This window comes from Hyperoodon ampullatus (assembly GCF_949752795.1).
Source record: "Hyperoodon ampullatus genome assembly, chromosome: 3".
Classification (NCBI taxonomy): Eukaryota; Metazoa; Chordata; class Mammalia; order Artiodactyla; family Ziphiidae; genus Hyperoodon; species Hyperoodon ampullatus.
Window position 1 is genome coordinate 35,928,823 of NC_136916.1, and position 71,109 is coordinate 35,999,931.

Genomic DNA, 71,109 nt, shown 5'->3' on the forward strand with positions numbered 1-71,109 from the left:
TTATGGCTCTTGATGGTTATTACCGAATGGCTTTCCAAAGAGTTCTGTCTTCCAGCATGTATGAGAATGCTAGTTTATTGCACCCCCGACAGCATTGGGTATTGTCACTAGTCTGGTTTTGGTGTTATTAGGCATGGGAGTTGAATTTTATTAAATGGTTTTGGAGTATTTCTTGAGATAATTCTTTTCCTGTTGTTTTCATTATTCTGCTGTCTTCCTCAATATTTTTGCCACATTATGATGGGAGCAGAATAAAGAAGGATTATCAGTAGACGTATCACCAAGTTTACAAAAGAAAAAAAAAGTAGACTTGATGCTTTATAGTTTCTTTTCTGTCTTTAATCTGTGTTCATCCTGATGGACTTTTTACATGGATAATCTGCTGTCACCTGAAATTCAGTGTATCTGAAGCTGAATTCCCCTATTTGCCCTCTAAACCACCTCTCCATTTTCACTTCCCAGTCACTTGTTGCTGGAAGGAAAGAAGGAACGGAGGGAGGGAGGGAAGGAGGAAGGGAGGAAGGAAGGAAGGAAGGAAAGAAGGAAGGAAATGGAAAAGCACAGTCATTCCCTTTTTAGTTGGTAAAATGAACCTGCCTTTGAAGTGTCTCACGTTTATACCTAATGCTTTGTTTCAAGGCCATAACTCTTGTCCTGGTTCAGTCTTGCTCAGACTATTGCAGCAGCCTTCTGACTGGCCTCCTCTCGCCTGCAATCTGCCTCTAGGTCAGCATTCCTGGGGAGTTGGGTCAGGGCTGGGTAGTAGAATAGGGCCTGGCTGTGGGCTTCTCCCTCCACAACCCCACAACCACAGAGCAGGAGGCACGGGAAGCCTCCACTGACCAGGGTTCTGATGAGCGCTCAGGAAGTGTAGAAGTGCCTGGCGCATAGTAGGTGGGCACCTTGTGTTTGAAGATTGACTATCTGAAAGATGCCTTTGTTATTTCTTTTCTTCTGGGAGACATGGTGATACAGCGGTTGTATTACCACTTTCCTTCTCTGTGCTTTTGAGCTGGAATCTTCTCAACTCTTGCCAGGATGTTCTGCTAGCAGTGGTGAATCAAGCTGACTTGCTTTCTTTTATCTGTAGATTCTGTCAGTTCATCTGCCATCCTTTGAGATGGGTTTGCACTTTTGTCAGTTGAGTTATCCCAGGACAGAGTGGGCTTAAATACAGATAAAGTGCATTTTATCTGTATTTAAATACAGATAAAATGCACTTTCTTAGAGAAAGCGCTTTAGTCCTATTAGCTGGGCTTTGAGTAACTTGTCAATGTGTCAGCCACTGCGTTGTACCGGTCTGCAGCTCCTGAAGGCTGTGACAGTGGTGGGGTCCGAGCCAAACGAGCCAGCTCTGAGAAATCAGGTGGGTGGAGGAGGGTGGGCTATCCCCCGGCTGAAGAATAGAGCTAGTTCCGGCTCAGTGCGGGGGGTCCATCAAGTTATGGAGTCACTTAAAAAGTGGGAATTGGGAACCCAGGCTGTGGGGTGCCACTGGAATCCAGCAATGGAGCCCACGGCCCTCTGGCCACGCCTCCTAAGCGCCACACCACCTGGCATTCCAGGAGCCCACCCAGAGTTCCTGCCTTACTAGTGGGGCACAGGCTCTGTGATGGGGCCTTGTTCTGTGAAAGGGAGTGTCCTGTGACAGAGCATAAGGCCCAGGGGAGTGGGTAGGGACCATCCGTAGTTGTTTAGTACCTGTGCCTGGCACTTGGGGCCGCGGGTGGGTGGCAACCTGCTCTGAGAACTGGAGCACAGAATACCAGACAGTGGTCCCCAGGCCTCCTCAGCTCAGCTGGACCTTGCCTGGAGCTGCTCAGCAACAATGTGCAAAACCAGCAGACCAGGTCTAGGTCAGATCCCGTTCCTCCAGCTGCTCCACAGGTCAGGTGAGACATGGAGGAGGACCTCCGGCTGGTGGTTTCCCCGGAGTGGTAGCAGCTCTTGACACTGCCCGGTCTTCTGCACCTTCCTCCTGCCCACCCATGGCTGCGTTCCTGATCCCCCCAGCCCCAGCTCCTGCCCTGCCCCAATAATCCAGATGGGTCTCCTTCCTCCCTAGGGGCTGGAGTAGGGTGCAGTATGCTGACCTGATGCCAGTGCCGCGCTGTTCCAGGGCTCTTGTCCGCTGCCCCTCTGCATCCCACCCCTGCCTCTGGCTCCTCATCCTTGTGCTCCACCACGTTGGGACAACCCCACTCTGTTTTAGGCCTTTGATTCCAAATGTTATCAGAACTAAGATGACAGATGGTCAGATGCTTTTAGCCTTTGGGGTGGTGTCTTGGCCCATGGGCTACACCTCTGACCTTGGGCCCCCGGTCCTGCCTCTCTCTCCTGGCCTGGCCATGTCACGTCTTCTGCTTGGTGCTTCTGGGCCAGCTGTCCCTCCCAAGGCGGGAGGCTGCTGCAACCTGGAAGGGGAAGCCTGCTCTGCCCCTCCCGTATGAAGGAGTCGATGTGCTTCAGGAACAGGTTGCTGGTGTGGAAGGGACTTGGAGGTGGTTGTGAGCAAAGACCACAGTGGACTCAGCCGCTGAGTCAACCGCGGGCAGCCCACAGAGCATGGGCCCCCCGTGAAGTGAGGAGGTGCAGCCAGCTGCTTTAGCAGCTGTCGTTCCGCACCAGGCATAGCAAGCTCCTCTGCCCTGTCCGAGCGTTGGTCGTGCTCTACTTGGGGAAGGATGTGGGGAAGCCCTCTCCTTCCCATGAGAGCCTTTGGTGCTGTTCATCGCAGGAAAAATCTGTGCGCAGACCTTTTCTTCCTTCTTCCAAGGAAGGTATTTCATGTGTCAGTCGCAGCTGCTGCTGAAGACATACGTGGGTGGGAGTACCGTGGTGCGTAGCTCCAGCATTGCCTGGGGGTTCTGTGGATCCATGTCTGTGCGTGGGGGGCTACCAGGAGACTGTGCTCTTTGAGGAACGGGCCTGGCTCATCTTTGGAGTCTCAGCATCAAGCTAGAGTGGGCCACGCCATAGACATGGGTCGGTGACGAGGTCAGGCCTGGCCACATCCTCTCCAGGCCTGCAGGAGGTGTGCCGTGTCCACAGCGGGACAGTGGGCAAGAGTAGGATCACCGCCAAGAGGGAACCAGGACCAAAACCTCAGAATGTCACCCAGGGTCAGCCCTGTGCATGGACAGATGGGAGCCACATGAGGGCACATCCCGTCTCCCAGCTTCCCAGAGCGCTGATGTGAGCCATCACATCACCGACATCCGCAACCAACAGCCGTGTGACTGATGGTGAGTTTTTGTGCGGAACAGCCAACTCCGTTATAAAGGGACTCCATTTCCAGAGGATTTGTTAATTGAGCCGTCGCAGCAGTTGATTTCATTGTGCTGTTGGCACTCTTTACAGACTGAGTTAATCATTGCCATCCTTATGAGGAATTGCCTGCACCTGTGGACAAGACCTGCCTGGAGCAGGTGTTTCTCCCGGGTGCTCTGGATGGCTCCCCTGCCCTGGGTTCTCAGTTATTTATAGGATCACAGAAGCCTATATTGGAAGAGACCTTAGAGGTCATCCATTCTACAAATATTTAGCAGCACCCGCTGTGTTCTGCCTAATCACAACGGTTTGGAGGATATAAGCCTCTGAAACTCTGACTTGTTTGGTGTTTTGTCTGGGAATGTGAATTGCTTTCAAGAACACAGTCAGGGTCCCCTCCTCCACCCATCAGTATAGTTTTCTCTTTTTTTTTTTTTTTTTTGGTCATTGTTTTGTTTCTGTTTTTTGTTTTTGTTTTTTGATGTGGACCTTTTTTTTTTTAACATCTTTATTGGAGTATAATTGCTTTACAATGTTGTGTTAGTCTCTGCTGTATAACAAAGTGAATCAGCTATACATATACATATATCCACATATATCCTCCCTCTTGCGTCTCCCTCCCACCCTCCCTATCCCACCCCTCTGGGTGGTCACAAAGCACCGAGCTGGTCTCCCGGTGTTATGTGGCTGCTTCCCACTAGCTATCTATTTTACATTTGTTTGGTGGTGTGTAAATGTCATGCCACTCTCTCACTTCATTGATGTGGACCATTTTTAAAGTCTTTATTGAATTTGTTATAATATCGCTTCTCTTTTATGTTTTGGTTTCTTGGCCATGAGGCATGTGGGATCTTAGCTCCCCAACCAGGGATAAAACCCTGCATTGGAAGGCGAAGTCCTAACCACTGGACCTCCAGCGAAGTCCTTAGTTTCCCCTTTTGGATAAATACAGAGCACCTTCTGTTAAGGGAGCAGACATATGGAAGGTTCTCAGCACACAGTAGGATTTTCAATGAATGTTGGTTTCTCTTCTTCCCTGACTATGGTTTAAAAAAAAAGAACAAAAGCATCGATTAATATCTTTTCTGGAAGCAGGCAACAAGTCTTTTAATTGCTGTAACTCATCCCCAGCCTCTTCTGTGTTCTGACTTCCATCTCCGTAGATTTGGGGACTTGCCCTGAATAGGAACCAGGGGGCCTGCCTCCAGCTTCCTCTGAAGCCGGAGCTGCACTAGGGACTGGAGGAGCTTAGCTTTTTGCTTCTTCCAGGTACCTCTTGGTTGCATGTGCTCTGTGCGTTGTCTGAGAAGTGGGTTCCAGTGATCTGCAGGAACTGAGTCTTTTACTGGGGAGTCTCTTTTTTTTTTTTTTCTCCATGAACGTTTCAGAGAGAATTCACAAAAAAGAGGAAGGGGGTGGGCATAGGGGTCGGGAGCCCATATTAAAGGTTGTGCTTTAAAGCAGCCCCTTCATCCTTCTGGGCTTCACTTTCTAAGGGTGCTCCCCTGCCCCGCCCACCCCCACCCCCCACTGGCCTTCCCAAGTCCCCAGGGAGGCACCAGTTCTGGTCCTGCTGAGTCCGTCTGCTTCATCGAACATCCACGCATGCCCTTTCTCTCCACACCCAAGGCCTTATTCTTCCTTGTTGCCTCCTGACTGTCCCGGCTGCCTTCTGCATGCCTTCACTCCTCAGGCCCTGCCTTGGTGCTTCTAAAGTCATTTTCTACCCAGGCCTCTTCCCTTGAAACTCTGTCCCCTCTTGCTGGGTGACATCCTCCACTCCTGTGACCCCAGAGTCTGCTGAGCCTCCCCCCCGCTTACCTGAGGCCAGAACCCACAGGTCCAGCCACTTCCTCTGCCCCCAACACAGTTTTCCGGTGTCCCCATGCACAGGGCACCGCCTTCCCTTTTCACAAGCTTCTGCTCACACGGGAGATTCGTCTCCCTGACAGCTTTGTTATAGCTTTGCATGTGCTTTATTTTTAACTGTTTATCTGTGCCATTTAATGTCTGATAACAAAGCAAATACTCATGTACCCAACACCCAATTGAGGAAGTCTGTCCTTGACTAGTCCTTCAGAAGTCTCTTTCTGGACCTCTCCCTAATATAGGCACCTGCCGTCCGCCCTGCAAGAGGTTACTACTTTCTTGAAATTCGTATTAAACATTCCCTTGCCTTTCTTTATAGTTTTGCCACCTGTGTATATATCCCTAAGCCAGAGGTTGGCAAACTTTTTCTCTAAAGGGCCTGATAGTAATTTTCTTATGAGCTGTACAATCTCTTTCACAGCTCTTCAACTTTTCTTTTGTATCAATAGCAAGGAAATGGCCAGAGGCCAATATGTACATGAATGGGTGAAGCTGTGTACCAATAAAACTTTATTTACAAAAACAGGCTGGATTTGGCCTGAGGGCTATAATTGTTGACCCTTGCCCTAAATATATTATTTAGTTATGCCTGTTTTTGATTTTTACATAAATAGAATCATACCGGAGACCTATACTGTATGCCTTCTTTTGTGACTTTTTTTTTTACTTAAGTTTTTGTTATCATCCATGCTGATACCTATAGCTTTGATTAATTTTCACTGCTAGGTAGTATTTCGTTGTATGAATATACCATAATTTATCCATTCTGCTGGTGGTGGACATTTATGTTTGCAAACACTGCTACTGTGAACATCCTTGTGCGTTTCTCCTGGTGTACCTATGCAAAGGTTTCTCTCAGATATATACTTAGGAGTGGAATTGCTGGGTGGTAGGGAATGTGCATTTCAAACTTTATCAGAGAAAGCCACATTAGTTTTCAAAGTGATTTTGCCAATCTATGAGAGCACCCATTGCCCCACATCCTCACCCCCACCCTTGGTATCATCAGACATATTTTGAATTTGGTGAGTATATAGTAGTAATGGTAATGCAGTTTCCACATTCCTAGTGACATTGAGCTTGTAGCTTATGTCTGTCAAACTCAACCTACCTCATTCTCTCCAGTCTCACAAGAGAGGGGTCCATTCACCTGCCCAGAACTAAGCCTCCCTCAGGTCCCATCTCCTCACCCCCACCCCCAGAATATCCCTCACATTCACACAGCTGCACTGGGCACTCAACCGTAGCAGACCCAGAATAGACAAAAGGTCATATGTGTCCACTTCCTTTCATTTCTTCATGCATGCTTGAGGAGGGTGAAAGTCAGAAATGAGTCAGAGCCTCAAAGAGAAACAGGCAATAAGGTGGATTTCAGGTGCAAGCGCAGTTAGCCAGCAACGATTTGGGAACCCAAGAGGAACATGCACAGAAGGAATGTGTCCTTAGAAGCTTCGATCTGCCCAACTTCTCAGGAGGACTTGGTGTTGGTGGGCTGAGCCAGGGGTAGCACAGGATGGAGTTTCCATGTTAGTGGGAAATGAAAGAAGAGGGTCCTGTGATTGACCACTTTTTAATGGCTTGATTGTCCCAGCTGTGCGTCTTGCTGCTTTTGAGGTCAGTGCACTGGATTTCCTGGGAGAATGGCCAGCCAGTTGCCTCACTAATTATAGAGATGAGTTTACTGTTATGACCTTGAGATTGTTCAGACCAGCTACCTCTGGTGAGTCATGGCAGTGTAAAGGACATTGTAGAAGTAAATGATGGCTTTCCTTCCCTTCTTCTCTCTCCTCCCCTTACTTCCTCCCTTCTGGATCTTGGAAGTTCCAGAAGTCCCAGAGCCTTTGGTGAATCATTAGGAGACAGCCAGGGCATTGCAAAGTCTGCAGAGAAGCAGCCTGACGGATTGCAAGAGCAGCACGGTGAAGGGAGGAGGCTTTCCTTTTTCGCCCTCCTGGCTGACCTCCAGCTTGTGGGATCTTATAGGTTGTGTTTGGTAAATGCCTGGGCACCTTGATGCCAGTGACAGAATGAAAGGTAGCCGTGCTGAACTGGGATCAAAGCAATCCCCCAGTAGAGCAGACATGTCAGTAGGGAATGAAGAGGACAGAGGCACTCCCACTGCAAAGTTTTGATGAAGACGTCCTGCAAGACTGGGAGTTTGTGTTCCAGGAGTGAGCAGACCTTTCGTCTACACTGGGTCTGTGGTGGTGAGCACCTAGTGCATTTGTATGGGTAGGAGGGACATCCTGGGGGTGGAAGTGAGGAGGTGGGACCTAGGGGACTGAGGCTTAGTTCTGGGCAGGTGAATGGACCCTTCTCTTGTGAGACTGGAGAAAATGAAGTAGGGTGGGTTTGATGGACTAAATTATAGGCTGGGAGTTCTAATACACCTCTGTACCCTCCACTCCCTGCCAACACACACACAATACAGGAGGGGAGGAAAGAGATGGGCAGTTAGTGAGAGGTCTGGAATCACTGCTTAGAGTGAGCACTGTGGGATCTGAGCGCTTGAGGAATATCTGCAGCTAATCTTAGCTACCCATTTGAAGTCATACTAATCAACTGTATTGGCATGTTGAAGTTCAATTTTGCTTCTTGTTGTAAACAGCAACCTTATGAGAGGTTGCATGCTTCCCATAAACATTATAGAAAAATGTCACTTGAGACACATAGTAAATTGCATCTCCATAATTCAGCACTTCTGCTTTTGAGTAAGGTATATAGATGCAGCAGGCCAGTGTTCCTTCTGATGGCAACTAGAAAAAGCTGGATAAACACAATTTAAAGACAACAGAGAACTGTAGAAACAATGAGGACTAGAGGGACTAAAATTCCAGAGAGGTGAGGACCACTCAGGGATGACAATCAGAAGGTCTTTTCTCTCTTGGGAGCATTTGTCAATCCTGGGTGCGGCCTGAAGACTGGGGCTTGGCCCATGTATAGGGATGCCGCTGGGACAAAGAGACACTAAGGAAACATTTAGCAGTGCACAGGGCTAGAGTGACAAAGGTGGAGATTTGAGGGGCTTCAAACCCATGGCTAGTTTTCCCCACAGGACATTTGCTGAATTCCAAGTCTGTGCCAGCATAATGAGTTAAACTGGACATTTCTGAAAGGCAGAGTAAAATTTTCCTTAGATTTACAGTGCTTAGAAAGCAAAGACCTGCCAAGGGGTCTGAGAAGAGAACAGTAAAGACATGAAAGCCCCAGAGAGATAGGGAATGGACACTGGGCGTCTGCATACCCTTTTCACCTGGGGCACTCACTGATTCTAGAAGTAGCTAGGTGCTGAAAAGCCAGGTTTGGCTCCTGGGAAAGATGACACCTAGGGAACAGAAACCAGCAGAGATTTTGGAACTTGAGTGACAAAATTGGAGACTTGAGTGGCCCAAATACATGGCTAGTTTCTCCTTCAAGGTTTGCCAGATTTTGAAGATGCATGGTTTTGGAAGGCTACAGAAGCTGAAAACCTGTGATAGACAGAAGTGAATCTCCTGCTCTCTTTCACGGAAGAGCAGATAAAGACCTGCCAGGTTCTCAGCTGAAAGCTTTAGAGGGCCTGCCCTAAAAACAGGGGCAGACCGGTGGCAAACTGAGCATTACCATAACTGAAACCGAGCCCTGACCCTTAGTCACTGAGTTAGGGATTACCGATCTAGCCTACTTGCCTAGCAGAGGAGAGAGAAAAAGCTATCTGTAGATGGTAACATCATGTGAAGCCCTAACAGTTCTTTTATACCCATTTTCTACCATACAGTGAAAAAATTCCTGCATGCCTAGAATCAAGAGGGCAAAAATCAGATAATAGAAACAGATTCAAAGATAATCCAGTTTGAGGATTTAAAAATAACTATGAAAAAAAATAAAATTAATAAAATAACTATGAGTAATATATTCAAGGACATGTAGGAAAAAATGAACAAAATAGTTGAAAGGAAGGAGGATATTCCCAGAGATTTATATTTTTTTAAAAAGAATCACGAGGACATTCTAGAACTAAAATAATACAAAGTCTGAAATTTAGAACTCAGTGGATAGATTTAACAGCAGTTTGGATATATCAATAGCCAAGACGCGTGAACTAGAAGACAGATCAATAGAAAATACCCAAATTGAAATGGAGAGACCCAAGAATCAGGGGATGAAAACTGATAAGAATATAAGCTGTGACGCTGGGTCGTGGTGGCGGTGGCGGGCAGCCCCTCCACTCGTTTGGGGTCCTGGCAGCCACGGTTCCAAGGAGCCTGAGACATGTGGCAAGGCGGCGGTGAGCTCTGGGTCCACTCACTATCCTAAAAGTCTATCCTCCCAAGAAGAAGGAACAGAAAGACCTCTTCGTAAGAAAGGTGCAGGTATCCCATGAACGGGACAGCAGAAAACCGACTGGAGTACAGCAGGACTCCAGAGCCAGATATAAGGCTCAGAAAAGGGCACCAACTTGATGGTACAAGGAGAGGTGACAATGGCATCCACCAAGGAGATTTGGAGCCTCTTGTAGAGGCATCTGTCCTTTCTTCCTATCATAAAAAAAGCTTGGAGGAAGGTCACTGCAATGATGGAACATCTCAGGAGGAAGAGGGGCTTATGGGCACGTCCCTCCTCTTACAAGCCCACCACGCCATGGAGAGAATGGAAGAGTTTGTGTGTAAGGTCTGGGGAGGTCGGTGGCAAGTAATGCCTCATGATGTGCTACCGACTGGCTCAAGGATAACGACTTCCTCTTGCATGGACACCGGCCCCCTATGCCTTCTTTCCAGGGCCTGTTTTAAGAGCATTTTCAGAATACACACTGAGACAGGCAACATCTGGCCACATCTCTTAGGTTGTGTATTCTTCCTGTGCCTGGGGATCTTTTATATGTTTCGTCCAAACATCTCCTTGGTGGCCCCCCTGCAAGAGAAGGTGGTCTTTGGATTATTCTTCTTGGGGGCCATTCTCTGCCTTTCTTTTTCGTGGCTGTTCCACACAGTCTACTGCCACTCAGAAGGGGTCTCCTATCTCTTCTCTAAACTGGATTACTCTGGTATTGCTCTTCTGATTATGGGAAGCTTTGTCCCTTGGTTTTATTATTCTTTCTACTGTAACCCACACCGTGCTTCATCTACTTGATTGTCATCTATGTGCTGGACATCACAACCATTATCGTCTCCCAGTGGGACATGTTCGCTACCCCGCAGTATCGGGGGGTGGGAGCAGGAGTGTTCTTGGACCTTGGCCTGAGTGGCATCATTCCCACCTTGCATTATATCATCTCGGAGGGCTTCCTGAAGGCCTCCGCCCTAAGGCAGATCGGCTGGTTGATGCTGATGGCCAGCCTGTATATCACAGGAGCAGCCCTGTATGCTGCCCGCATCCCCGAGCACTTCTTTCCCGGCAAGTATGACATCTGGTTTCACTCCCATCAGCTCTTCCACCTCTTCATGGTGGCTGGCGCTTTCGTTCACTTCCACCGTGTCTCGAACCTCCAGGAGTTCCGCTTCATGATCGGCGGAGGCTGCAGTGAAGAAGATGCACTGTGATACCTGCTGGTGGCCGGGGACTGTGACCTTTAACCAGGGCCTGCGGTGCCTGCAGGCCTCCCTCACTGGCCGGTGACACTAGTACCAGAGGAACCCTAAACTCTGGCAGCCTCGTGGGCTTTGTGACGCCCCAGGGCTCCAGGTGGTCCGCGACTGGGAAGAGAAAACAAATATAAATCCCACCTCAGAGGTGGAGAAGAGGGGAGATGGCCCAAACCCTACCTTGTTCTTCAGTCTGCTGAGCAAGGGCACTGCAAGACCCTGGCAAACTGGCTTCTGATCCCTGTCCTACTTCTTTGTAGATACCGGGACAGTTTAGCTGGAGGCTCATTCTTTTCCCTCTTCTCTCCTTAAAACAATACGCAAACCAGTTTCGATGAACATTTATATCCTATAAGGGGTGGGGGTGTGCTTTTGGGAGAACAAAGAAATTAATGTAAATAAGATTTCTGACTTACTATTTAAATAAAAATTTATATAAATGTTAAAAAAAAAAGAATATAAACCATGTTGGACACGCTCAAAAGATCTAGCACACATGTAATGGGAATCCCAGAAGGAGAGGAGGGAGAATGGAGCAGAAGTAATATTCATAGAGAGAATGGTTGAGAATTTTCCAAAAACTGATGAATATTCCAAAATTGATGAGTCTACAGATTTAAGAAGTTGAATGGTACTTCCCTGGTGGTGCAGTGGTTAAGAATCCACCTGCCAGGACTTCCCTGGTGGCACAGTGGTTAAGAGCCCACCTGCCAATGTAGGGGACACAGGTTCAAACCCTGGTCCTGGAAGATCCCACATGCTGCAGAGCGACTAAGCCCATGTGCCACAACTGCTGAGCCTGTGTTCTAGAGCCCACGAGCCACAACTACTGAAACCCATGTGCCTAGAGCCCATGCTCTGCAACAAGAGAAGCCACTGCAATGAGAAGCCCATGCACTGCAACGAAGAGTAGCCCACCCCACCGCAACTGGAGAAAGCCCATGCGCAACAACAAAGACCCAACGCAGCCATAAATAGATAGATAGATAGGTAGATAGATAGATAGAATCCGCCTGCCAATACAGGGGACATGGGTTAGATCCCTAGTCCAGGAAGATCCCACATGCCGCGGAACAACTAAGCCCGTGCACCACAACTACTGAGCCTGCGCTCTAGAGCCCACGAACCACAACTACTGAAGCCCGCAGGCCACAACTACTGAAGCCCAAGTGCCTGGAGCCCGTGCTCTGCAACAAAGAGAAGCCACCTCGGTGAGAAACCCACATGCCGCAGCAAAGAGTAGCCCCCGCTTGCCATAACCAGAGAAAAGCCCGCAAGCAGCAACGAAGACCCAACACAGCCTAAATAAGTAAGTAAGTAAGTAAGTAAGTTGAATGAACCCCCAAGAAGCATAAATATAGATTTAGTTAATCATTGCCTTATGTAAGCAATACATACATTATATTCTTTTTAACCAGTTACTAGTTTTATGACCTTGAACAAGTCATTGGAGCTTGTTGAGCATCAGTTTCCCCATCTGTAAAAATGGGGATCAGATGAAAGACTGAAAAACTACCTTAGGAACTGTTAAGTTCTAAAGCGATCTAAAGATGACCAGTGGGCATCACCATTCTTATTCCAGCTTGACTGACAGTGGGACAGCCTGTTTGGGACAGGCTTCAGAGGAGTATCAGCCTCTGTCCTCTGCCTTTCAAGGGGGCTTCAGGGAGAGGGTGTGGAAGCTGACCTAGGGGCAGAGGTCTGTTGTGAGCAGCAGAAAGATTTAGAATGGGTGTGGTCATTGCTTTGCCCTCCCAGGATTCTGGTAATTGAGAGGTGATCAGGGTTGGCTTCCTGGGATCACATGATCCACTCTGATCCAGCTCCCAGCCACATGCCTTCCCTTGGCCTGCCTTGGTTCCACTCCATCGGTCCTGCCTGGGGCTGAGCCAGAACCCAGCCAGCCTTCGAGGTCCCAGACGCCTTACTTTGTACTTGCCTCTGGTTTAGATCTGCATTTTCCACACCTCCCTCCGCTGCCCCCATTTCTTTTTTTTTCTTTTTTTTTTTGCGGTACGTGGGCCTCTCACTGTTGTGGCCTCTCCTGTTGTGGAGCACAGGCTCTGGACGCGCAGGCTCAGCGGCCATGACTCACGGGCCCAGCCGCTCCACGGCATGTGGGATCTTCCCAGACCGGGCCACGAACCTGTGTCCCCTGCATTGGCAGGCAGACTCTCAACCACTGTGCCACCAGGGAAGCCCTGCCCCCATTTCTTGATAGTGTCTGGTGACAGCAGGCAGAGCTCTTTACTAACTGTTGCATTCAGTTATCTGAAAAACATGTGATAAAAGTGTCTTAGCTCACACAGTCTTGGGAATTAGAGGAACTAGCACAGGAAGGAAAAGCAACCTGGAGTGCGGTGAAGGCATCAGTACTTCATAGCTGGGGCAAGAACAGGAGCCATCATGTATAACATGAGAAGCACGTCATGCAGAAGTTCAGAATACAGGACTTTGAGTCAGACAATCTGGGTTTTACCTCTAGGCTTTGCTACTTGCCAACTCAGTTTCTCCTGTGAAATGAAGGTGGTAGTCATACCTCATAGGCTTGTTGTAAGGCTTAAGAGCTGATATAAGTAGTTTTTTAGTCTTCAGTAATTTAGTATTCAGGCTGCCAAGGATTTCTGCCAAGTGAGCCTGTTATTGATACTTTATAACACTGATCAGTTGTTTAGTGATTACTTACATGTCTCTACCCTCTTCCTGACTACCTGCAACTTGAAGACCAGGACTCTTGACTCCTTCCCCTTTGTGTCTTTGGTTAGTAGACTATCAGGCATATAATGAATGTTCAGTGAATGTTTGTTGAATGAATGAATGTACTGTGTGCTGGATATCATCCTTTTACCTCCACATTCATCCTCTACTCTTCTTCACCCTGCTCTGGTCCCTGAGGGGCCGACCCGCAGATGACATCAGTGGGCTTGCGGAGCCTCTGGCTTCTGCTTGGGTTTGGCCAGTGGCGGGAAATCAGAATGGCAGAGGCGAGGGCATTTGTCCCACTGGCTCCCCCTCTTGTGAGGTCACCATGTGCTGGTGTGTTCCTCAACAGAAGGTCTTCTCTCTCGTTAAGGCAGCCTGTGCTCCATGACTCTCTCCTTCCACGTCCCATAGCCTCTTCACCCCCTCATCCTTTAAAGCCAAGGAGAGGTGGCAGCAGCTAGCACCAGGTCCCTGCACTGTCCATACACCCAGCTCACACCTGTCTAATTAGTCAGTAAATTAACCCTCCAGAAATTATCCCAATTAGAGTGTACCTTTTCTTTCCCGTGGGGAAGCAGCAAGCCCCCATTGCTCATGGAGATTTTAAATGGTTTGACCTGGACCCCGGGGGCTCTAGGCACTTAAAAAGGTAGGCAGCGTGGTTCTTCAGAGGATGTGTGACATGGCTGGCCATTAAGGGCAATCGGATGTGCGACAGCTTTGGGGAAATAAGTAGCAGTTTTGGAAACTGTTCTCTACTTAGGAGAGACTTTCTCCCACTGATAACCTGTGAAATCTTATTTTAGGCTGACTCTCTGTTTTTAAATCTCTGAAATTGCCTGTTATCATGGCTGTGTGTATATGACTCAGCGTGGGATGTGCCAGGAGAGGAAGAACTCAGGACCAGATATAACAGTGGGGATGCAGGCTTTACCTACTAGCTTTGCCAACAGAGGAGTTTTTAAGGAGTTACTTTGCTGTCTAATTCAGTGTTTAAATGTCGACTCTTTGGGCTGTTTCGCTGCAGGTGATCATAAACAGCACAATCACACCCAATATGACTTTCACCAAAACATCGCAGAAATTTGGGCAGTGGGCCGACAGCAGAGCCAACACGGTGTTTGGTTTGGGGTTTTCCTCGGAGCAGCAGCTGACAAAGGTAATGTGGTCCTTCCTGCAACGCCGTGGGTGCCATGTCCAATGCTCTTCTCATTCAGTAGGTAATTGCCTGCTGAGGGATCCAGTGCTGCTACTACTGGTTGAGCAGATTCCTCTCTGGCCTTCAGTTTTCTCCCCTCTGGCGCTGCAGGGCTGCCAAACCAGATGACCTTTTAGAAACATCAGTTTCCTTGAAAATGGAAATGTTGTTTAGAGAAGGAAAACATCTCTAACAATGCTGCCTCACAGCCTGAGGTGTAGCCTCAGGACGCAGCTTTGCCAGCTGTTCCTTCCCCAGGTGTCCACCGGGCCCCTGCACCCAGGGTGTGTCTGACAGCCATCAGTGTCACTGACTGTGGTTGGAGCCCTCAGAGAGGGGGAGTAAGGTGATGCTCAGTAAGAGTTTTAAAAGGTTTCTGCTCCCAATTTCCAACATGCATGTGGGTGGGGGGTGGAGGGGTTCCCCGAAGCACCAAGCACTTCTCAGACCCCAGATGGGTGTCCTGCAATGCAACTCGATTCTGACACTGCCTACCTGGAGGAAGCATCCAATCCCACAGGTGAAGGGCTCAGTCCTGCAAGACCCCCCCCAACTTCAGACTTCAGTTGTAAGCCCAGGGTGTCACCTGTGCTTCTGACTGACCGGCTATAGATCAGAGGTTCCAATGACCCCCTCCTAAGGTTCAGTTAATTTGCTAGAGCTGCTTATAGAACTCAGAGAAGCATTTTACTTACTAGGTTACCAGTTTATTGTAAAGGGGTGTAACTCAGGAACAGCTGGATGGAAGAGACATAGGGCAAGGTATGTGGAAAGGACGGAGCTTCCACGCCCCTTCTGAAGTCTGCCACTCTCCCCAAATCTCTACATGTTCACCCACCCGGAAGCTCTCCAAACCCATCCTTTTAGGGTTTTATGGAGGCTTTATTAATTAGGCATGATTGATTCCATCACTGACCACTGGTGACTGATTCAGCCTCCAGCCCTCTCCCCTCCCCAGAGGGACTGAAAGTTTCACCCCTCTATTCATGATTGGTTCCCCTGGCAACCAGCCCCCATCCTTAGGTCCTTTGCAAAAGTCACCTCATTGACATAAACCCAGTTTTGATGGAAAGGGGCTTCTTAGGAATGATAAGATACCCATTTCACCTTTATGGCTCCGAACTCAGAACTGAGGACAAGAGACCAAATATTGTGACAAAAGATGCTCGCATTGCTCTTAGCGCTCAGGAACTGTGAGCCAGGAACCATGGAGGAAGACAAGATATATATTTCTTATATGTCATAGGATCATAAGTTCTTAACTTGGAGTCCCCACAACCCTTAAAATGTCACACAGTGTTTTGTGTGTGTGTTGCTCTTTTTCTAGGGAGAGCGTTTATAGCTTTGCTTTGATTTCCAAGGGGTCTGGGACACACTCTGTGGATAGTTAAAAAGGTGTTGAGGAGCAGAGTGTGACTGACCACAGACTTGGAGAAGCCCAAGGAGCGAGGAAACAAACTGACCACCTCTGAGAGGCCTCACCTAGCCGATTGAAGGGGCCAGAAGCTTGTTTTAGGAGAATAGGCTTCCTTTTAGGCTGGTGGAGAGTCCTGTGTAGGTATTGAAAATGTACTGGTTAAAAGCAAGACTGACTAGGGACTTGCCTGGCAGTCCAGTGGTTAGGACTCCATGCTTCCACTGCAGGGGACCCGGGTTCAATCCCTGGTCAGGGAACTAAGATCCCTCGTGTCTCGACGCAGCCAAAAAAACAAAAACAAAAAGCAAGACTGCCTAGTTTATGTGACACAAGAACTTATTGGAAGCCTATCAGAGTATCTCAAGGAATCCAAGAGAGAGTTGAAAATCCAGGAAGGGCTGGAGCCAGGCTGGCTTTGGGAATCTTGGCTAAAGGAATTCTATACCATTGCCTTGACCGTCCCACTGACTGCTGGGCAGGTGTTTATTGAGCTCCTGCTGTGCCGACACCGTGCTGGGCACCAAGGATGCAGAGCTGTGGTCCCGTCCCCAGAGGGCCTTACAGAATTCCAGACGCCTGGGGAATTGACAGAGCTGCTTAGTACAGACTTGGTTGCTTGGGTTCCCTGTGTACACTAAGGACTATTTTCACAGGGGGATTAAACTGAATCAGGAAGCCACCCTGGCAGGAACTTGCTAAATGCACCTTTCATTTGTCCAGTGTGTGTGCATGTGTGTTTGTACACCACATACACACACATGCACATTTCTTTTTTTTTTGCCATGAAATTATTTTAATATCTTTTTCTCCATGACTGAATATACAAAGATAATGGAAGTAAAGTATTCTTCTACTGTAAAGATGGGTGGAATATATCAAAATCCACTTGTTGAATTTTCTTTAAATAGTCCTCCAGAGCAACTGTCTGAAGGAAAGCAGGAAATGCTTTCACAGGAACACTTTTGTGGAAGGACCTAGCATGCTTTAGGTGCAAGTGTGCCTGGCTGGCCATGTCATATACCACATCTCTCACATTTTTATCTTGGCTCTTCCATAGAAAATCCTCTTGTGAAACACCGTGCAGCATACAAATGTCCATGGGAAGGAATACTCTTCTTCTACTACCATGATACGGCGTTGCTCTCAAGCAAGTTACAATGCCTTGTGCTTTTCCAATGTGACTTGTGGCATGATCTGCATGAAGGTCCTTTATACCCAATATTTCTAGTGTTAGATAAAGAAGAGAGCTCTGTGTGTTTTCAGCATAATTTTCCAGTTCCTGGATATTACGATATGCTTTGTCATCCAAATTTTTTTCTCTTTCATCAATGATTTTCATAAGCCATCTTTTAGTCAGATTATGTCTTTTGACAGCCTTCCATAGTTCAATGGCCGCAGGCTGATGTGGTGGACTGTCACAATATATATCATCCACAGTTTTTTTCCAAAACTGCATTCTCCTCAGTCCAATTGTTTTCTCAGAGACAGAGTCCTTAACCAGCCTGAGCCAGTTCCACATGGAAAGCTCTCAGTGCAGAGGCAGAGCTTCTGGATTCTGCAGGGAGTAGCAGGGAGCATAACTAGGCTTCATAATCTCGTTTCCGCAGTAGTGGTCAGCGCCCGAGGCGCCAGGTCTGCTGACCACGGCCACGCTCCGCCCGGACGCCGCGGGCTCCGGGAGCCGCCATGCGTGCGCCCACAGGCCCCTGGGCTGCCGGCAGCAGCACAGGCCGGGACACATGCACATTTCTAAGGAGGCCTCCAGCCCACAGACCCAGCCACAAACAAGCCCCCTAAGGAAGGGTACCCCACAGTCTGTCCTCCTCTGCATCCCCACCTATGAGGATGCTGTTCCCTAGAAGCCCAAGAAACCCAAAATGACCTGGTGGCACGCCACACATCCTCCTATGCCACCCACTCATAGAAGCATCCTTTCCTGGGTACTGAAATCTCCAGATCGCCAGGGCTCAGCAACATGGGGCAGGAAGCAGAAATCTTAAGGGTAGCTCGCGGGGTATAAACATGGGAGATGTCATCTCCATCCCTGATCCCTCAGTCCCTGGACTGCGGCTCTGAGGAGAAGCATCACGTCCCACAACTCTGCAAGATGTGGTGTTCTAGCAGGCAGCACAGCAGAGTTCTGGAAGGCCTGCTGCTTCTGCTGATAAGGTTTGTGGGAGGATCAAGAAACCTGCGGCAAGTAGACCTTGCTTCATTTCATTTGCAGAGAAGTTGGTTGGTTGGTTGGAGGTGGTGCTGTGTGGTACAGAAGGCATTAAGTAAGTTTGTGGGTCGGGGGGCCGGGAGGCCTGACAGTTCGTAGTATACGTCTCTCCTGGTGAGGGTAAATTACTGTGTGCTCTGGAGGAAGGGCCCAGCGTAATCAGCTTTCCACCAGGGAGCTGGCTGGTCACTTAGAAGTGTGATGCAGAATCAGGGCCTCAGGGTGGGTCACTGCTGTTGGCAGTTGATACTCAATGGGGCCAGAAGTCAGGGTGGCCATGACAGAAGTAGGTATTGTCAAGGCCACACTACATTCTCTCCCCGGCACCAAGGCCAGTGTGTCCATAAGCCTTTTGAGCAAGTGCCAGGCTGCCTGGGGAAGAGAATAACTGGGTATCCATAGAGCAGCCTTCCTGCCCCTAGTTCTAAGGATTCTTTTTGCTGGAGGGTGGAGGCTTCAGAAGAGCATTGTCTTGGTCTGTTCAGGCTATTATAACAAAATACCATAGACTGGGTATTTAAACAACAGCCTCTCACAGTTCTTTTTTTTTATAATTAATTTTTATTGGAGTATGGTTGCTTTACAATGTTGTGTTAGTTTCTCCTGTACAGCAAAGTGAATCAGCTATACGTATACATATATCCCCTCTTTTTTGGATTTCCTTCCCATTTAGGTCACCACAGAGCACTGAGTAGAGTTCCCTGTGCTATACAGTAGGTTCTCATTAGTTATCTATTTTATACGTAGTATCAATAGTGTATATATGTCAATCCCAATCTCTCAGTTCCTCCCACCCCCACTTTCCCCCTTGGTATCCATACATTTGTTCTCTACGTCTGTGCCTCGGTTTCTGCTTTGCATAAAAATGGTATAAGATCATCTATACCATTTTTCCAGATTCCACGTATATGCGTTAATATATGATATTTGTCTTTCTCTTTCTTACTTCACTCTGTATGACAGTCTCTAGGTCCATCCACGTCTCTACAAATGACCCAATTTCATTCCTTTTTATGACTGAGTAATGTTGCATTGTATATATGTACCACATCTTCTTTATCCATTCCTCTGTTGATGGACATTTAGGTTGCTTCCATGTCCTGGCTATTGTAAATAGTGCTGCAATGAACATTAGGGTGCATGGGTCTTTTTGAATTATGGTTTTCTCAGGGTATATGCCCAGTAGTGGGATTGCTGGGTCATATGGTAATTCTATTTTTAGTTTTTTAAGGAACCTCCATACTGTTCTCCATAGTGGCTGTATCAATTTACATTCCCACCAACAGTGCAAGAGGGTTCCCTTTTCTCCATACCCTTTCCAGCATTTATTGTTTGTAGATTTTTTGATGATAGCCATTCTGACCGTACGTCACTGTAGTTTTGATTTGCATTTCTCTGATAATTAGTGATGTTGAGCATCTTTTCATGTGCCTCTTTGCCATCTGTATGTCTTCTTTGGAGAAATGTCTATTTTCGTCTTCTGCCCATTTTTTTTTTTTTGATATTGAGCTGCATGAGCTGTTTATATATTTTGGAGATTAATCCTTTGTCAGTTGCTTCGTTTGCAAATATTTTCTCCCATTCTCAGGGTTGTCTTTTTGTCTTGTTTATGGATTCCTTTGCTGTGGACAGCCTCTCATAGTTCTGGAGGCTGGAGTCTGAGATCAGGGAGCCAGCATAGTCAAGTCAGGTGAAGGCGCTCTTCCAAGTTGCAGACTGTCAGCTTTTCACTGTGTTCTCACATGATGAAAAGAGGGCAAGAATGCTCTCTGCGGTCTCTTTTTTTTTTTTTTTTTTTTTTTGGCGGTACATGGGCCTCTCACTGTTGTGGCCTCTCCCGTTGCAGAGCACAGTCTCCGGACGCGCAGACTCAGCGGCCATGGCTCACGGGCCCAGCCGCTCCGTGGCATGTGGGATCTTCCCGGACCGGGGCACGAACCCGTGTCCCCTTCATCGGCAGGTGGACTCTCAACCACTGCGCCACCAGGGAAGCCCTGCGGTCTCTTTTATAAGGGCCTTATTCCCAGCCATGAGGGCTCCATCCTTATGACCCAGTCACCTCCCAAAGGCTCCACCTCCTAGTCCATCCCACTGAGGGTTAGGATTGCCTCATATGAATTTGAGGGAGACACAGACTTTCAGTCCATTGCAAGCATTCATGGGGAACGTGAATATCTCCAGGCTCTGGTTCGATTTGGGCCCATTGTTGTAGCCATTTCCCAGATCTCTTTGTCACTACCCCTCCAGCTTGATTTCTTTCCAGTCCCTCCCATGCAGCTAGGCCCTTAACCATTTCCCCAGGGTTCAGTGTAGACTCCAGCTCCAGGTCACCTCTCCTGTGCACACCAGACAATGAGATGTTCCACGTTGTGCCACAGGGAGGATTTCCCTTTTCCATCATCCTCCGGACAACGGGAGGAGCACGAGCAAAATCCTGACACTGTGTGAGGGAAGCTGCAAACGGTTCACTGTTAACAGGGTGCCCAGGTGTTGGGGGTGGGTAAGGCTCATAGAGGCCAGCTGTCAGAAAGCCTTCTGTGTCATGCCAGAGTTTCTGGACTTTATCCTATGGCCTGTGAAAGATTTTAAGCCAAGAAAGAAAATGATCAGATTTTCATTTTAGGTGGATTTTTTTCTGGCATCAAGACAGATTAACTTGTGTTAGTCCAGATCAGAGATGATGAGGGCTTGTGTAAGAGTTGGAGAGATTTAAGAAATACTGAGGAGCTAAACTGGTGGCACTCGGTGAGTCAATGTGGGAGGCAAAGACTGGGGTGGTGGTGGATGGATGATGTGATGCCATTGTCTGAAATGAGGAAGAGGAATAGGTGCTGTGAGGATCAGAGTGAATTTCTATAAAGTGGAAGCAAGTATGATGGTGATTTGTTGAAAGAAGAATTAACCAGAACCTCTGTCTGAATTGGCTCTTGGGGATTGCATGCCTTTTCCCTCTGAAGAAGTGCCTGGTGGGGAGAAGAGGGGTGGTGGGAGCAATGCCTCCCCTGCCAAGTGTCTCCTATCCAGACTGATAGGCCTGGAAGCCTCAGACTGCTGGGCAGGGTCAGATGGGGGGCTTCTGTCAGTGGCGGGGTCCTGGCTGGGCCCACCTTGGCTCAACTGCCCCTGATCCCATCCAGGGATGGAGTTCTTCACGGAAGCCTAGGATGGTTTGAGGGTTACTCTCAGCTGCCTGGAACAATTTCTTCAATCTTTGGAGGACTCAAAGTATCTAGGAAGGATAAAGGGGTAACGTATCAATGAAAAGAATTGAAAGGAGGGAGAACTCAGAACAAAAATGAGAACAAGCTGTTAAAGTTCCATTCTTTGTGCCCCTGAGAACTGAAGAGACCTTGGGCCGCGCCTGCTTCCAGGTGTGGCCACTTCTAATTTTTCCCAGACAGAAGAAGATGTTCTATCATTAAATGGGAGTGCCCTGTCTTCCCGAGTTACCCAGTCTCCTCCAGCGGCATTGGAGTCCCGCTTTGTGACTGTGACCTGCCGTTGTCACAAAGCCATATCAGAGAAGCCCTCAGATGTCTCCTTTGTTCAGAATGTTTCAAATTAACTTCTCCCCTTCCCTTTGAAGGGAGCGATTAACCACACACTGATAAATTACCATGATGTGAGGCTGGCAGTCTCGACAAGTGGCAATTAGTTAGCACAGAGGAACTTGGGCCTAACGGTTCCCGAGGTGTGTTGCTGAGAGGACAGCTGTGGCTGAATATTCTCGACTTCACAGAGCAGCCACCCACAGACCTGAAAGGGGAATTGATAATCAAACACTATAACTAGGCTAGAAAAAGGGACACCAGTGTGGATGTTTTCATTTAAGAACACTTTATACACACTTCTCTTTTTACCCCCCAGGAGGAAAATAGATAGATACCTTTGTCTTTACGGCTCCCTTTATAAGGACCACTTCACACCAAAATCCAGAAAGTATTACAGGGACACTTTCTGCTCTTTATATAGGCTTTCCAAAATAACAGGAGCTGCATTTTCCCAGAGGTAAGCTGGGACTCTGTCCACCCGCTGAAGAGGGCATAACGCCTCAGCCTACTGAAGAATGTTGAAAAGGGACTTACGTGTTCTGACAAAAGGAAGGGCTTCTGAAGAGATCAAAGGAAGAGAACCAAGTGTAAGAACGAACCAGTTGTTAAAGTTTAGATGATTTCTGGCATATGACCTTGAGATGTTTGTCTCCATCTCATTCATTGCAGGCAGAAGGAAACACATTCTGCCACAAAGGGGAGTGACCCAGGGTGGAGTTGCTAGTGCTCTGTGATTGATCCATCTAAACCCTGACCCATACGTGGCATTTGCTTTTGACCCTTTTCAGTTATGTCATTTCAAATTCAAATTTGTGTTCTTATGCTCACTTCATTAACTCAGTGTAGTTGTGAGAGCATTGCTCTATCTCTTACCTTTGTGATTTAAAAGACTAATTTTTCTTTCAGTGGGGGATATTGATCATTCTTTTGATATGTTTTAGTTAGAATGTTTTTGGCTGCAAGTAACAAAGAGGGCTTATGCTTTTCATACAAAAGAGAAGTCCGAAGGCAGGCAGTTGCCAGCATTAGTACAGTGGCTCCATGATATTGGGTGTAGGGCTCTGTGTGTTTTGTTTCTTTGACTGTCCTTTTCCTCATGAAGATAAAATGGCTTCTTTAAGCTCTATCCATCACATCTGCATTTGTGGCAGGAGGGTGGTACCACAACCCTCCCTGTAAACTCCCTTGGCAGATTTCTTTTTGGGATACTGTTATCAGTCTTGGGTCCCTAGGCCACCCTCCCACACCCAACTTCAGGAAAAAAAAAAGAGGCAGACAAATGTCTTACCATGGTCAGCTTAGATCAGTTCTCATTCTCTACCACCTGGGAAATGTCCTGCTCTAGACAAATTGAGATTCTGTTAAGCTAAGGGAAAAGAAGAAATGGATTTTGAATAAGCAAATAGGTAGCGTCTGCCCTAGGGTCTTCAAAGACCAAGGCCAAAAAAAGCCACAAATGAAATAAAACAATAGTCTTTCATTTTCTATCATAATATGATGATGATGATGATTTTGATTTTGATTACAAAATTATTACCACACATTTAACAACTATAGAAAATGATCCTAATAAGTAAAGACATGAGAATTTGGCATATATTAAGAAACATTTGTGGTTTGAATGTCCTTTGATCCATGAGTTTTATTTATAGGAATCTATTCTAAGGAAATAATTGTAACTGCGTCCAGAGAATTAGCTACAAGAATTTTCCTTGCAGCATCATTTATAATAGCAAAAACAAAAAGGCAAAAACACCAGCCTAAATGTCCAGCCATAGGAAATTAATTAAATAAACTCCAGTATATCCTTCAGGGTGATATTATGCAGCAATTCAGGTAATGTAATAGAAGATCATATAAGTGCATGAAAATATTGTTATATCGTTAATATCAAAAGTAGCTATAAAAGCAGATGTACAATAGTCTTTCTTTTTTTTTTTTTTTTTTTGTGGTACACGGGCCTCTCACTGTTGTGGCCTCTCCCGTTGCGGAGCACAGGCTCTGGACGCGCAGGCTCAGCGGCCATGGCTCACGGGCCCAGCCACTCTGTGGCATATGGGATCTTCCCCGACTGGGGCATGAACCCGCGTCCCCTTCATCGGCAGGCAGACTCTCAACCACTGCACCACCAGGGAAGCCCTACAATATTCTATTTTTTAATGAATATGTGTAGTGGATGCATGTATACAGATAGGAAAAAATCAAAAGTTTATGTGGTTAGTGCTTATCTCTGGGTGATGGGACTATAGGTTTTAAAAAGATATTTTTTCCTAAATTATACTTACTAAATGTACAAGCATGTGTGCTTTTTTTATAATAAGGGGGGAAATATGAGAAAGCTTAAGACTTGGAGAGAGGGGCTTTTTCACCAAAGGACAGTCATCTTGGCACCTCGCTCAGTGAGGACTGCTTTCATTCCAACCGTTGGAGGCTGTGAGTGGAAACCTCCCATCCTTCTCCCAGGGCGCCCTGGATTGCTTCCAGTTTTTCATGATTATAGATAATGCTAGGATTAACATCTTTATATTGAAGGCCTTTTATTTTCCATATTCCCAATTATTTTTGAAGAATAGTTTCCCAAAAGTGATTTCACTAGGTCAGTGGGTAGGAACATTTTTTTCTCACTTACGATACATATTTCCGAATTGCTTCTCAGTGGGGCTGTACCAGTCACAATGCTGCCAGGAATACCTTTGCCAGCACAGGATATTATAATTGTTTTTAGCGTTTGCTAATTCAGCAGGCAAAGATGGTGCCTCATTATTTTGCTTTGCATTTCCAGCAAGGCTGAACGATCTTCTCTATAAATTGTTTACTTGTTGTATTTTTTATTCCTGAATTTTGCCATTTATCTATTGGGTTTTTCATATTTTCCTTTTCAATTTGTACAAACTCTTTCTATACTAAAGATAATGGCCCTTTTTCTGTTGTACTGACCTAGCTATAGATATTTTCCCCAGGCTGTTGTTTCCCTTCTGATTTAGTTTTTTTTTTTCTTTCTTTTTATATTCAAAAGCTTTGAATTGTTAGGCAGTCAAGTCTGTCACTTTTGTGATTTTCTTTTGTTTCTTACAAGTTTAGAAAATTACCCTCTCACCCCTCAAGCAGAAGTCTGATGAATGTTCAACTCTGCTTGCATCCAGATTTAAAAAAAAATACTTACCCCTTTAACCCATCATTGATTTATCATGCTACTGGTTCGCATAAGGATTTAAATTAATTTCCCCTCAGTTTACCAAAATTATCTCAATCATGTTTTTGAATAATTTTCTCCATTAGTTTATGATTCCTCCTTTGTCATAGCTAATTTTTATATAAATGGTAGGGCCTATTCCCATAATGCCACCTCTTTTTAAATGATTATTTATTTACCTAAAATGTATCTGATAGGGCTTATCCTACTTCATTACATTTTAAGCTTATTTTCTGATAAAAATTCTTTTGATTCTCACCCATTTGAATATAAAACGAAATCCCCTACAGACTCAGAATTCCTTTGAGGACAGGAACTAAGTCTTTCTTGGGTATTTCAGTGTACCCAACACAGTCCCTAGCACATAGAGATAACTAGTTAATACTTTTGAATGAATGAATTCACCCTTTTGTGGCATTCTTTTACTAAAGTTCGTGGTTTTAAGTCCAATCAAGGCCAGAGAAGCTGTGCTTCTCTCTGTTGAACTCCTATCATACACCCAGCAAAGCCCCATCTCTCATCCTCCAGTGATCCATGGAGGTTGTATTAGTATCCACATTTCATAGATAAAGAAACCAAGGTGCAGAACAGTTCATTTGCCTGCATTTGAGAGGCTGATAAGTGTCAGAGTTGGGCATCTTAGCTAAGGTAGCAGTTAAGCAGGTAAATCATAGGACCCCGGAGTGTCCAGCACTGGCTTCAGATGGCCTGTGTTCAGTCCCAGTGTGACCTTGGCCAGTTTCAAAACCCATCTGTGCCCCATTTGTATACTGACAGTAGTAAGAGGACCTCAGGGTAGCTGTGAGTGCATAGTAAGACTGTACATTCTAACTGAGTGTCTTATCTCATCCCTAGGAGTCGAGAATACATGTCCTTTTTTCCCCTTTTTTGAGATGTTCTAGGCTGTTACTGTTCACAGGCGTGCCTTGGAGATATTGTGAATTTGGTTCCAGACCACCGCAATAAAGCAAATCTTGCAATAAAGCAAGTCACACAAATTTTTTGGCTTTGCAGTGCATGTAAAAGTTATGTTTACACTATACTGTAGTCCATTAAGTGTGCACTAGCATTATATCTAAAATAACAATGTACATACCTAAATTAAAAAAATACGTTGTGGCTAATAATTGCTAACCATTATCTAAGCCTTCACTGAATTTTAGTAACAGCAAAGATCACTGATGGCAGATCACCATGAAAGTTTGAAACATTGTGAGAATTAGTGACACAGAGACATGAAGTGAGCAAATACTGTTGGAAAAATGGTGCCGATAGACTTGCTTGATGCAGGGTTGCCACCAGCCTTCAATTTGTAAAAAACACAGTATCTGTGAAATGTGATAAAGTGAGGTCTGCCTGTGTAGTAGCACTGTCACCTTGAGGTCCTATAAGGATGTGTGTTTTGACGTATGTGTGACAGTTGTTCCTTGCCCCTCTTTTGTAACTGAGAAAGAGAACAGCTAAATAGTGAAGCTGAGGAGAGCTGTAAAATCAGAACTTGTCACCCGGGCCCCTCATTCTGTATCTGCTATTCTAATCCTCAGGCCTTGTCTTTGCCTTAAAGGTTCCCATGGCCTGTTTTGGAGTTAAAGCTTTTAGAATTTTCTTTTAAAAAGGAAGTGAGTACAATTCTATTTTAAGGTAAGGGCATCTCTTTGCAAATGGAAAATCCAATCAATAAATGTTTAGCAACTGCTGTGGACAAGACTCTTGGCATTCTTATAAGCACACGAAAGTAACTGGATGTGTGGATGATTGTGTGGAAATCAGATCTGGGCTCAAGTTCAGGTTTATTATTTACTAGCCATGTGACCATGGGCAAATTTTAACCTCTCTAAGACTCCATTTTCTTTTCAGGAAACTATACATAAGAATTCCCAGGGCTTCCCTGGTGGCGCAGTGGTTGAGGGTCCGCCTGCCGATGCGGGGGACACGGGTTCGTGCCCCGGTCCGGGAGGATCCCACGTGCCACGGAGCGGCTGGGCCCGTGGGCCATGGCCGCTGGGCCTGCGCGTCCAGAGCCTGTGCTCCGCAGCGGGAGAGGCCGCAGCGGTGAGAGGCCCGCATACAGCAAAAAAAAAAAAAAAGAATTCCCATCCTAGGGACTTCCCTGGTGGTGCAGTGGTTAAGACTCCACACTCCCAATGCAGTGTTCGATCCCTGGTCAGGGAACTAGATCCCACATGCGTGCCGCAACTAAGAGTGAGCATGCCACAACTAAGGAGCCTGCCTGCCGCAACTAAGGAGCCCGCCTGCCACAACTAAGACCCGGCACAACCAAATAAATAAATAAAATAAATATTAAGAAAAAAAAAGAATTCCTGTCCTACAGAGGATGGAGAGAGGCAAACAAGAGAATGTGTGTTAAGAAGCCATTAAACTCCTTACCTTGTAGATATGCCTATGCTGAGGGTCTAGGGGAAGAGGGTACTAAGTAGGCCCATCCAAGACAAAACTGTGGGACACCTGAAGGGGCCACCATGATGGGTGTCAGGGGACAGAGAGAAGGGCCCATTGGAACTGAAGGTTTGTGCTCTGGGCTGAGTCTCCAAGAGTTGAGCTGAGGGTCATCCCAGATGTTCAGGGTCAGGTAGGAGGAGACATACAGAATGGAGGCCCCCAAGCTCCATCCAGAGGCAGCTTGTTCTATCAAAGCCCGGCAGGGCTTTTTTTACTGACTTCTTTGCCACTATCTCCTGCTACCCAAGTCTCACCCTCTCTCTGATACTTACACAGTGTTCACACCGCAGCACCTAACTTAGGGCATGGCCCAGCTCACGGTGAAAATTTTTGTTTGCTGAAGTGGTGCTCAGACCATGTTTGTTGACTGAATAAGCATGACCCTGGCTGATGACATGTCTAATCTAGTTTACAAGCAACTTCGAATAAGACCCTGAGAGAAAGAGACCCAGACAGGCACAAGGACAGTCTGTAAAGAACAATGCTTTTAGTTTGGGAGCCTGGTGAATTGAGATGCTTGTGGGAGACAGCCAGCCCCACCTTCCTAAGCACAGCATGGGGAGACTCCATTAGCAGGTGTGTCTACTGAGAACCACATGCATTACCGTTTTCTTCAAATCACGTTTGACTTTTAGTTGATAGAGGGGCATAAAAACATTTAAGATCATACCTTTTATAAGTTGCATCTTTTAATGTCTTAATAAGATTGAAAGGCCTTTATAGTGCCTGCACAAAATCTCTTCCGGGATAATGTTCATATTCCAAGTGATGCTCTATCTAGTTCCTAGGTTGATCCAATCAGTTAAGCTTAGGAAGCAGAAAGATGGGGCAGAATATTCCCAAGACACCTACCACAGTACCTTCCTAGGTCCTTAGGTTTGGCCTGTACTTTGACATGATTTTTTTTTCAAGTGGGCGGAGGTGTGCAAATCTGGAACCCAGAGCTCATTCATTCACTGAACAAACTTATTTGTGCCTGCTCTCTGCCAGGTGTCAGGGGAGGGTGCAAAGAGGAAAAGCGTGGACCCTGCCATCAAGGAGTTCATGACATGATGTTTTTACTTACGGGGCCCCTAAAAGGAAGGCGGGTGCTTTGTCCATCCTTGCTAGACCTCACGTCTTTTAAGCAACAGGTAATGTGATTTTTCTGTGACAGCTCTGGGTTGGTTAAATGAAGCCCTGTAGCTATGGCTTTATTTACAGGCCTGTGGGAGCAACACAGGCCAGCGTTGCCACACTGACCTTCTCTGCCTCCACTGAGTGCTTGGTTGACCAACGGCTATCACCCGGCAAGGTTTCCCAAAGCAGACCGCTGTTGGCTTTGTGAAGCACTCAGAGGGCGGCCTGTGCTCAGAAATAGAGTTCTCAGCAAAAGCCACAGAATTGTTGGTGGCCTTGCCACTTGGCCAGCTGTTTTTCATTTCTCAGCAACATTTGGCTCTCTCTTGCTGTGTGATGTCAGCATTAGCTATCACAGAATGTTCTCTGTTCAAACAACGTATTGGCTGATTAAAATCAGTTGCCTTGTCAGTGACTATAAAGCAGTGATTGATATGATTGCTGTGGGATTTTAAGAATTTTTCTTTTAAGAAAATATTAAAACATTTTTGAAAGTAGACAGCATAGTATAATGGGCACCCATATGCGCATCATGTAGATTTAACAGTGAACACTGTGCCACATTGCTTCATCTGTTTTTATTGCTGCTGAAGTACTTTAAAGTAAATTACAGACATCGAGACATTTCACGCCTAAATACTTCAGTGTTGATCTCTAAAGAATCACATTCCCCAACAACCACAACATCATCAGCACTTCTAACAAAATTAATAATAACTCCTGGACTTCCCTGGTGGCGCAGTGGTTAAGAATCCACCTGCCAATGTGGGGGACACGGGTTGGAGTCCTGGTCCGGGAAGCTCCCGCATGCCGCGGAGCAATGAAGCGCGTGTGCCACAACTACTGAGCCTGTGCTCTAGAGCCCGCGAGCCACAACTACTGAGCCTGAGCGCTGTAATTACTGAAGCCTGCGTGCTCTAGGGCCCACAAGCCACAACTACTGAGCCCATGCGCCACAACTACTGAGCCCATGCGCCACAACTACTGAAGCCCATGCGCCTAGAGCCCGTGCTGACAGAGAAACCACTGCAATGAGAAGCCGGCGCACCACAACGAAGAGTAGCCCCCGCTCGCTGCAGCTAGAGAAAGCCCGTGCGCAGCAACGAAAACCCAAAGCAGCCATAAATAAATAAATTAAATAAATAAATAAATAAATAAATATATAAAGTAACTCCTTGGTGTCATCTTATCCAGTCCATGCTCACATTTCCCTCCTTGTTGCCCAGAAGTCTTCTACTTGGTCTGTTCAAAAGAGGACTCAGTCCTAGGCTACACGTTGCATTTTGCTATTTTATATCTTAGGCTTTTAAAATCTAGGACTGGGATTCCCTGGTGGCGCAGTGGTTGAGAGTCCGCCTGCCAATGCAGGGGACACGGGTTCGTGCCCGGTCTGGGAAGATCCCACATGCCACGGAACGGCTGGGCCTGTGAGCCATGGCCGCTGAGCCTGCGCGTCCGGAGCCTGTGCTCCGCAACGGGAGAGGCCACAACAGTGAGAGACCCGCGTACTGCAAAAAAAAAAAGAAAAAAAAATCTAGGACTGTTCCTTCTCAACTTTTTGGATGTTTTTGTTTTTCATGACATTGACTTGTAAGAGTTCTTGGATCTTTCAATAGGGATTATGAAGTTTTTCGTGGATTCCTTTTGCACTATAGCTAAATTTCTTTTGTTGCATTTGTATTAGGTGCTGTTAGTCAGAGGTATGTGTTTTTAATATTTCACCATCAAATCTATCTTCAGTATCTTAGAAATTCGTTCAGATCTGACCTTGGCCAATAGTGGGTTTTTTTGGAAAAAGCATTCATTATATTCATTTCTTTTTAATCTCAAATAAAATCCTTCTTCTGGATTTATATAGAATTTATTGGCTTAAAATGAATGCAAAATAATAAAGGTAGGTTCTGAATATCAGCCATGTGTAAGGTTAAGGAAATCCCTAATAATTCTTCTTCACGTTCAGTTTGCAGAGAAATTCCAGGAGGTGAAAGAAGCTGCCAGACTAGCCAGAGACAAATCCCAGGAGAAAATCGAGACCTCGAGCAATCATTCCCAAGTAAGTAATTTGTCCGTAAAATGAATGAGTGTGATCAGTGATTGAGACTCTTTGTTCCTTGTCACTTTTGACAAGAAATAGGAAATTTTCGCAGTAGGGCATTTTGAAAACTTTTTCAGCTATTAGCCTGCTCACAGTGAGATGAATGTGACATGTAAGAGACTCTTGAATTTTTCAGGATGTGGTGATATATTTTGGATGGAAAACGTTTGATGAGATTAGAGTTAATGCATGTCCCTGGTCTGGGATGTCCTCTGGTCACGGTTTAAAAACCAATGCCAAGGTGAAGTGTTTTCTTTCTGTGTTGGAGGTGAGGTCTGCATGAAGGATGCTCATGGACAAATGCAGGTACCTGTGCCCATAACAGAGAAAACTTGATCGATGCCAGAGAGTCCTCGTCTGTCTCCCTATTATAACAAAGTCAGGTGGGAGGTGGTATTCCAACAGCTCTGGTTTAGCCAACGTAAATGTGGCTTTGCCAGGAACTGAGTTATCTGTCTACTTAAAAGTGTGATAATTGACTAAAAGGGACCTATTTTAACCTGAAATAAAAATACCTGCCTTCCTGACATCTAGATTGGGGTGTGTAGTGGTAGGTGGAAACCTTGACCTAGTGACAGAGTTATGTGTAGAGAGACGGGGAAAGGGAGATCTGACAAGACGTAGGAGCTGGGGTCTGGGATTAGGGATAAGCATGATGTAAATGCAAGGCAGCCAGGGGTCTGCCTGCCTGGGTGTGAGGTGCACAGTGGGAGGAACAGAGATGCACTTGGAGGTACTGTGGAGGACCTGGAATTCTTCATTAGTGGATCATTCTTACTTAATTATTTATTGTTGGATAATGGGAAGACATTGGAGATGTTTTATGGCTACTGATCAGGAATTGACATGAAGGTTGCATGAGGGTGGTGAGGAAGTCAGGGAGGAGCTGAGGGCAGGAAGATCGGAGAGGAGGCTGTGGGGTGGAGAATGGCCAGGCCAGGACAGCCTTGGATGGATGTCGGGGCAGCTTGTGGAAAGAGAACAGGAGGCATGGGCATCCTGAGCGGTCAAGATCAACACCCTAGACTTGGCCGTCAGCAATAGCTGAAGCTGAATCCTATAAAAGATGCCCCTATGGATTTATGGAAATGAATGTGTATTAGACTTCAAGTGGACAGGAACTTTCCTGAATCTTTGTAAATAATTTTAATAACATCTAAATGATACTGTTAATTTAGTATACTAATTATTGTACTGAGTAATCGCTGAGGATCTGTAAAATTGGGCACTTGAAATGGTCCATAGTCTAAGGACTTTCTGTGTGTCTTTTTTTTTTTTTTGGAATGCTAAGATTATTATACAATAAGAGTTACCAAAGATATTTTGTTAATGTTTTTGTGTGTTTCTTCCTAATATAGCTTTCCAGTATATTTTTGTGTTATTCTTTGTAATCTTTTTTAAAAAAACTTATTTGTTATGATCCTTTCCTTGTGTTTTCAAATGTCCCTTTTCAAAACTATTTTAATGGCTAGATAGTATTCCAGTGTTTGTTTGTATCACAACTTATTCCATTAACCTCCTATAATTTGGGACATCTGTGTTGTTTCTAACTTTTCATTAATATAAATAACACCATGCTAAGCATTCTTGCACACCTTTTGTGCATTTGGTGGTTTCTGCAGGATAAATTCTTGAAGTGGAAGTATTGGGTTAAGGGTAGGACTTTTTTTTTTTTCTGGTCAACAAGTTTTTTGGGGGGATTTTATTTTATTTATTTTTTATACAGCAGGTTCTTATTAGTTATCCATTCTATACATATAAGTGTATACATGTCAATCCCAATCTCCCAGTTCATCCCACCACCACCACCCCTGCCACTTTCCCCCCTTGGTGTCCATACGTTTGTTCTCCACATCTGTGTCTCTATTTCTGCCCTGCAAACTGGTTCATCTGTACCATTTTTCTAGGTTCCACATATATGCGTTAATATACGATATTTGTTTTTCTCTTTCTGACTTACTTCACTCTGTATGACAGTCTCTAGATCCATCCACGTCTCTACAAATGACCCAATTGCGTTCCTTTTTATGGCTGAGTAATATTCCATTGTATATATGTACCACATCTTCTTTATCCATTCGTCTGTCGATGGGCATTTAGGTTGCTTCCATGACCTGGCTACTGTAAATAGTGCTTCAGTGAACATTGGGGTGCATGTGTCTTTTTGAATTATGGTTTTCTCTGGGTATATGCCCAGTAGCGGGATTGCTGGGTCGTATGGTAGTTCTATTTTTAGTTTTTTAAGGAACCTCCATACTGTTCTCCATAGTGGCTGTATTAATTTACATTCCCACCAACAGTGCAAGAGGGTTCCATTTTCTCCACACCCTCCCCGGCATTTGTTGTTTGTAGCTTTTCTGATGATGCCCATTCTAACTGGTGTGAGGTGATACCTCATTGTTGTTTTGATTTGCATTTCTCTAATGATTAGAGATGTTGAGCAGCTTTTCATATGCTTCTTGGCCATCTGTATGTCTTCTTTGGAGAAATGTCTATTTAGGTCTTCTGCCCATTGTTTGATTGGGTTGTTTGTTTGTTTTTGATATTGAGCTGCATGAGCTGTTTATATATTTTGGAGATTAATCCTTTGTCCATTGATTCGTTTGCAAATATTTTCTTCCATTCTGAGGGTTGTCTTTTTGTCTTGTTTTGTAGTTTCCTTTGCTTTGCAAAAGCTTTTAAGTTTCATTAGGTCCGATTTGTTTATTTTTGTTTTTATTTCCATTATTCTAGGAGGTGGATCAAAAAAGATCTTGCTGTGATTTATGTCACAGAGTGTTCTTCCTATGTTTTCCTCTAAGAGTTTTATAGTGTCTGGTCTTACAGTTAGGTCTTTAATCCATTTTGAGTTTATTTTTGTGTATGGTGTTAGGGAGTGTTCTAATTTCATTCTTTTACATGTGGCTGTCCAGTTTTCCCAGCAAGGGGTAGGATGTTTTGAGAGCTTTTGACACACACTGCAAAAACATCCCTACAGAAATGTACAATTGTGACTCCCACCAGCAGTGAATGAGAGCATTTTTCCCTCCCCAACAAAGCTGAGATTAAATTTTTTGTTTATTAATTCTATGTATTTCTTCTTCTGTAAATGTCAATTGCATATCCCTTCTGCTTTTTTGTGTTCATTTCCAAGAACTTTATTTTTAACATGGCTAGTTTTGAATATATACAAAACTAGGCAGAACTGGGTAAATGAACCCCCATGGACCCATAGGTCAGCTTTAACAATTAGGACTCTATGACCAATGGTTTCATCTCCACCCCTCTCTCCCTCCGTCTTTATTTTAAAGCCAGTCCCAGACATCATTTCATCCATAAATATTTCAGAGCGTCACTCTAAAAGTTGAGGACTCTTAAGAGTTTTTTAGTATAGGAAAGGTATTAGCATTTTTGTTTTTAGTATGCATTGCAAATATTTCCCCCACATTGTTGCTTACATTCTGATATAGTTTTTGGCACTTTTTTGCGATGTAGAAATTTAGTCATATGTCATTCCCTTCGCCTTTATTCTTCTTGGAGGCGAAATAAAATCGTTCTAAGATCTCCAAGACCAGATGAGGTTTCACCTCCATGTAGTATGGCTTATTACAGAAAACATTTCAGAATATTCATAACATTGCTAAATAGTCACAGACACCCATATCTGATTCCTGGTTTTTTTTTTCAAATGAGTGTGTTCATCTCTCTGTAGCCCCGGGATTTTTAAGTCATCTCAGCTTCTTATACTTTTTCTCTTAACTCATTCACTGTTTCTTATTATAAAACCCTCCTCCCCCCTTTCTTTTTCTTTTTTTTTTTTCTTTTGGCCATGCCCTGCAGCATGTGGAATCTTAGTTCCCCAAGAAGGGATTGAACCCGCGCCCCCTGCATTGGAAGCACGGTGTCTTAACCACTGGACCGCCAGGGAAGTCCCTAAAACCGTCCCCCTCTTTTAATCTGTGGCTTCTGTCCTGTGTTATTTAAGGAGATCAGGTATCCGGGCTTGTTAGGTTTACCTGTAAAGTTTGAGTGAAAAGGTTCTGCATAACGGCCCTGTATGCTGTCTTGTGGGTAAAATGCACAGACTGTCTGGACTTCAAGTGGAGTCTCCACGGATAGTCTTGTTATTAGTCTGTGGACTTGTCAGTCTTTGCTGCATTCTGGTTGGATGCGTTGGTTCTCCCACACTCATAACCACACAGTTCCTCATCATGCCTGATTTGCTTCCACTGTGAGGACAAGCGATAAGGTGTGCAGGTGATTCAGTCTGGCCAGGAATCTGGATGTGAAACCCCATCTTCCACTCAGGCATCCAGCATCAACGGAACGGACGATGAAAAGGCGTCTTGTGCGGGTCCTGCCAGCACACACCTCAAGTCTGAGAACGACAAGCTGAAGATCGCTCTGACACAGAGGTGAGCATGTTCAAATCCAGGTGCTGTTGTCTCCCAGGTCAGCACTTCCCTGCAGCCTTTCCCACTGGGCAGGGTTTCAGGAAGTTGGGAAAGGAGACTGGGTCCTGCTCAGAGCATCTGGTCTTGTCTCCTGGCCAAAGGAAGACCAGCTGCCTTCATGGCTGTTCTCTGTGCACATCAGCATCTATGTGTGTGTGTAAGAAAGAGAGAGGTGTCCCTGTGCTCTTTTTTTTTTTTTTTTTTTTTTTTTTTTGCTGTGCTGCAAGACTTGTGAGATCTTAATTCCCCAGCCAAGGCTGGAACCCGGGTCCCCTGCAGTGGAAGCGTGGAGTCCTAACCACTGGACCTCCAGGGAAGTCCCTGTCCCAGTGCTTACGTTTCATTTTTGGGGGGGGGGTGTGGCCTGTGCCACGCGGCATGTGGGATCTTAGTTCTCCAACCAGGGGTCAAACCCCTGCCCCCCTGCATTGGGAGTATGGAGTCCTAACCACTGGACAACCAGGGAAGTCCCTGTTTTGGTTTTTGAGAAGCCAAATTTATCATTTATTCATATATGATAACACTGAAAAACATATTAAAACCTAAGAAACTATCTTGAAAATAAAATAAAATCTCACAAAAATCAGTAGCTTTTCTATATACAAACATCACATAGACTATATATTTGAAGAAGAGATTTCCTTTACAATATGAACTAGAACCATAAAATACATGGAAATAAACTTAAGAAACGTACAGGATCTTTGTGAAGAAAACTCAAATGATTTTGAGGGCCATACGTGAATAATTCAACAAATAGAAAAGGTCTATTGGGAAGTGGTAGGAAGCCTCAATATTTAAAAAAGTATCAATTTCCCTTAAATTGATCTACAAATTTAATGCAACCCCCATGACAATATCAACAAGATTTTAACTTTTAATGACTATACTAGCTGTGCTTGTGTTTTCATATCTTGAGAATGTGGCCTGTTTCCCAAAGGCTATGCTGGGCCTTACGGTGTAAGGCTGGCCCCATGAGCACCTTCAGAACTGCTGTCTTTGGGGGTCATTCTGCTCACCTGGCAGGGGACTCGGCTGGCTTCCCCCAGCCTCTCTGTGGCTGAGAAGCTGCTTTCCTCAGACCTGCCCCGTTTAAGAACTCTATCATATTAATTCCCCCATTTTACAGGTAAGGAAACTGAGTCCCAGGTGGTACAGTGAGTCCTTGCCCAAAGTCACATGGCTGGTAACTCTTCCCAGAGGCACCCACGTCTGCAACCCAGCCAGCCTGACCAGTGCGTGGAGCTTAATTCCTGTGATCTGACCTAGGAATTCCAGAAAGAACATAGGACCCTTAGATTCAGCCACCTTCTTTGGACCCTGGGTTTTGTCAGATACTTCAAAGGACAAAACTGTGACCAGCCTCTTTTTGGTTGAGTCACAGTGGGCTGCCTGGATGAAAACACTCCACCCCTAAATCCCAGTTGAATGGACGAGTGAATTACAGGAATGGGTGTGAAGCCATTTCCCGAAATCAGCTCAATCATTAACTCTGAAATTAATCATATAATAATATTTTGCTATGTTTTCAGTCTGTGGTGTTTGAAACCAAAAGTATATATTTTCCAATCACAGTTCTAGGACCTTGAGGTGGATGAAAGATAATGCAGATTATTAAAATACAGTTGTATTTACTTTTTTAAAAATTAAAAAAAAAAAAAGCCTTTAGAGACAGAACTCTCCTCAGCCAGGCAGTATTGATTAGAAGCCAAAAACTTTCTTTTTTTTTTTTTCAGAGTGGCTAAGTCTGAGGTGTTTTTTTTTTTTGTTAATTAATTTTTATTGGAGTTTAGTTGCTTTACAATGTTGTGTGAGTTTCTGCTGTACAGCACAGTGAATCAACTATACACATATCTCCTCTTTTTTAGATTTCCTTCCCATTTAGGTCACCATACAGCATTAAGTAGTGTTCCCTGTGCTATACAGCAGGTTTTTATTAGTTATCTATTTTATACATAGTAGTGTATATGTGTCAGTCCCAATCTCCCAATTCATCCCACCCGGCTACCCTCACCCCCTGATAACCATACCTTTGTTCTCTACGTCTGTGTCTCTATTTCTGCTTTGCAAATAAGTTCATCTCTACCATTTTTCTAGATTCCACATATAAGCGATATTATGTGATATTTGTTTTTCTCGTTCTGACTTATTTCACCCTGTGTGACAGTCTCAGGGTCCATCCTCGTCTCTACAAATGATCCAGTTTTGTTCCTTTTAATGGCTAATATTCCATTGTCTGTATGTACCACATCTTCTTTATCCATTCCTCTGTTGACGGACATGTAGGTTGCTTCCATGTCCTGGCTATTGTAAATAGTGCTGCAGTGAACACTGGTCTCTAAAACAAGGAAACAAAAGAAGCGTTGAATGGGAGCGGCAACTGAGGGCAACCTGATTCCAGTTTGTTTTTTCAAACTTCACTGATCACAGAGGATTATCATGTGGTTTGGTGATAACGTGGAGGCGTCCCTCGGACCTGGGGTGACCTAGGGTCGGCCAGGGCTCCCTCACACACGCTGCGGTTGGAACCCCAGTTCTGCCCTCAGGGGACTCCCAGCCCCTGTCTCCTATGTCCTCAAGTCCTCAGCTCTCAAATCTGGACCCAGGCTGTTTGTTTAAACCTGGGGTTGTTGGGCTCCAGAGAGGGGGTGTCAGGAGCTTGTTGAAAGGGTCCACAGCTTTCATGAGAGTGTCAGAGGGCCCGGGGTCCACCCCAGCACTTCAGAACCTACATCCCTGAGGCTCGTTTCAGGAAGGAACGGACATGGGGCAGGAGAGAACAGTCCTGTGGCCAGGGGTCAGTAGGGAGCAGACGGGGGAGGGGTCTCTACCACAGTCCGTGGCTTCATTCTTAGTTGTTTTTTTTTTAATTGAAGTAGAGTTGATTCACAATGTTGCGTTAATTTCTGCTGTACAGCAAAGTGACAGTTATACATGTATACATGTAATTCTTTTTTATATTCTTTTCCATTATGGTTTATCCCAGGACGTTGAATATAGTTCCATGTGCTATACAGTAGGACCTTGTCGTTTATCCATTCTGTATATAATAGGTTGCATCTACTGACCCCAAACTCCCAATCCATCTCTCTCTCAGCCCTTTCCCCCTTGGCAGCCACAAGCCGGTTCTCTTATGTTTGTGAGCCTGTTTCTGCTTCATAGATAAGTTCATTTGTGTCATATTTTAGACTCCACATAAGAGTGATATCATATTGCATTTGTCTCTGATTTACTTCACTTAGTATGATAATCTCTCGTTGCATCCATGTTGCTGCAAATGGCATGATTTCATTCTTTTTTATGGCTGAGTTCATTCTAAGTTTCATCTCTTCCTTCTCTGAGAATTCTGTTCTCTTCTAAAGTGATGCCTTGAGAAAATCACCCAACAAGGCAGCATGTTCCCACTAAAGGGAGGTGCCAGACCCGCTCAGCACGTGGTTCTCGCCGCCAGGCCACCGGCGTGAGAGGGTGTGGCCCCGAGGCATGGGCTGAGGGGGTGGCCGGGTGCCCCCTCCCCAGGACAGCTGGGTGGACGGCGCCCACCCTCGCGGTCACCGCCTGGCCCCCGCCCTGCAGCGCCGCCAACGTGAAGAAATGGGAGATCGAGCTGCAGACCCTGCGGGAGAGCAACGCCCGGCTGACCACGGCACTGCAGGACTCGGCGGCCAGCGTGGATCAGTGGAGGAGGCAGTTCTCCCTCTGTCGTGACGAGAATGACCGGCTCCGGAACAAGGTGGGGAGGGCCGGGGAGGCCGTGACCTTCCTCTCCCCACTGCCTCCCACTTGGCCCTCGGTCCCATGTCCCAGGGGCAGGAGGAAGACCCGCTGCTTCTCCCTTTGTCCTCCCCTCCGCCTCCCTGCCTGCCTTAGTGGGAATGCTACTACGTACAGAACTGACTGATTACCTTTCCTGAACCGAGTTTTAAAATTGCAATCGCAAAGGAGAAGAGAAATCAATGGGAGATTGCAGCTTTGTCTCTCACAAAGATCACCCTCTGATGCGAGCTGTGGGTTGGCCTTTCGTGGGTGGCCTCCCTCTGGCATTTTCTGTGGTTCCGTGATCTTCGGTAGAGAAAAGGGATCCAGAGGGTGAGTGAAGAAAATAGATTCAGGAGATGGTGAGGCGTGATTGCTCAGAAACCCTGCTTCCCTGCAAACCGCTCTTTCTAAAAATGTGAGATAGGCAGCAAGGAAAGGAATACGGCCCTTGACGTGTGAGGTGGGCGATGCGGACGGCCCTCGTGTGCCCTCTACCCTCCTGCCCTGACATCGGAGCTTTTCGATTTTTTTCAGACTTCACCCACGCCCTTCCCTGTAATTAGTCGCTCATGCTCTGGAGTTGGGCTGAGTTGATGCGGTTGTTTTAGGGTTCCCAGGTGAGGTCCTGGGTTGCTGTGCTGTTTTGCTGGTCGGCACTTTTATCCACAGTCTGATCCGTAAACGCAGGATTTCGGGGTACGGGTCGCATTGAGGTTTGTACTGGCTCCCCTTGCCCCCGTTTATAACCCACCCACGCGTTCTGAGTGGAGCCCCTGGAAGCCACTCCCCTATTTCACGTCTTACTTCGGAGCAGGTGGCACGTGAAACTGCCTCGTGTCGTTTGTTCATGAAGTGCTGATGGTGAGGGGCGCGGGCCAAGTGCTGACTCTCCACCTTCCCTTCTGAGGCTGGGCTGATCTGCCTGCCAGAGGGATTGATCGCCCTTTCTTTCTTTTTCCAAGCGAAGAGCTGAGTTTCTTGCTTCGCGTCTGAGTGTTAAGAACCAAAGAGCCGTGCAGGGGGGTGGGGCGTGGAGGAAGTGCATGCAGTGGAACCTACTCCCCGCGCGGAGCGTCAGCTTCCCTGGGTGGGAAGCACTGGGAACTTGATTCCCAGGGCGGGATGTGGACGTTGGTGGGATCTCCGGCAGCTCCTGTGGCTGGAGGTTCAGATCCTGAGGGCTGGTGCAGGTCATCTCTGAGAATTGTCCTCATGTTGACCACTTAGTGCCCTGCACCCTGAGGACTGCCGCTGCCTGCTTGTGGGGAACCCCATCAACATGGTGCTCTTGTGTTACTTGCTGGTTACACCCCTGCCGTCCACTCTGCACCCATGCTTTGGCCCCTGGGAAATGCCCGGTGTCAGAGGTGTCAGGCTTGGGAAGGAGAGAAAGATGCACTCTGGGGATGTACCTCAGCCTGCACTTGTCATCTCTCCAGGAAGAGGCCCACGGGCCAGGCCCCTTCTGCGTGCATCAGTGGGGAAAGGTCATCTTTTTTTTTTTTTTTTTTTTTTTTTGCGTTACACGGGCTTCTCACTGCTGTGGCCTCTCCCATTGCGGAGCACAGGCTCCTGGATGCGCAGGCTCAGCGGCCATGGCGCACGGACCCAGCCGCTCCGCGGCATGTGGGATCTTCCCAGACCGGGGCACGAACCCGCATCCCCTGCATCGGCAGGCGGACTCTCAACCACTGCGCCACCAGGGAAGCCCGGGAAAGGTCATCTTGATTTAAAACGTTTGAAATGTCATCGAGTCCCAGTTGGTAGCCACTGTCTCACAGAGTTGCTCGGTTCTCTACCCTGCTCGCTTAACCCCTTGAAATGCAACAGAATCATTCAGGGCATGATTAAAATGATGTGACAATCATTCTGCGAAGCAGCAGATAGATTCATGGGACGTCTGGCCCCGACTTGTGACAGATCCTTAAAGCAAACCTAAAGCTACCGTCCTGTGACTGTGAGAGAAAACCAGAGGCCCAGAGCATACTGAAGCCAGGTTTTGTGACTTCTGTGGCTTTGTTGGTATTAAATGAGGGCATCCTGTGCCAGCAGGAGCAAACACCCCAGGGGGAGCCCCATGGAGTGAGTTTGTAGCCACAAGGAAAAATTTATAAGTGGGTTAATTTATGGTTTACTTTAAAAGAGCTGTGGTGATCTTTTGTTTAATGACTAAAGTAAACTGGCATCCCTGCTTTAACATGTGATATTAATTAAAGATTGACGAGCTGGAAGAGCAGTGCAGCGAGATAAACAGAGAGAAGGAGAAGAATACCCAGTTGAAGAGAAGAATTGAGGAGCTGGAGTTGGAACTCCGAGAAAAGGAGACGGTGGGTAGTGGGGCTCTGAGAGGTGCTGCTCGGCGTCCCCTAGGCCTTGGCGGGTGATCTCCACCCAGGGACACGGCAGGCAGCTGTGGGGCATGTGACCGGCCCTGGCAGCTGCCCAGACCTCAGCACAGAGACAGAGCCAAAAGCTACACCAAGGCACAGATAGTCCAGAGCAAAGGCCTGACCATTACCCTCTGCAGCCTCCTTGTTGTACTTATTCTATAGTCAGTCTCTCAGATCCAAGAGGGAGCTGAACATTCACAAAAGCACTCGGAAACTTTCATAGGTGGTCTTTTATCAGAAGTTGTGTTCTGCTGTCAAATTAATGCAGTGAGAACCCCCTGTCACACAGTCATTTATTTTCTGGGGGACAGGACAGCTAAGTACAGCAAGTCCCCTCTCCACGAACGAGTTCCATTCCAAGAGTGCACTTGTAAGTCCAATTTGTTCGTAAGTCCAACAAAGTTAGCCTAGGTATGCAACTAACATAATCGGCTGTATCCTACTGTACTGTAATAGGTTTATCATACTTTTCACACAAATAATACGTAAAAACAGACGCAAAAACCAAAGAAAACATTTTTAACCTTGCAGTACAGTACTTTGAAAAGTACAGTAGTACCAGCTACATCACTGCTGCTTTTACGCTTGCTTCCAGACATCCTAGGCAAGAAATAAAGATACTGTAGTACTGTACTCTATACAGTACTGTACAGTAAAGTACACAAACACACAACCACTTGTAGAGGATGCACGCACGTGACAATGTACGCCAGACACGTTAACTGACTTACATGATTGGACATGTGAACACACATTTGCATCTTGGAAAGTTCGCAACTTGAATGTTCATATGTAGGGGACTTACTGTATACAGAGGGTGGAGACCATGGGCAAGTTACCGATCCTCTCTCAGCCTCGGTTTCCCCATCTACAAAACAGGAATCATACTTCTCTTTTCATGGTGGTGTTCAGCCTTCATGCATTAATTCATGGAACATACTCAGCCTTTAGAATTACCTCATGTGTGTTAAGTATAACATCATCGCCTTTATTATTTACGCGGACAACACAGGTTCCAAAAGCTGCTTCCATTATTGTATGCAGCAGTTGGGGATTTTCAAGGATACATTTTATCTGACTTGCTTTCACATTCTTTTTCCAATTTCTGTCTCCTGTAGGAGTTGATAGACCTCCGAAAACAAAGTGAAATCATACCTCAGCTCATGTCAGAGTGTGAATACGTCTCTGAGAAGTTAGAGGTAAGGACGGGGAGCACGTCCACCTGGGCTCAGATGAGAAGGCATCCACTGTGTTACCCATTTCTCCGAGGCCTCTCCCTTTCACGCCTGGCTTGGTAAAGAAGAGAGACTTTGTATTCCTAAAAAGCCAGCGTAACTACATGCCAGATGCCAGCTTTGCTCCCGGGTGCAGACTCAGCAGTGTTTGTCTTCTGTTTTTTCCACTTATATGAAGGTGTCCTGTGCATAACCATAGTGTAGGTGACTGTTTCCTGCCCACAGAAGTCCCTACAGAACCACAGAAGGGTGCGGAGCAGGGGATGGAAAGGAGGGCTGAGAGCCTAAGACCCAGGGGCTCTTGTACCTCCCCAGCCAGTGACCTTGAACATGACCTTGGACAGGCTCCCCCCTCCGCCCCCCCACCCTGCTGGCTTCAGATTTCTGATCCACCTGCTCCATTTCTGAAGGAGCATTTTCAGGTCCTCCTTCACCTCCGAGGTTCTCCTCCACCTCCGAGGTTCTCCTCACTTCGAGAGCACTTTGTTCAGATACACAACCTTGGTATTAGTAACTGGTTCTTGTACACCCATTCAAAAATTCTCATTTTATGCCTGTAAGATGAAAGCTCTTATTTGGACTCACAGCGGTCCCACCATTGGGAGCTTCAGCGTCTCCATGGCAACACCACGGGATGGACAGAGCACAGACCCACTGTCCCTGTGTCTGGCACGGCCGGTCCTCCCTCGCTGACGGCCAGGGGCTGGCCTGGGGCCGAGGAGGCCTCGCCTTCTCAGTGGAACTGGGAGAAACAAGTCACTCTTCCATTTGTGCTATTTCTCACTCTCTCCCAGAATGGAACCCGAAGGGGGCCTCTGCTGACCACCCTGGGCTTGGGGCTGAAAACTCCATGTGCTGGGATTTCAGGCTTCCTCTGCTGGGCACTTTGTGAAAGGATCACTTAGCACCAGGCTCCCTTGGGCAGGAGGCTGAGTTGTGTGTTCTCTGTGGGGGCATCATTTTAAGGCGAGATGCTGGCCGTTGGCACCTCTGCCAGAGAACAGCAGGAAGGAGGGGCACACACCTGATGCTAGGGGGGTGGGGGCAGGACACTTAACACCTCCAGGAAGGCAGGCCCGCCCGAGGGGGACGGACAGTCTGGCTGTCGCAGGTCTCAGCAGGGCTCCTCCCGCTCTGTCCCCAGACCCTCCTTTCTCTCTCTCTTTGCTTCAGGCAGCAGAGAAAGACAATCAGAACCTGGAAGACAAAGTGCGCTCCCTGAAGACGGACATCGAGGAGAGCAAGTACCGCCAGCGCCACCTGAAGGTGGAGCTGAAGAGCTTCTTGGAGGTGCTGGACGGGAAGATCGATGACCTGCACAACTTCCGCCGGGGCCTCTCCAAGCTGGGCACCGACAGCTAGGGCTGCGCGTGAGTCCCCAGGGTGTGTGTGACACGGAGTAGCACTAGAACGTCCTCCCGTTCGCGTGGCTTCTGTAAATGGAGGTGCGGTTTGTCATGTTTCCAAACCAGGGTTGCCGTCCACTCTCTCCTCTCCAGAATAGAAACCTCCCCTTGCTCCTCTGGCCTTGCGAGGTCATGGACAACTGGACGATTCTGACTCAGGAATCCAGAACTAGGTCTACCTTAAACATTTACGCAGTCAGGGCAGGGATGTTTATATCTTTCTTAAGGGCTGTTGCAACCATATGAACTGGAAAAAAAAGATTTTCTAATTCAAGTATGAATACCCTTTCCAACTCCTTTTTTTTGAGTAGCGTTCAGAGTATTCGAATGTCCACCAGGCACCAATGCGTGGGGCGTGGTGATAGCAGCTTTCCTCTCAGTATATACAGAGGTGCTTTAAAGCAACCACTTAGTAGAGACTTGTCCCAAGAGAGAAAACACGCTTCTGGTGGAGGCGTTTTCTGGCAGGGGAATCGCCTGCATCCACTCCGCCCACTTCCCAGTTTGTAGGGTTGCGACAATGTTCCTTTTCTTGGTTTTAATTTCTGAGCAGGTTACTGTGCTGTGGGGACAGCACGCAGCGAGGGTGCCTAGCACAGTGCCTGGCACAGAGTAGGTGCTTAATAAATATTTGTTCAATTAAACATATAAACAGAATTTAGTGTTTTCATCACATCCCCCATCAAGCCCCTGTTGGACAGTCCACCATCCTGGTGCACTGGGTCCTTATCAGGCATGTATGTGACTTTGTGGACAGACCCGTGGGTTGGCTCAGGTGGCCCTGGGGCCGGGAGGGTGGCGGTGGAAGCAGCAGGAGCTGGTCTGAGGCGCCCCCCGCCGCCCCCAGCAGCCCATCCATGGTGCTCTGCCCCTGGGGGCCTCTGACACTGAGACCACCCTTCCTTTCCAGGGGTGAGGCCTGTGGCCTAGGGATTCTAGGACCACTGACTGTCCCTGGTATAGGGGCTGCCCAGGGCTTGGGATCTAGGGTGGGATCCTCTGTTGGGTTTAGACAATTGAAAAAGAAATCACACAGGCCCATGAGGGAAAGAGTGGGCTCAAAGTGGCTGAGCCTTGGCCTTAGAGGGGTTCTGCCCAGGTCTGCCTCCCCCTGTTCCTGCTAAGGAAGGGACCAGAGCCATGGACCTCTCCTCTCTTACTGAGTTTCTCAGTGGGGCCAGTGGCCATTTCATTTGCCCCATGCATGGCAAGATGGTCTGAATCCCTGGCCGTCGGCATTTCTAAATCCCTTTGAAGGAGGGGGAGGCTTTGCTGCCCCCTTACCTACTTTGAGAACCACTAAGAGAACTTCCCCCTCTAGAAGGATTTTCTCACACATTAGAATTGCTCCCTGCTGAATTGTTTAGATAAACAATAAAATAGCCTGAGGAGGTGGGTAGGGTACACAAGGATGTGACCCGGGCCCCAGGGTGACTTTACAAGTCCTGCTGCTCTCTTTCATGTAGCTGAGACCATCTCCCTGAGCAGGGAGGTCTTATTTGGGATGGGGAAAGCACCAGGACATGTAGGGGAGACCCGCAGGCTGAGTGGGGCAGCTCTGGTGGAGTTCGCTGGGCTAGTGGCAGATGGAAATGGAAAGCGTGGTCAGCCCTCCTGCTGGTTTGTGACTGGGCGCTGCTGGCCCTGCCCTTTCCCTGGAGCTCCAGATGGCTCTCAGGACAGTGGTAGCCGCCCTACTGACCTGGAGATTAGAGAGCTGGGCTGACCGTGAGTTGGCCTTGTGGCCCAGCAGTGGGCTAAAGAGGATTCTTCTCAGGCTAGGCCAGTCCACCTGCCCAGGAGCAGCAGACACTGGGATTCTGAAACCTCAGCTTGGGTCTTCTGATGCCCACTACCCCTGTCTATGAGGCAGCTTATTCATCCAGAAGGAGCCGTCTTGACTGACTGGAGCGTGCTCAGATGACGTATTCATTGGAGGATAGAGTTGCTAAAGCCACTTGCACATTCTGGGCAGTGACTGGAGAAACCGGTGGCAGCGGTAGAGCCATTACCACAGTGGGCTGCTGTGTCCCTGTGCAGTTGAGACCCATGACCCCTGCTCACCGACCGTGGAAGAGTTTGGTGAGCCCTTGTAGGCAGTAGGTGAGGAGCTGAGAGCCCCACACTATGTGGCCCCAGCCAGCTTTACACCATGCAGCCCAGGAGCTAAGAGCAGCAGGGTTTCCTCTAAAGGAGAAGCTAAGTTGGGCTCAGCAGGGAAAGCACACCTTTACAAAAGCCCTGGACTTTCAGTTCCTTCTGCTTTTCTCTAAAGGTCTTAATGTTTCTTCATTTACTTTCTTTAAAAAAAAAAAAAAAAAAGGCCTGGGGACAACCTAGACAGTCTGTCGAGAGGCTAGCCCTGTCTAACAGCCTCGGGATATAAGGAGAATGACCCGCTGAATTCATCCCAGTTTCCCTTGAGCCAAGCCCTCATTTGTTAGGACGTCCAGCTCCAGTCTCAGCACTGATGCCCTTTGGTTGTCGTGATCTGAAGCCAAGTGCAGGCAGGGCATAACCCTTGCCTCACAAACACCCCAGCCCTGTCATGCTGCTGGAGGATTTAGAGCTAGGACTGCGTCTTTGTTTCCAAGTGATGTCTCCTGATTGGACATCTCCAAGACTGGCTGCCTGAACCTCAATTAGCTTTTTTTTTTTTTTCCTTTGCATCTGTGAAACCTGGGGCCTAAAAAAAGCAATGGAAAATTTGGAATCCTTTAACCATAATGATCCTTAAAAATAATTTTCATTCCAAGTAAAGACCCACTGGATGCGTGATACAGCTGAGAGCGGCAAGGGGAGATAAAGTCTTCCTAGTGCCTCGGGAATGGAAAACCACCTGAGTGACAGGCTGGGACAGTGTGGTCAGGCCTTGAAAGAGAGCCAACGTCCACATGAGACCCAGAACTTGTACACTCCCTCCCTTCCACACTCCCCTGCATGCCGTCACTTTAGACCTCAGCTGAGTGAGAGAATGGGGCAGAGATCATTCCCCATTTTGCAGAGGAAGCAGAGACAGGTGACTCACCCTGAGTCACCCAGCTAGTGAGCAGCAGCGTGGGCTGCATCTGGGTCTCCTGAACCCTGGTCCAGTGTCTTTCTACGAGTCATGCTCTCTTCTCCCTTTAGTGACCTTCGGGTGCCAAGAAAAAAACACTCTCGTGTCCTGATAAGAGCACATTGTAGTTATACTGTTTTAACATATGTCCACAGCAAATGATAACTTATAAATGAATGAATCAGAATTACATTTACATTCATTACAGCAATAAGTTCCACTTTTGAATGATTCTGCTTTTGTAGGGATCTTTCCAAGAGATTGTTGGTTAAAATGATGTTGGTGCTTTGAGAGGCCAGAACGATGAGACACATTTTGAGTTCTTCGTTGATGGCTTTCGTGGAGGCAGAGCAGTTTGTTCCAAACAAGCAGGAGGCCCCCAAATGGCAGAGCAGTAAACAGAGTGATGGGGGGCAGGTGGGGTGTGGGGGGATTGCCCGTCACTGCCCAGCCCCTTCCCAGACAGGAGCCAGCACTGGGGAGGGAGTAGACCAGCCAGTGGTTAGAGCAGGTTGAGTGGCGCCTGACCGGCCCCCTGGAGGACTGTCCACAGCGGGCAGTTGGTCTCCATCCTGCAGTCTCCTCATGGACACCTCTAGACTTGGGCGGCCCGCGGGCACAGCCTGGACGGTGGTTAGCTAACGCCTGGCCAGTATTTACTACATTTGACATAAAACATCAAATAAAGGGTGGGATATAGTGCTACTCAGAGGCGTCACGATCAGCCGGTTGTAAAAGGACTCCTTTTCTATAGGCAAGACTGCTTTTCTATAGAAATCGGGGGCAACTTTGGGTGAGAGCCAAAGCCAACCACAGGGTGTGCCAGGGACGTCAGGTGTGGCCAGGTGCTCCCTTAGAAGGCAGGCAGCCGGGATGGGACTTAGCAGAGGTGCTTGACAGAGGTTGCCCTTTAAGACAGAGCCAGCCGCTGCATTCAGCTCATCGCTGAAAGTGGCTCTTGTGCCATGTGTCCATCTAAAAGCTATGGGTTCTTTTATTCACTCGAAAGATCACTGGATTTTGAAGCGCTGGCGATTTAAACTAGAAGCCTGCAAATCAACATCCATACATATTCTTAAATGACATGCATGGTTTAAAAGAATTCCAATTTCTGCATACATAGTTTCCCAAAAATAAATATATATTCTTGGGATGGTGGGGGTGACGGCATGGAGAGGGAATCCTGTATAAAAATGTGTGTTGTTTTACGTGTCTTTTTCATACACCTATCTCAAGAATATGGGTTTTTCCAGTTCCTCTTTAAACACCAGCCAGGAAGAAGGTGATTATGGTAAGAATTTGGCAGCCAGATGATATGGTCTAGTGAACTTTGGAGTGTGTGTGTGTGTGTGTGTGTGTGTGTGTGTGTGTGTGTGTGTGTATTGGGGGAGGAAGCAGCAGGGGGAAGCAGGAGAAACGACAAGGAAGGGTTTTCAATTTAAAAATATATGTATAGCTAAGAGGAGTCTTTAATAATCCTGGCGGTGATGTTATGTTCTGGAATCCATCTTTGAGAAGAAGAGCTTGTGGGTCTTTTGTTTTGAGTGGAATTGTACAGTGCCCTACTCTCTTTGACGAATGCAGAGCCTTGTGAAGAGTGGCCCCCCCCAGGCCACACAGACCCCCGGTGCACCTGCCAGGAGCCCAGAGAAACCACGGTGGAGTCCAGACTGTGGGACATTTTGGCGGATGACTGACAGGTCCGATGATACGCAGCTGTGGGGAATGTGTCACTGTTCTTACCCTATGGACCACTTTTAATATAAAATCCTAACTTTAAATAAATTGTTGTAGCAATGTCTTATGGTGTGACAGACAATTAGGAATTTCTTGCATCAAATGTAAGAATTTAACGATTAGCATGAGGTGGATAAGTGGACTCTCCCAAGAATACTGTTGTTTTTTTCTTTTCCCTTTTCAAATGCCTTTTTGGTACATAAATAATATATACTTTTCTAAGAAGAAACGAAAAAAATCACCTGTTATTACACCATCTGATTATAACCACTGTTAACATTTTGGTATATATCTTTTCAGACTTCTTTTCTATGCATCTATAGCTGTTTTATTACTTTTTTCATGAGATACAATCATATTATACATTATTATACATATACTGTTTTATAACTTGCTTTTTTCCCTTTTACACTATAGTGAATATATTTCTATGTCAGAAATATGTAACAGCATCATTTTTAACATCTGTGTAAGTTGTACCTTGGGTACTTGTTTCCAGTTTTATACTGTTGTACTCAAGGATATGATGGAAATCCTTTCTTCTAACACCTTCATGAACTTTTTAGAATATTTACTTAGGATAACTTTCTAAAATTGGACTTGCTGGCTCAAAAGTGTAATGGGTGCTACAAGCACTGCTCCGTCTCCTCCTCTCCCTCCTGGGCACACAGGAGATGCCACTTACCATCCCCTATAGTCACTCAGGGTCCTAGTGCTAATGCTGGCCAATAAAGTGTGAGCAGAAGTGACATGTGCAACGTCCAGGCTGAGACTGTGAGATGCCCCCGTGCAGGTCTCCAGTCTTTCTGTTGCCTTGCCCCACAGGTGGTGATGTCCCAGGGCTGGAGCCTATGTCAGCTGGAGCCTTTGTCAGCCTGGGTCCCTGAGTGACTGTGTGGAGAGCTCCCCTTCTCCCATCATGACACCCCCCTCCCCACCTGTGTGGACGTGTACTGTGAAGAAAGAATAAACTTTAAGTGTTACACTATTGGGATGTCAGGGTTATTTTGTTACTGCAGTGTAACACATCCTGACTAACAAAAAGGTATGCACATGTTGGGGACTTTTAATATATCTTGCCTCTAATTGCCTTCCAGAAAGATGATACCAAATTATGCTCCCACCAGCAATGTGTGAGAATGTCCGATTCCCCTCTTTCACACTGGTGTTCCCATGGGGACTGGGGGGGCTAGCTTTGATATGCATATTTTGATGATAGTGTGACCCTCCTAGCCAACATATTTATTAGACTATATTCTTTTGTCATTTACCTATTCGTCTTCTCTGGCCAATTTTCTCACAAGGTGTTTGTGTTTCTCATTGATTTCTAAGAAGTTTTTTTTTCTCCCTATAAATATTATTTTTTAAAAGTTGCATGTATTTGGGGCTTCCCTATAGTGCAGTGGTTAAGAATCCACTTGCCAATGCAGGGGACACAGGTTCGAGCCCTGGTCTGGGAAGATCACACATACTGCGGAACAGCTAAGCCTGTGTGCCACAACTACTGAGCCTGTGTGCCACAACTACTGAAGCCCGCACACCTAGAGCCCGTGCTCCACAACAAGAGAAGCCACCACAATGAGAAGCCTACACACCACAAGGAAGAGTAACCCCTGCTCACCTCAACTAGAGAAAGCCCACACACAGCAACGAAGACCCAACACAGCCAGAAAATAAATAAATTAAATTAATAAATTTATTTTTTAAAAGTTCAATATATGGCTTAGATTAAAAAAAATTTTTTTTAGTCAAATCTACCTTTTCCTTTATGGTTGCTGCCTTTGCTGTCATGCTTTTGAAGATCTTTGCAATTCTGATTCCAAGGTTGTATGAATTTTCACCAATATTTTATTCTTGTACTTTTATTGTTTTGTTTAAGCAATTAAATCTATGATCCATGTGGAATTTATTTTTTAAATTACCCCAACATCACTTACTGGGAAATCTATCCTTTCTCTACTGATACAAAATCCCATTTTCACTATATACCCAATCCACATATATATATATATATATGTATACTTTTTTTTTTTTTTCGGTACTCGGGCCTCTCACTGTTGTGGCTTTTCCCATTGCGGAGCACAGGCTCCGGACGTGCAGGCTCAGCGGCCATGGCTCACGGGCCTAGCCGCTCCACAGCATGTGGGATCTTCCCGGACTGGGGCACGAACCCGTGTCCCCTGCATCGGCAGGCGGACTCTCAACCACTGCGCCACCAGGGAAGCCCCTCTTTTTTTTTTTAGAAAGCATTTTCTTTTTTTTTTTTTTAATTATTTATTTTATTTATTTTTGGCTGCGTTGCTGCATGCAGGCTTTCTCTAGTTGCGGCAAGCAGGGGCTACTCTTCCTTGCGGTGCACGGGCTTCTCATTGCAGTGGCTTCTCTTGTTGTGGAGCATGGGCTCTAGGTGCACGGGCTTCAGTAGTTGTGGCTCGCGGGCTCTAGAGCACAAGCTCAGTAGTTGTGGCGCACGGGCTTAGTTGCTCTGTGGCATGTGAGATCTTCCCAGGCCAGGACTTGAACCCGTGTCCCCTGCATTGGCAGGAGGATTCTTAACCACCGCGCCACCAGGGAAGCCCTCAATCCTTATATTTCTTTAAGCGTACTTCTGAACTTTCTATTGTGTACATTCTGGCACTGGTACCACATAGTTTGATCATCTCAGATTTAGACTAAATGTCCCCATTAATTAAACGTCTTCAAAAATGTCCTAGTACTTTTTGTATATTGACAGTTCCAAAAGAAATTCAGGATCATTTTGTAGCATTTAGAAGAATTGGAAATTGGATTGTGTAAAATTTATAGGTAACTATAGAGAGAATTAACATCTTCATAATATTTAACCTTTCATTTCAGTAAATTTATAAAGTATTATGTTCCTCAATATATTTTTTCTAGTACAGGTAATTTTTTGTAGTTGTGGTTACTATGGTAAATGAGCTCTTTTGTCCATTATATTTTCCAACTGCTTATTGTTAGTATAAAGGTACATGACTACTTTTTTTTTAATGAAAATTAAATCCATTGATTTTATTTTTTTATTTATTTATTTTTTGCGGTACGCGGGCCTCTCACTGTTGTGTGGCCTCTCCCGTTGCGGAGCACAGGCTCCGGACGCGCAGGCTCAGCGGCCATGGCTCACGGGCCCAGCCACTCTGCGGCATGTGGGATCTTCCTGGACCGGGTCACGAACCCGTGTCCCCTGCATCGGCAGGCGGACTTTCAACCACTGCGCCACCAGGGAAGCCCCTGATTTTTTAATTTAAAATATTAAACAAAAGCTGTGTAAATGGAAGCATTATGAAAAAACATAATATGGAAACTGAAAGTCCCCCATAATTAAAATCCTTCTGCCCCCAAGATAAACAGTCAACAGTTGATTCATAGTCCTCAAATCTTCTTTTCCTAAAGTATGTTTTATCATTTTGACCATATGATAGAACTCTTCTGCTGCTTGTATTTTTCACTTGGCAATAGATCTTAGACATCTTCCTGTCAGTACCATATCAATCTACCTCATTCTTCTTAACTCTGCATAGAGAGTTCTGTGGTTGTTTACTAGTTTGTTTAACTTGGCAATTGGTTATTTGTTTATTTTGTAGCTAGCCAATTACTGAATTTCCTTTCATTTTAATAGTTTTGTTGTTGTTATTGTTAATTCTTTTGCCTTTTTCATGTAGTTAATAGTTCTGAGTAGTGATGATAACTTTACCTCCATATTTTTAATAATCTTATTTCACATCCTTATCACACTGACCAGCACTTTTAGAACAATGGTAAATAACACCTATATAAATTGTGCCGATATTTTACATTCTTCTTTATATATATATTTTTACTTGGCGAGAATACCTCTAGTGTTTCTCCAAAAGTACAAATTTGACTCTTAGTATGAGATATTCTTAATATTTGAATTTATATATTAAAGTTATGCCCTCCTCTTTCTAGTTTGCTGAAAGTTTTATCAGTAATGGTTGTTGGAATTTTATTAAATGCCTTTTTTTTCACATCTGTCAAGATGATCAAATGGTTTTTCTTTATCATAACTTAATATGAATCATTTAAATAGATTTGCTAATGTCAGACCCTCTCTGCATTTCTAGAAAAATCTGATTTAGTCATGGTATATTATTCTTTCAATATATGTCCCCACTCAATGTTAACAGTGGTTATTTATGATGGATTGGTTTATGGTAGACTTTTATTTTTTGTTCTTATCTGTATTTTCTGATTTTTCTACATGGCTCTCATATTACTTGTATAATAATAGTAAGAGCTTTAAAATAAGAAAATTACTCTGGATTTGGTTTGCTCTTATTATTTTGGAATTTTTCAAAATTTTAGGTGGATAGTTGTATAATTTTTTTTTCTGCTATCTTTGTCAGGTATTGATGTTGGGTTTGTGTTAACTTCTTAAAAAAAAAAAAGAACTTGGGAAGCTCTATCTCTTTTTTTCTATGCCCTTGAACAGTTTAAATAATATTTAGAATTTTTTGCTCCTTGAAGTTTTTATAACATTATAAAGCTGTCTAAGTCTAGTGCCTTTTTAGGAAATAATTCTTTGACAATTTTTTCAATGTTTTTCCATGCTCATTAGTCTCTTTAAACTTTCTTCCTATTCTGTAAGTTTCTGGCAACTTAAACTTCCTAATGAATGATTCTGTTAATATTTTCAACTTTGCTAGCCTGGAGCTGTCGTATTTTCTTTTCTCATTCATAACGTTCTGTGTCTGTGCTTTCCCTTTTTATTCTGGGACTTTAAATCTTAATTTACTGTTTTACCATTTTATGATTTTTTTGGTTTGTTTTTGTTCTTATTAATTTTCTTCCTTTATTTTATTTTTTTTTCACCTTCTCAAGTTGAATGCCATTTTAACTTTTTCCTGTTTAATAGTAGATATAGTTACTTGCACTCATAAGGCTACCTGACTTTTCTTCTGAATATTTCTTTATCCATTTCTGTTAAATTTTTAGCTATGGTGTTCTAAGTTATAAATAACTTGTAATTTCATATTTGACTTTATTTTTTACTTAAGAGTTATTTGAAATTAACTTTAAAATTTCTAGATAGTTTGATACTTTTTGTTGTTGTTATTAACATTTGTTACAAGTATTGTCAAAGAGGGTATGGCCTGTACAATTTCTGCATTTTGGACTTTATTGATGTTTTCTTGGGACCTAATAAATTGTTAATTTTAATCAATATTCCCAGGAAACTGGAAAAGAAGATATATTCTCAGAAGGGAACAAAATTAAATCTATATGTATTAATTTGACCTTATTAATTATAATCTTATGGACCTTTAATTTTTGCTTACCTGATTCATTAAAGACTAAGGAAAGTGTGTTAGTCTCAGACTACTATTGTATTTCTGTCTATTTCTCTTGTGTTTCTAACAGTTCTTGCTTTATGTGTTTCAGTATGACGTTATTTGGCAAATTATCTTTTTATACTTAAGGGAAAAAATATTTTCCTTTAAAGACTTGTCTACCTTTGTGGATTTTACCTGATTTTGTTGTAACAGAGTTGTTTATGTAGAAATACATAGTTCAGTAAAATGTTTGTGTCTGTTTTTAAGTTAACAAAAATCTTTCAGAAGTCCTTTGTGTCTTAAGATATTTTGGAAACTCTGGATCTCCCCAAGGGTAGGTTGATGTTCTCTAGGGTGACTTCCTGAGCCAAAGCAAGGAAGGCAGTGTGGGTTAAGGCACGTAAGCCTTTGGAACAGAATTAGGGTTTGGGGGGTTTGCCAACATTTCCAGTTCCTGCTTCAGGGCAGCCCCATGCTTGGTATGGTTAAGGGTCACCTGCCCTCCAGCTGGTCACCTTCTGCCTCGATGGGGTCAATATTGAAGCTTTTCTTAACCCAAGAGGCACTTTTCTTCTGCAGGGCTGGCCTTCTGAGCAGAAGGCAGCAGAGGGTATATGCTTATGTTCCTGGCTGTTGGGGGAAAAGCTAATCTCGGAGACTCATTCTACCGGAAAAGATTTTTCCAGAGCTATTCAAGCAGATTATTCACATGGCAAAGTCTGTGCCCGGCAGCGAACCAACTTTTCCAAAACACGTGGAGGAGGTGTGAATCTCAACCCACAGCTCAGGAGTGAAAGATATGCCACCTTCTCTATTTTCCCTTCATTCAAGTAAGTTTCTGTTTTGGGCCCTCGTTCTACCAGGCTCATGCAATTGGATCTCAGTCAATCCCAGGACTCCCTTTTCTCCAGATGTGAGTTTTCGAAGGCTGAGGGCTTGCATATTCCCAGGGTGGTGGGGGTCAGGGGGTCTATGTCTGTTGAGATGTCCCCTGTTCCTGCCGTCTCACTCCACTACCGTTGTGTCACAAGAATTCCTCACAGGTTCCTGTGCTGCAGAAATCTCCGTGAGGCTGTCCTAGGCCCTCTCTCTACACAGCCATCCCAGGTTTGGCAGCAAAGGTTTCGGGTGGAGGGTGATTTAACTTAGAGGGACTGCTAGATAAACCACTGCGTGTTTGCACAAGAGAGCATGCTAGTGAGCGGAAGTGATTCTGTGGCCACCCATGCCCGCTTGCTTTGCAGGCCCCTGCAGCTCACTTGCGGGGGGGGGCTCTGGCCCAGATCCCCACATCAACCACCTCCCAGAGGGGCCTCCTTACGCCAATCGGGTCCTAGGCTTTACTTCTCTGGGGCGCTTGGGAAAGTTGACCTCGCTCTTTTGCAATAATCGTCCCATGAGTGAAGCTTTCCTTCCCAATTCTTGTCTTGCTCCTGACTACTCCTTTTCCTTACCCTCCTCCTCCTGCCCTGTAGTGTTGGGGTCTCCAAGGATCCAGCCTGGGCCACCTTCCTGTGACACTCTCCCCTGGCAGTTCCAAGGCTTCCCCACTCCACCTTGTCCCAGCCTCCTGGAGTCAGCTCCCTTTTGTCCAGTGCTGCCCCCTACCCACCTCCTGATCCCCGACCGTGGCACCTCCCCCCTCCAGGTGTTGGCACCATCTATGTCCTTGCCCTTGCTTCCTGCACAATGAGTCACCATATTATGCTTCTTCCTCTGGTTATCTCAGTCTCTTCACTCCATCACTGCTTCTCTCACCAGACAGTCCCTATCCTGTTCCTGATCCCCTCACTCTAGGATCTCCTCCATCGTCTGGTTCCTTTTAGGTAAAGCTGCCAGAGGCCTCTTCCTAAAGCTTGAGTCATCAGGTTCTAGCCCCCTCTCTCCACCCTCCCCCCATGAGGTCACACTAGCCGCCTTCCCTGGTCCTGCCCAGGCCTTGCTGGTGCGTCCTCTCTGTGCTCTAGTTCTTGCTCTTCCCCCTGCCCGGAATCCTTTCCCGCTTCCAACCCCATTTCTCTTCTTAGACCCAGCTCAAAGGCCTAGGCCCTCCAGATTAAAATCAGCCACTCCAGGGGACTTCTCTCATGCTTCTTAGAGAGCTCTTTTCACACTTACAGCTTTTTTTTTTTTTTTTAGCATCTTTATTGGAGTATAATTGCTTTACAATGGTGTGTTAGTTTCTGCTTTATAACAAAGTGAATCAGCTATACATATACATACATCTCCGTATCTCCTCCCTCTTGCATCTCCCTCCCACCCTCCCTACACACATACAGCTCTTAAATCATTAATTCATGTATTCGTTTAACAAATATTTCTTGAGCGCCTTTATGCCCCAGGCCCTGGGAACACAAAGGTGAAAAGACACAGATATTTTCCGCAAATCTATTACGTTCCAGTGGAGCCGTGAGGTGATATGTTGCAGGTGCAAATGGAACTCAGCTGATGGAAGATGTGTGAGACTCCCCCTCAAGCAGGGCTCTCACAGGTGTTCAAGAACAGGAGTCAGCGTACATCCTGCTTCTCCAGAGCTGGGGTGACCCTGGGCCACTCTGAAGACTTTGTGAGACATCCAGCTCCAAGGCTCTTCATCTTGGAAGGAACCTGCAATGACTCTAAGTATGCCTGCCTCACTCTTCCCTGTCACAGCCCCCTCATTTCCTGTCTGACTTGTATATATTCGTGTTTTTCTAAGGATGGTCTGCAGACCAGCTGCTTCAGAGCTATCTTGGGTTTCCCAGAAAAACCTCCTGGATTAGCATTTTTGCAGGCCAGGCCTTGCAGTATGCATTCTAGAAGTTCCTTGTGCTAGACAACAAGGTGATGGCTCCCCAAAGATGTCCACATCCTAATCCCCAGAACCTATGAATGTGTTACCTTACATGCCAGAAGGGACCTTGCAGATGGACCTTCAGATGGGGAGATTATCCTGGATTATCTGGTGGGGGGGGGCAATCTAATCACATGAGTTCTTAAAAGCAGAGAACCTTTCCTGGCTGGGGTCAGAAAGAGATGGTGATGGAAGAAGAGTCAAAGAGATACCATGTTGCTGGCTTTGAAGATCAATGAAGGGGCCACAAGTCAAGGAATGCAGGCAGCCTCTAGAAACTGGAAAAGCTTCTAGCTTCTCCCCTAGAGCTTCAAAAAGGAACACAGCCTTGCTGACACCTTGATACTAGCCCAGTGAGACCCATGTAGGACTTCGGACCTATGGAACGGTAAGATAATAAATCTGTGTTGTTTTAAGCCCCTATAATTGTGGTAGTTAGTTCTGGCAGCAATAGAAACCTGATACGCTCCTCCCATGAGTTTACATATCTAAGAGTTGAGAAACTCTGCTGTACAGTGAGTCCCCGACATGCAAACGAGTTCCATTCCGAGAGTGCGTTCATAAGACCAATTTGTTCGTTAAGTCCAGCAAAGTTAGCCTAGGTACCCAACTAACACAATCGGCTATATTGTACCGTACTGTAATGGGTTTATAATACTTTTCACACAAATAATACATAAAAAACAAACACACACACAAAAAAATAGTACTGTACGGTAAAGTACACAAAAGCACAACCACTTGTAGCAGATGCATGTACATGAAAATGTACGCCAGACGTGTGAACTAACTTACATGATTGGACCTGCAAACGCATGTTCCCATCTTTGAAAGTTTGCAACTTGAAGGTTCGTATGTAGGGGACTTACTGTATAAATTCACTCAGCTACATGGTTTCACATGATGGGTGGTCATTAATCAAAAACCTCTTGATTCTGGCTCCTGCTACTACCTGCTTGATTCACCAATTCAAATGCGGGAGAGGAAACGAATGAACAAATGAATAAGTCAGTCTGATCAGCCCGGCTCATGGTTTTTCACTCCGGGACAATCCATAGGAGGCTTCCAGTTATGAATTGGCTGTCCTAGCATCAGCTTTAGCCAGAGGGCCCAACTCAGGCTCTAAAACGTGGCCAAAGTGGGCTGCCCTTGTAGCCAGGGCTGTGGGTTGGGGGAGGCATTGTGACTGGTGTCCAGGACAAGGGGTAGTGGTCCTAGAGTGGGGGAGGGCCCGGGAAGACATTGGAGAGGAGGACGCGATGGAGTTGAGACTGAGAGGTGGGTGTGGATTTGCCGGACAGGTGGCAGAAGGCTGGGATGCCCCAGGCGCTGAGGCTTAGGAGAGCAGGTCCATTTGAGGGCAGCCTGCTTGGTATTGCTGGAGTAAAACCTGTGGTGGGGAAGGGGCGGAGAGGCAGCAGCCAGGTTTCTGAGGGGCAGGCCTTTACCGGGGTGGGTTGGAGAGTGGAGAGGGACATCGAGGGGGGAGGTGGGGATGGATTGACAGCACTTTAGTGGGTGGACTGCACAGGTTTGAAGCTGGACAATAGGAGACAATACTTGACCCTCCCCGTGGCTCTGGATCCCGAGGCCAGAGTCTGGACTTAAGCCTTGGCTGGAAGAAGGGGGGAAATGGAGAAATGAGGGAGAGAGGATTCCAGAGAAGCTTGGATGCACATTAGCCAGTCGGGCGAGGGGTTTCAATTGGAGAACTCTCTGGGAAAGGATCTTTTTTTTTTTTTTTGAGTCTTCTCATCTTTGGCAGGCCTTAGAAAGCAAATTCTGAGAATTATCCAAGTCTGAGTAAGCTCACTGGTGTCTCAAAATACTGAAATTACAAGAATTAAAATAAAAATACCAAATTGCATAATAAGCATAAGAAAGTCCAGCAAAGCTCTGATGTTGCCATTTTTAAAAATACCAGATTCTTTCTAGAGAAACTTTTTGTGCTGAGCTTGGCCTGTCTATGGTGGAGAAAGAGGCCTGGGAGGCTGCCACTTGGCCTGCTGCTGGGATTTGCGACTGAGGCCCGGCAAGTAGACAGCAGGGACTGTCCCCCGTGCTGCAGCACTACCCCCCCCCCCCCACACACACACCGGGAACCTGCAAAAAGGAAAGGGAACAGTGGGAACAGAGGCTAATGCCGGGTCACGGCACCAAGGCCTGGGCCCCGGGAGCAGAGTGAGGCACCTTTGTGTACAGGAGCTGGGTCTGGGTCTGCATCACTTCAGGTCAGGGAAAGTAGGACACCTGACGGACCCACGGGTGACCTGGCAGTGGCCACGCTGAAGGATCTCCAGCCATGCACGGAGGTCCAGGCTGCAGCTGCTGAAGAAGGACCCAGACCCCTCCCAGCTATGCCAGCTGAGGCCCCTCGGAGTTAGCTAAGAAGAAACTCTAAGTAGGAAGGGTTTTGGTCTTTAACAACTTTACTTTGGATAAGGAGGGTCGATTCATCTTGTTCTGTGGAAACCCAGGATTGCCATGGCAAGAGTGAGCGGATGCTTTGGACAATCTGAGAAATGAGGAGACCGCCTGGTATGGGTCTCTTCCCCTTTCCTGATTTTAACACAAAGCAAGGAGGAGAAATGATTCCAGCATGAGTGCCTGAGGGGAACAACACTCTTCCCCCGCCCTTAGTATTTGCTTAAATAAATGTTTAACGTTTTGGGGATTTTGTTGTTGGTGGTGGTGTTTTTGGCTGAGTTGGGTCTTCGTTGCTGCGCACAGGCTTTCTCTAGTTCAGGCGAGCAGGGGCTACTCTTCGTTGCGGTGCACGGGCTTCTCACTGCAGTGGCTTGTCTTGTTGCAGAGCACGGGCTCTAGGCGCGCAGGCTTCAGTAGTTGCAGCTCACGGGCTCAGTAATTGTGGCACGCAGGCCCTAGAGTGCGCGGGCTTCAGTAGTTGTGGCTCGTGGGCTCTAGAGCGCAGGCTCAGTAGTTGTGACGCACCGGCTTAGTTGCTCCGTGGCATGTGGGATCTTCCTGGACCAGGGCTCGAACCCGTGTCCCCTGCGTTGGCAGGTGGATTCTTAACTGCTGTGCCACCAGGGAAGTCCCATTTAATGTTTTTAATAAGATTTCAGCTAAACCCAGCCAAGGGAGGGATGGCTGTGTTAAGATATTATGTTTCATTTCCTCATGAGTGACACTGATGCATTATAAATAGTTCTTTATTATGAATTTATATACTGCCTGATACATGAAATACATTTCCTTTAAAATATTTAAAATAATTCCTGCTTATAAGCAACTTATTCGGATTATTGTTAAAATAATGTTCACATTCAAACCTTTCAATCCCAGGAAACCACTACACACACTCGGGAGGAACGGTCAGTAGTGCTGTTTACCATAGCAGTGTAAACGTTTTTCAGAATAAGGGAATGATTCTAGATTATCCGTGGTGAACAATAACTACCATTTTCTTATGCCAGCAGCGCTCACCGTGTGTTCTTAGATGCGTGAAAGGCACCACGTCTCTCCTTCCTTCCCAGCTTGAAGAGCTGCAGCGTTAAATAAAGCTGCGACATCACACACCCAGCCCTGCTGATCTTTCGGGGTGTTATGTGGCCAGTCTACCAGCACTCCATCCACATGCTTTTCCAGAACAAGCCTTGGGCCTTGGCGAAGAGGCTAATGGTCCCACTCGCCAGGGCTCTGCTCATCACGGTCGTCCTCCTCCGAGTCAGCAGATACTCTCTTAATTCTCTGAAGCGCCGCCTTGATGCTCCTCTCCAGGTCGCTGGTGAGTTTATTGCTGGGGCTCGGGCCAAGGTCAGGGTGAACTTTCTTCAGTTTGACTCCTTGCCTTATGGCGGCCAGAATGTGCTCATTGACTGAGGCACGGGGAGGGGACAAAGTGGGCGCTTGCACCTTCTGGAGAGGGGCCCTGTCATGCCTTAAGGAGGCCAGCACTTCGTCCATCGACCCTGAAATTGAGTAAACAGAGCAAGGAGTCATGAAATCATACTCTTTCTCCCTGAGATGCCGAGACATGTTTGTACTCGTTAACAGGGTTACATCACCCATCAGTTAATGCGATGATGTAAACAAATAATCATCATTCCATTAAACAAATGCTTTGATTATCTGCTAAAGAGGTCGACCATCAGCTCCCTTTCTGAATCCAGGATAGTCTAATTGCTAATATTTTACCTTGACCACTTATTTTCCAGTACTTCTTCAAATCCATAGCAACTCCCAGGCACAGTCAAAAGTCAACACACCTTCTGTTAGGGTGGCTATTTCTCAAGACACAGGTGTTATCCTTTTGTGTAACCCTGAAGATAGTTATGAATTCCTGGGGTGTTAAGTAATCCAACCCAATATGCATTGACAGCTCTAAAATTGTATCTCCTCTATTTCCCTTCCCACTTAAAATTTTTTTTTAATGTACCCCACTGTATTTCCCCAACTTCCATCTTGGATATTAGTCAGTGATGACTCGTTCTGTGATAATGAAGCGAGTAGGTTTCCACACATGAAAAGGCTTAAAGCAAAACTTTAATCAGTAGCTCAATGAACCCAGAGTGGGTGGCACTGGCACATTTCTCTGTATATAGTGTGTTTAATTCCACCTACATTACCCTGACGTAACTTACGTGCTCTACTTCTGAGGGTGTGAAATGCTGTCAAAACACAGATTAGATCAGAGTTTCAAGGCCTTCGTGAAGAGAAGCTATTTTTCACTCTGGCACCTTGAGACCCCTGTGGAGGTAAAATCTTTTACCACCTGCTGGAGACTGGGGCATGACTGTAGCCTCTCATCTAGGGATCTTCCATATGAGACTTCAAGGTGAATAGTCATTTCTAGTTCAGAATTGAAAGGCCATGCCGTGGCTAACAAAACACTTTGGATTTTAACCTATAACTTGTTATTACATTTCCTTTCTAGGAGTAAGAAGACAAAGTTTCACCATCGAGTGCATTTTATTATTCTTTCCAGTGAACTGAGGCAGTGTGTGTGAGCTGATCAGGGCTTCCCACACTGTGGGCTACACCAGGCTGGGAACAGGGCGCCCCCCCAAAAGCCCTACCACGTCCCATCTCTCGTCTAGGCCCAGGCACGTGAGCTCTCGCTTTGATTTACACGATGTTGCCACAAACCCCATGGAAATGGGCCTCTGGTCTACCTAAGAGTGTGCACATTTTCACTTGTACCTGGCTCCAGGTGCAAAGAAACCTTGAACTCAGAATAACCAGAATACGCATTAACCAGAACCACAGTTTGGAACTGTTCTGTTTGTATAATTCACATCACCTATCACAGTTCCCTTGTATGTTCTAGGCATAGGTACTCAGGCATAATCTTTAAAACAAGTGTACACAGCATTTCGATAGAATTTAAACACAGACACAAGTACACTCCAGAGCAGTGGACTCCGAGTCTGGGCAGATTTCAGCCTGTCTCCTCCATAGTCAATGTCTAAATCATAATTAGAATAATGAGTAGAACTATAGCCCTCATTAGACAGAGAAATATTCAAGTGTATTCAGCGTGCTATACTTGCAAATGCAAAAAAGTGGTCTACTATTTTTTTGACCACTTCATTTTAGAAAGATTTCCCACAGCATTTATCAAACTCAGATTTAGGCTATGCTAACTTTGCAATAAAAGAGTGATAAGGCAAAAAAAATACTGAAATATTTTAAGATTGTAGAGAGTTCTAAAAAAGATTTTGATTTGAAGATGAAGGCTTCTAAAGCTAGAACGCTCCAACCACCTAACCACCCCTGGTGAGCAGGGGCACTTCAGATTACCTGGGCAGCTAAAACTGTCTGAGGAACCACACGGGCTCTCAGCGGGCGATTCACACACTGGAGGAAGCGGCTGATCATCTTTTGCTGAAGTCCTGAAGTGTAAATTCCGATGATTTGCAGATTGAGAAGAAAAGGGCAGAGCAGGGAGGGGCAGCGGTGGTGGTGGTGGTGGTGGTGGTGGTGGCGGCGGCGGCGGCGGCGGCGGTGGTGGTGGTGGAGGAGGTGGTGGCAGTGACGGTGGTGGTGGTGGAGGAGGTGGCGGCAGTGACAACTCCTCACTTGATCTGCAGTGTGTATGGGCACCAACTGGAACAAAAGTCTGAACAGGGATGTTTCTAGCATAGTCTTCATGCTCAGGGGTTATCACGTTACTAACTTCAGATAAGGGAGTGCTTCTGGTTTTCCTAGAGGACGGATGGATCACTGCCGTCATCTGAGAAGTCGGCGGGGATGTCTGCTGGGGAAGTCCACTTGGCAGGTGTGGAGCCACAGGTTGTGAGCGAGAGCTCTTTAGGACAGAGCGACCTGGACATCTCTGAAAATGAAAAATTGTTGTGAGAAACTTGCTACAAATGCAAACTGTCAAAATGCTGAAGCTTTCTATAAGTGAACACTGAAGCATTTCTGTGCGTAGATTATTCTAATTCACAAAGTGGCTCCTTCTCACTGTGTACAGCCACCCTTGCTACTAAATCTATCTATTAAGGAATAAGCATTTATATCCTTTCATAGAATACTTTCTCTGTAATAAAGATATGAAAGGATATATACAGATGAAAACATTCATCATATATTTAGTATGAAAAATCAGAAACTTAGTATCAACAATAGATAGGTGAAAAAATTACGGTGAATTTAAAGTATTAGGCAGCCATGAAAAATCGTAAGTAGTGCAAAGTCCAAAACATCCTAAAAAATGCAGATGATCTGGTGTTAAATGTATAACCGGGTAAAAAACAGAGGTATGAAAAATACCAGCAGGGTGGACCTCAAAGTGACAGTTAAAACAGGAATTATGGACGTTTCTCTAATTTTTATGTTTAGAGTAAATTTTATAATTTAAAAATGTGAATTAAAGAAGTTCTGATTAACATATATATGTAAAATCTAGACAAATGGTATAGTTGACTTTATTTGCAAAGCAGAAATAGAGACACAGACAAAGCAGAAATAGAGAACAAATGTATGGATACCAAAGGGGAAAGGGGTGGGGTGGGAGGAATTGGGAGATTGGGACTGACACATATACACTATTGATGCTATGTATAAAATAGACAACTGATGGGAACATACTGTATAGTGCAGGGAACTCTTTAATTCACTGTGGTGACCTAAATGGGAGGGAAATCCAAAAGGGAGGGGATATATGTATATGTATGGCTGATTCATTTTGCTGGGCAGTGGAAGCTAACACAACATTGTAAAGCAACTATACTCCAATAAAAATTAATTAATAAAAAAAATAAAGAAGTTCTGGTCTCGCAGGTATAGTTTACTAAAGAAAAACCTAACCTTACAAAGACCTAATCTTGAGGGATGTATACCTCCATGGACCAAAAAAACTGCAACTTTTACCAATTTGAGGTCAACTCGTTCCAGTTGAGAGCTTCGGCAGCCTGATTTCTGTCACCTTCATACCATCTTCATACTGTCTACATTTGAAAGTTCATACTGCTCTGACTAGTTCAGGGCTACAGAGCTGGACTTGCATCCCTGGAATCCCTTCCTCCACACTGATCAATACCCTCTGGTGACAGCTGACCAGCAAGTTACTGTCCACCTGGCTCATCTGTATTCATGTAGCCCCCCGCATTCATGCCCAGGCTCTCACCCAGAACAATTAGACTCTCTGGAGGTGGGGTCTGGGCATGAGTATTCTTTAGAAGCTCCAGAGGTGCTTCTGATGTGCTGCCCGGGTTGGAGAATCTCTGCTGTGGCTCTGACTCTGTATATCCCTGATCTAAGTTGTGTAATCACCCTGAGCATCAGTTACTCATCTTTAAAGTGGTGATGATATCGCACAAGGTTGTTTTAAGAATTAAATGAGAATGAATGTAAGTGCCTAGCACAAGCCTGGTATATGGCAGTGATCAGAGTAGAAAGCATATCAGGAAACAAGATGAAGTTGTAGGACATGATTGATTCACTCTGGTGGCCCCTATTTTTCTTGTTGGTATCACACAGTGCACCTTCAGTACCTCATCCCAGAATTATGTCTGGGAGTGGGTAGTTTTCTCTTTTGGGTCATTATGAAGGTGTGTGTTGCAGGTGTGTGATGAGAACAGGTTTATGTTCTACATTCAACAAGTTTAATGTTACTTTAAAATAAGTATTTACTTTTTTTTTAAACCTATTCACTTTCAATAGGGTGCCAAATTATACTTATATCACAATGTTTCCTTGACCAAATTTTAAAGACTTCTTTATTACAAATGAGGAAACAGCCAGCTAAATCTAAGGGCAATTTAACTATTTTCAGTTTTCCCTGCCAGCTGACACCATGGTGAGCAGAGTCACACCATCTGGTCAGGGGGGAGAGCAGGAACCCTAGTGTGCAGCAAGGTCAAAAACATCTTCATGTTTCTAATATTTTTGATTTTTATTTACAGACTACAAATAATGGCATTTGGGAAACATTTTATGTCCCAAGTTATCTGTTCCTAATACTTTATACTTTTCTCCTAGGATGGGTGATCTTCGTTTATTTCTCCAGACAATGCAGGCGAAGTGATTATTTCTAGAACTCACCTCTTTAAATGCTCTCAATCGCTGGAGTGTTTTTTGGCGTTCTTGGTTTATCCATTCTTTTTTCTTTTGCGCCTCCTCTTTTTTCTGGTCTCTTTTCTGTATTTAAACAAACACATATTTGTAAACTTCTCAGAAGTCCTGAGAAAGAGAGGGACCGCCACCTGACATTATTGCCTCCTCCGGCCCCCAAGTCTGCCCCCCACGCTGCAGGGCCAGACTGCGCTGTCCCCTCAGGATCAAGGCTGATGGGGCAGTGGAGCTCCACTTTGCACAAACTTAAGCCCGTGTGTCATGTTATGCAAATATAAAACATTTTTCTTCAACCACTCACCCTCTGAACGCTATGATGCTGATGCAAATATTTTATGCTTTCTTCAGCCTGTTGCAATCTGAGTCGATGATTTTCTTTGCATTGATCCTGGGGGAATATAATTTCATAGATCTGTTTTTCACCTGGTTATAAATTGAACGCCACATGGTTTTTAATATTACCATGGGCTATAGCATAAAAGGTTAAAAGAAAAAAGCACTGCATTTGGGCTGCAGTATAAGGCATTTATTAATAGGAGTTATGGTGTGGCTCAGTGCTTCTGCCTTCTCCTCGGTCACGTGATACAGGGTGATATGGGGCGATGGGCTGCTTACGGGAATCCCTCCTTCCTGGTAGGAGGGCCATGGCTGGGATTTAGTGCTTTGAGAGATGAAAAAGCAAATCCTCCAACCAAGTGGAAATGAGAGGACATACAGGCAGTCCCACATTCCTAAGTGGGATGTGTCCTAAGGATCTGCTTCAATGCAATTATTTTAAACACATTTCCCCATAATGTTCTAAGTAATATCTCCAAATATACCTACATAACACATCCAACCTACAATACCTGAAAAATTATATTAAAACTACATCTCAATTATGCTTAGCCATTCTTAGTATGTTACCTTTTTATGTAATCACAGAGTGTTTAAAAATTAAGAAAAAAATCACTCACTGCATATAAGGATTGAAATGAGCTGAATATTATCTGACTGATATTTTGTAATCAATTCACAATAAAATTAGTTTTAGCATTTATTATAGCTGATTAGAAGTTTCTACCTATTGTGGTTTTTAAAATACCTGTGTAAGTAATAGGCATTCAGTAAGTAGTTGTTGAAAGACTTAATTAAAATCTAAAGATGATGGCAAATGCTTAAGTCCAAAAGGAAAAAGAATCTTTTTAAGAAAAACATTTTAAATGTACTTTAGTTGTAGCCACTGATAGCTACATAAACACACACAAAATTAATCATTGATAAAAGCCTTATTTTCAATACCTCTTTATCTTTCATAAAAGAAGAAACCCCCAGAAGGGGTAAGAAAAGAAGGCTGCCCTGGGCGCTCCTACCTTTCTGTTCCTGAGACGGGCTCTTCTGGCACAGATCCTGCCCCGTTGAGATTCCAGCTGCTGGCACTGCCGGCTGAGTTCCTTCACCTCCAAATTCTTATCATCCTGCAGCCCCATTACATGATCCATGACTTTAAGTTCCTCTGGATTTTCACACGGATCGTAATAGATAACTTCATCCTGTCTATCTAGAAACATATTAATGATTTTTTTAAAACATGTCTTATTATTAAAAATAATGCATACTTTTTTTAATGTAAGGAAAGTTAAATATCCTTGTAATTATGATTAACATTTATGTATATATATGTCTATGTGTACACACATACACACACACAACTTATATAGCTACACATATCAATAAACCGAATTCTTAGAGAAACTTTTCCATGTGATGGAAATATAATTTTAATGGCAACACAGTATTCTCAAATTTAAGCACTCTGTTGTTAGAATGTTCCAATGTTCTATTATTATCAATTTCACTGTGATGAACATTTGAATATAAATCTTTGTGTACATTTTTTATTACTTCCTTAGCAGATGAATATTTAAGGCTCTTGATGACTCTTGTCAAATCACCCTCCTCCAGAAAGGCAACTTACATTCTACCAGCAGTATATCATTAAGGTGCCTTAATGATATTTAATCTTAATTACATATTGATTTTTTAAAAATACATGCTAACTGTAACAAACTCAAACCCTACAGAAGTACACAAAATAAAAAGTGAAATTTTCCTCTTCCGTCACCAACTCTTTGCCATCTTATTCCCAGAGGAAAACATGAACAGTTTGGCATGCATCCTTCCAGATTAACTTTTTTTCTAATAGAAGTTTTTCCTAAATAAGTAAAATGCTTATAACGTGAAGCTACTGTAAAGTTTTTTGAATACCTAGGATTAAATTATATGTTCAGGATCTATATGAAGAAAATAACTAAACTTGGAGGAACTTTAGGGGAAAAAAGACTTAAGTAAATGGAGAGACATACCATGTTCTTGGATGGGAAGATACAAAATTGAAAAGATGACAATTCTCCCCAAATTATCTCTAATGTTAAGTGCAATCCCAATAAAAATTCCGAGTTTTGGGGGTTTTTTTGTTTTGAACTTGCCAAAATGATTCTAAAGTTCATCTGGAAGAATAAAGGAGTGAGAAAAGTCAGAAAATTTTTGGAAAAGTAATGAGGGAAGTACTTGCTTTACCTGACACTAAAATGTACCTCCAAGGTACAATAATAGAAACAGCATGGTACTGGCACCAGAAGCCACTCACACATCAGTGAAAGAAAATAATTCATAAATAGATCAAAAATATGATAATTCTGGATATGAGATGGGTAAAAGTCAAAGCAACAGGGGAAAATGTTTTTAAAAACTAGTGATTCGGACTGCTAACAATTTGGGGGAAAAAGTTAGATTCCTACCCCACATCAAAATAAATTTCACCTGGATTAAAGAGCCAAATGTTTTTAAAAACAAAATCATAAGAATACTGAAACAAAACATAAGTAAATACTGATATAATTTTGGGATAAGGAGGTATAACACCAAAGCAGAAGACGGATAGAGGTGACTTCATTAAAATTAAATATTCCTACAAGGCAAGAAAAAGCAAATGACAGAGAAATTATTTGCAACATATGACAGATAATAGAATAACATCTCTAATATAGAAAGGGAATGTTCCAAAGAAAAATGGGCAAAGGCCATGAATAGGCCGTGAATAAAATACAAATGGCCAGTAAACATACAAAATTGCGTTCAACATCACTTATGATTAAATAAATGAAAATTAGAAGATGCTATTTTTTGCTCTCAAATATGCGAGAATTTAAATGAATAAGTATGGGGAAACAGCTATTTTCATAATCGGCTGATGGGAGCAACATTTTGTACAACCTATCTAGAGGGCCATTATGTAGAATGAAATTTAGAAATTTAGAAAATAATAGAGGTGCAGAAAAATGCATATCAAATGATTCTTGTAGTGTTTTTTTAACAAGTATGTGTCAAAATGTACAATATGCATTGTCCTTGACCTGATTCCATCTTTAGAAATTTATTCCAAGGAAATAATCTGTCTTATACACAAAGACGTGTAAAGGAAGGTTCTTCACTACAATGCTGTTCACAACAGTGAAAAACTGGAAACCCCGGCATGTCTATACAATGGAATACTATGCAGCCATTAAAATTTTTGATGGTTTTATTACTTAGTGAAATGGAAGAATGATTATTATGTATTAAGTGAAAAAGAGGTTACTGAACAGGATACATAGTTCTGGTTTAAGAAACTGAAAGATTTATAAACATCAGCATACAAAAAAGGCTACAAAGCTATAGAGCCTAAGTATCTCTAAATGATTTAACTGGGGTAATAATAGTTTCCCTTTGTTTTGCTGTGTGTTTACCAATGAATATATTATTTGAATAATAAAGTACTACAGGGAAACTTTGTTAGAAAATTTCAGATATATTAGACAATATACAAGAAATAATTGATAATATGATCTGTATTTCCTTGAATGTGTAATTTAAACATATATACATTTAAATATATATTTTACCTTTTATAAGTCTTTTAATAGAGTCCAACTGTGTAACAAGCAGTGTTTCTTCATATTTTAATATCTCAAATTTAACCTCGTATAGTTCTAACTGAACTTCATAATACTGTATTTCTAATTCGTCTACAACATTTATTTTTTTTTCTTGTTCTGGAAGATCTTCCATCTTGTTTTCATGAAAAAAATAAGAGCAAGTTAAAATAATTAGTACATTAAAGGCAAACTTTACAAGCATTCAAGTTATTTTCTATTCCTTGCTCAATATCAAATATAAAAAAAGCAAATAGAGAAGAAACACTTTTCCATTTCATTTAATGGGATAAAAATGCCTTCTTCAATGTTTGTCACAAATACTTTATCTCATCCCTGAAACATATGAAAACATTTAGGTTTTGAGAAAAATAAATGGCAATGAGGTATTTACAAATGTTTTCTGCTTTAAAGTCATAATGTTACAGGAAAAAAATTAAGTGACTACGCTTCTAGGATGAAGCACCTCTTTGATTATTCTAAAATTGTGCTGAAAACACGGCTTGATTGATTTTAAATACTGAGTACTTGATTGATTTTAAAGTACTACATCAGTACTGAGCTTGATGTTATCATCAAGTGAATCCTACAATATAATATTTCACAAACAGGGACTTCCCTGGTGGCGCAGTGGTTAAGAATACGCCTGCCAGTGCAGGGGACACAGGTTCGATCCCTGGTCCAGGAAGATCCCACATGCCGCGGAGCAACTAAGCCCATGCCCCACAACTACTGAGCCTACGCTCTAGAGCCGGTGAGCCACAACTACTGAGCCCACGTGCCTAGAGCCTGTGCTCGGCAACAAGAGAAGCCACTGCAGTGAGAAGCCCGCACACCTCAAGGAAGAGTAGCCCCCGCTCGCCACCACTAGAAAAAGCCCGCGCGCACCAACGAAGACCCAACAAAGCCAAAAACAAATAAATAAATAAACAATTTAAAAAAAATAATATTTCACAAACATTTTGACCAAAGGGAAACTTCACCGCCAACCTTCCACAGTCTGCAAATTCTTATCTACTGGAAGATGGTGTTGGAATAAGCAAAGAAAGGAAGCTCTTTCACAATGCCTGGAAAGAAAGATTCTACCTAAAATAAAAGTGTATTTTTAAAACAAAGTTTCACTTATCTTTGTCTCACCTTTCCCTGAATTTCAGCTCTTTTGTGATTTAAACACAACTCTTTGGCTCTCATGAGTTGCAGAGTCTCCCGAGCTAACATCAGCTTGAGTTTTTCTAACCTGGGAGTTGCTGTGGCCCAGGCAGCCTGGCCAAATCTCTTCTCATCCTGTGCCATTTGTTTCTGCATTCCTGTTGTATTGTAATTAATAAAATAAAATAAAATTACAACTCATTAAAAACAGAAAAATTTACCCTGAATTAATTGTTTACTGCCTCCCATGATACCTGCAAAACATCCCTTTTAAAAGAAAAATTCTTGTGTTTTAGTGACTTTTTATTGTCACAAAAATAATGCATGGTTACTGGTATAAAATTTTAGATAACTTCATTTAAAAAAAGAAAATAATAAATCATGAATCTTACTTACTTAAAGCAATTGCTTCTTACATTTTGTTGCATATACTTCTAGACTATTTCTACGTTTAGCTAGACAGACAGGAAGATATATAGTTTGACCAAAACAAACAAAAAAACACCCCACAGGATCATCATTCTGCTTTATATCTTTTTTATTTCACTTAATATATCAGGGAACTCTTGCTATTCATAAAAATAGTTATAGAGAATCATGCTTACTGCTACATGGCGTTCCATTTTATAAATGTACTATAGTT

The 71,109-nt window shown here is 44.8% G+C and overlaps 3 protein-coding genes and 1 pseudogene across 5 annotated transcripts in view; 2 read left to right on the forward strand and 2 right to left on the reverse strand.

Annotated features, from left to right (window-relative positions):
- The first annotated feature begins 9,498 nt into the window (after positions 1-9,498).
- Positions 9,499-10,658, forward strand: LOC307049376 (adiponectin receptor protein 2-like; annotated as a pseudogene). The gene has a single exon. The product of its transcript is annotated as an adiponectin receptor protein 2-like (transcript).
- Positions 10,659-14,430: 3,772 nt separating this feature from the next.
- On the forward strand, positions 14,431-43,870 carry HOMER2 (homer scaffold protein 2). Of its 2 annotated transcripts, none has more exons than XM_079698865.1 (7): positions 14,431-14,562; positions 30,526-30,618; positions 34,948-35,054; positions 38,670-38,826; positions 41,069-41,179; positions 42,361-42,441; positions 43,651-43,870. In XM_079698865.1, exons 1-7 carry the CDS (start codon positions 14,461-14,463, stop codon positions 43,837-43,839), a joined length of 840 nt encoding a protein of 279 aa, XP_079554991.1. In that variant the 5' UTR covers positions 14,431-14,460; the 3' UTR covers positions 43,840-43,870. The 2 variants fall into 2 exon arrangements, with proteins under 2 accessions (XP_079554991.1, XP_079554990.1); XM_079698864.1 differs by having other exon boundaries at positions 14,454-14,562; positions 34,915-35,054.
- Positions 16,869-17,537, reverse strand: LOC307049353 (NADH dehydrogenase (ubiquinone) complex I, assembly factor 6-like; the record flags this gene model as incomplete). The annotated part of the gene is made up of 1 exon (XM_079698869.1): positions 16,869-17,537. One exon carries the CDS (start codon positions 17,535-17,537, stop codon positions 16,869-16,871), a length of 669 nt encoding a protein of 222 aa, XP_079554995.1.
- Positions 43,871-60,459: 16,589 nt separating the features above from the next.
- Positions 60,460-71,109, reverse strand: part of WHAMM (WASP homolog associated with actin, golgi membranes and microtubules) — a gene marked incomplete at both ends in the record, with an annotated part of 17,531 nt that continues 6,881 nt past the window's right edge. Inside the window, 7 exons of the mRNA XM_079701149.1 lie at positions 60,460-60,755; positions 62,587-63,121; positions 65,335-65,430; positions 65,666-65,752; positions 66,717-66,904; positions 69,288-69,453; positions 70,455-70,624. Coding sequence (XP_079557275.1) covers positions 60,460-60,755; positions 62,587-63,121; positions 65,335-65,430; positions 65,666-65,752; positions 66,717-66,904; positions 69,288-69,453; positions 70,455-70,624 — 1,538 coding nt within the window. The remainder of the gene's footprint in view (positions 60,756-62,586; positions 63,122-65,334; positions 65,431-65,665; positions 65,753-66,716; positions 66,905-69,287; positions 69,454-70,454; positions 70,625-71,109) is intronic.

What these genes read in the sequence shown, in the direction of transcription:
- HOMER2 (XM_079698864.1), top strand. Translation starts at nt 14,461, where the DNA reads ATGACTTTCACCAAAACATCGCAGAAATTTGGGCAGTGGGCCGACAGC. An exon ending in CGGAGCAGCAGCTGACAAAG is followed by an intron (nt 14,563 to 30,525) that starts GTAATGTGGTCC and finishes CTTCACGTTCAG; the next exon opens with TTTGCAGAGAAATTCCAGGA. An exon ending in AACTCCGAGAAAAGGAGACG is followed by an intron (nt 41,180 to 42,360) that starts GTGGGTAGTGGG and finishes TGTCTCCTGTAG; the next exon opens with GAGTTGATAGACCTCCGAAA.